This window comes from Carex rostrata, chromosome 22 (assembly GCF_964058835.1).
Source record: "Carex rostrata chromosome 22, lpCarRost1.2, whole genome shotgun sequence".
In the NCBI taxonomy this organism is placed as follows: domain Eukaryota; kingdom Viridiplantae; phylum Streptophyta; class Magnoliopsida; order Poales; family Cyperaceae; genus Carex; species Carex rostrata.
The window spans coordinates 911,643-972,590 of NC_135939.1; the positions used below are offsets into that span (position 1 = coordinate 911,643).

Here is a 60,948-nt window from a genome sequence, read left to right on the forward strand (position 1 = left end):
TGGACCTTATTTATTTTAGTACATTAATATTTATATAGGTTAATCTTTTAGAAGTATAATTTCATGTAACTCTATCTATAAGCATATTAAAAATATAAAAATAATTTTGTAAGTAATAGATTATATGAGGATAACTAATAAGAATAAATCAAATTAAGAATGAGAGATCAATTGTTGCTCTACAATCAATCAAGAGGCAACTTTAGCTTATTAATAAAAATTATTAACTATTTCTTACATGCTTTCTGTTAGTTAATTGAGAATTAAAATAGCATATAATGTTGAGAAAATTATAATTACTGAAAGAATAAAGAAACAATCAACACAAGTTAGATTTTTTTTTAAGGTTCACAAGTTAGATTTTTTATTTCTTATCTTCATCTTTATGTTTATTTTTAAATTAAAATTGTCACAGATTAACATATTAATTTTGTAATAAAAAAGGACAATTTGAGAGGTAATGGAAGCCTCCATTTGTTTAGTGTGCAGCTTAGTGTTCAAAAAAGAAATAAATAGTTGCCTTGTTTCATTTAAACGGGCCTAAAAAGTTAATTTCTTATTATCACCTGTTTACTCAATCAGACAATTAACGAGCACTATGGACGAGATGTGGTCCAAAGGCCATCGCACATAAATAGCAGATTTTGTGCTGAGGGAAACAATCATATTTTTCCAATCTAGAGAGAAAATAAAAAATATTTAAAACTTTTATGTAGAGAAATTTTCATTGTTAAAATAATTTTCATTAAGAATATATACATAGAAAAAAATTCTTACTTGAATAATTTAATTATATCTTTCTTAATTTTGTTTCTTTACATATTATTTCTCCTCCAAATTGTTTAATAACCTATCTTACTTGTGGAGAAAATTAGATATTAAACCGCAATTATACTTCAACAATTTTTTTATGTTATATTTGATCTTTTTTTTTCATTTGTTGTTGATCTGATATTCATCTATTCACAAAGATACAATGACCCTAAACAAAATTCGAAAAGATATGATTGTTTCCATTTCTATTGTCGAAACTATTGAGGAAGAAGAGAAATAATGAAATAATTTAATTCAAAGAATTGGAGATAGCTTACAAATAAGGAAACAGATCGTTAGAGATTATTTGATTTTAATGTGATAAATCATGTAGCAGTCTGTGTAACGAGTATGATTTTAACTAAATTTAGATTTTTACACATAAAATAAATGTATCTAATCAAATAAAGACAGATTATATGATTAGAGAGTTGATATTCAATTCAAAAATTTATCTTTCAATCTCAGTCATTAGTGGATCAGCACAACTACGTACATAATATAAGAATTGAGATAAGATATAAATAGATTCATTCTTTTGTGATGGACAAGGAAGACTAGTAAAAGAGTCGAAAAATAATTTCATTTTCTTCTTATAGCGAGCTAACGAATGAGCTTAGTCAACACAAAACAAACCAAGTCAAAAGTTAGATTGAACCACGAGTTTTTTTTTTTTTTTACGTCGGTCCTAATCTTCGCCACCTAATTTGTTACTTTTGTGGGCCCAACACTCTTTTTGAGGCCCATTTCAGTCAGTTTATAATATTCTGCGACTAAACTTCCATTTCATTTTTTATCCTGTCGTCGATTTTGATTTCTCTAACAAACCTAGTAATCCCTATCTATCTGCCTCTTTGATTCGATTTGGCGCATGCTGTCCGCTTCTTTGATCTCCATTCCAGTGGTTTGTTTTCTCTTGTGACCTTATTTGCATTTTCTATTTTTTTTAACTCAGAGATCAATAACCTTGAATCGATCGCTTCCTTCGGTGGGAGGGAGGGGGTACAGACTACAGGGGTAGAGGCAATTGCAATTTTTATGTTTATATGTTGGATTGGATTATTGGAAACATAGTGAAGTCGATTTGTCTTTTATTCCTACTAGTGCTTTCTCCTTACCTAATTTTTAACTTTATTTTGTAAATTACTGACTCGTAGTTAACTTTTTTTTTTTTAATCAAAATTTGACCTCTGGTCGTAACACTTTATTAAGAAAGTATTCTTATGAACATTATTAACTACTGGATTGTTGGTTATTTACATTTGTCTTCTATTATGAAACCAAAGCATAATGATCTAATCTGCCCCAGTCCCCAGACACCTAATGTGTATATATCTAATTGGATTTACCACTGTCAAGAGTATTTTGAAGAAACTGGAAAAGTCCACACTGTTAATTTTTTAATCTAAAGATGATTCACATTGTTGATTGCACTTATCTCAAGCTGCATGTAGTATATGAATTTCTTTTGACTTTAATGCGATATTTTTTTCTATTATTTCAATCTTTTCCTTCTCTTGCTTTATTTTCTTGTGCCCTATGATGAAGTGTTTAGTAATACAAAAATGAGACTGCTAGATGGTAACTTTTCTGTAGCACAAGAACATAGCAAGCTTTGCCTTTTGAGATGCAAGTAGAGTTTGATTTAGTCTCTTGGGTTATGTTTGGTTGTGGAGTAAAATGAATGAGGATTAAATTTCTTACTCCATTTTATTTTACACCTCATTTGTTAGATTAAGTTATAGCTTAAATTAATCTACTTGGAGGAGTAAGATATTTTGAAGAGAGAGACAAAAAGAAAAGAGAAATTTAGTTATATACCCATCATAACTTCATCATTTAGATATTTTCCCATCAAAACATCCATCTTTATGGTACTTCCATCTGGAATTCAGATCCAGTGTACCTGACTGAGTACAATAAGATTGGAGTCATCAATTTTAATTGGTACTGAAAATAAAACTAGGGGTGTCAATGGATTGGATATTTGAATTCAACTGAGGTCAATACTAGACCACAGTTAGCTTTCAGAGGATCATACTTGGTACTGAAAAGAAAAGCATGCTTGTTCTATCTTTGGCTGTCTTTGAATTATGAAAATGTGTCCTGCAAACTTTTCTGAGGGCACATATTATTTAAAGATGCTTCTCCATTTTTGACATGCTTCTTCTGGTTTCTTTCGTTAAAATGGGTTCTGGTAATTTGTTGTGTCTGAAAAGGATGGTATCATGCCATTTTAATACAGATTTATTGTTTTTTTGTGGGTAATTCTTCTGCTCACTTGAGTCCACTGAGGAAGAGAAATTAGGAGTAGATATTAGTTGTGATCAAAATAATTTTACCCAATTTTGGTTAACTTTAATGCAGTATATATAGGTTGAGATATTCAATGCCATAAAAACATGTGAGTGCATTTAATTTTGTTCACACATTCACTTCACTATTGCTGACATTTAAAATTGTTAATTTGTTTTGTATCCTTCCACTCATGTCAGTTAAGCCTTTAAACTCTTTGTTTTTTATTATTTCAAATACTTATAGTGTGTGCATATCACTTTTGTTTTGAGGAGTGAATCCTTATTCTATGTTTTAGGATGATATTTGTTCTTTTAATTTGGTTTTATATATAGGTTCTGGTCACAAATTTAAATATGAGTCAACCAATTTTCTAAGGAATTAGCTATAATTAACTCCGGGAAATTTAATGAATTTCCCCTTTTTCAAAAACCTTGAAACATATTGTCCTTACCTCCTAAATTTTTTAACAAAATACCCTTGTGAGACTCCCTTCTCTTCCTCACCCTTGACCTCATTTTACTTCTGCAATTGCAATTTTTGTTGGGCTGGATTATTGGAAACACAGTGAAGTCAATTTGTCTTTTGTTCCTAGTTGTACATTTTCCTTGCCTAATTTTTATTTTTATTTTTGCAAATTACTGACACTATCGTAGTTACTTTTTTTTTTAATCCAAAATTTGACCTCGGGTCGTAACACATGATTAAGAAAGTATTCTTATGAACATTATTAATCCTTGGATTGTTGGTTATTTACTTAGTCTTCTATAATGAAACCAAAGCATAATGACCTAATCCGCCCCAAACACCTTAGTCCTTAAAACCAAATCTGATCACACCTTCTGGGCAATTCTCACCTAATGTGTACACGTCTTCTAATCGGATTTTAACATTGTCAAGAATATTTGAAGGAACTGGAAAAATCCACATTGTTATTTTTTTTTTTAACTAAATACAATTTACATTGTTGATTGCACTTATCTCAAGTTGCATCCAAGCATATGAATATCTTTTTTACTTCAATGCAAGATCTATTTTTTGTTCCTATTATTTCAATCTTCTCCTTCTCTTGCTTTATTTTCTTGTGCCCTATGATGAGGTGTTAATTAATACGAAAATGAGACAGCTATAATAAGGTAACTTTTTTGTAGCGCAAGAACATAGCAGCAAGCTTTGTCTTTTGAGATGCAAGTAGTGTTTGATTTAGTCTGTTGCACCATGTTTATTCCAACTTAGGCCTCAACCAAACATCACCTGCATAAAATTTAAAGAAAAGAAAGAAAGAAAAGAGAAATTTGGATAAATACCAAGGTTTTAAATAGCGATTATTGCGTCATCGTGGAAAGACTAAAAAGACAGGCAGCTATAGCGCCGAAAATGGCTGATAGCATTATAGCTTTTAAGGTCCGAAAAAGCTATAACTAGCTATTTAGAACTCTGATAAAGACCCATCATAACTTCATCATTTAGATATTTCCATGTGGTAATTTTTGACAACTGTGGTCATTAATTGGTACTGAAAATAAAACTAGGGGTGTCAATGGATTAGATATTTGATTTCAACCAAGGTCAATATTAGACCTCAGTATGCTTTCGGAGGATTATACTTGGTACTTTAAAGAAAAGCATGCTGTCTCTGAATTATGAAAATGCGACCTGCAAGCTTTGCTGAGGGCACATATTTTTACTAAACACACTTCTCCATTTTTGAAATGATTCTTCTGGTGTCTTTCGTTAGAATCGATTCTGGAAATATGTTATGTCTGACAAGCATGGTATCATGCCATTTTAATACGGGTATATTGTTTTTCTTTGTTGGTAATTCTTTTGCTCACCTGAGTTGCAGTGAGGAAGAGAAATTAGGAGCAGATGTTACTTGTGATCAAATACTTTTACCCGATTTTGGTTAACTTTAATGCGGGATCTATAGGTTGAGATATTTAATGCCATAAGAACGTGTGAATTAGGGCATTTTGTTCACACATTCACTTCACTATTGCTGACATTTAATTTTGTTAATTTGTTTTGTATCCTTCCACTCATATCAGTTAAGCCTTTAAACTCTTTGTTTTTTATTATTTCAAATACTTATGGTGTGCATATCACTATTGTTTCGAGGAGTGAATCCTAATTCTGTGTTTTGGGATTGAATTTTTGTTTTTATGTATGTGTTTCCGATTTCCTAAGGAATTAGCTATAATTAACTACAGAAATTTAATGAATTGCCCCTTCTTCACAAACTTTGAAACATAATGTCCTTGCCAGTTGAATTGCAATTTTCATATGTAGGCAATTGCAATTTTCATGTTTATATGTTGGATTGGATTATTGAAAACACAATGAAGTTGATTTGTCTTTTATTCTTGGTTGTAACTTATACTTGCCTAATTTTTTTTTTCATTTTGCAAATTACGAACAAACACTAGTTACCTTCTTTTTTTTTCAAAATTTGCTCTGGTCATAACACTTGATCAAGGACATATTGTTATTATCATTATTAACCACTGCATTTTTATTTTTTTTAATCTAAAAATGATTCGTATTGTTGATTGCACTTATCTCAAGCTGCATGAAAGCATATGAATATCTTTTGACTTTGCAATATTCTTTTTTGTTTCTATTATTTCAATCTTTCTCCTTCCCTAGCTTTTATTTTCTTGTGCCCTATGATGAAGTGTTAGTTAATTCAAAAATGAGACAGCTAAATGGTAACTTTTCTTTAGTACAATAACATACATGCTTAATCTTTTGAGATGCGAGTAGAGTTTGATTTAGTCTCTTGATGCTTACTTTTAAATGCGTAGTTTAGATGCGAAAGTAAATAACTAGATGGAGTTTGGAACCATTGACCCGAAGCTTTACTGGGTCGATGTCTGGATGTCTGGTCCGGTTCTGATAACATTGCATTTGAGGGAAAATTTATATTGTGCCCATATAAACTTTTGAAATAGCCAATTTCTCCATAATTTCAGCATTTAGATATTTCCCCATCAAAAGAGAAGAAAATAGAGTAATTTTAGCATGCATCCAACTTTATGGTACTTTTTGATAATTGCGGTCATTAATTGGTATTGAAAATAAAACTAGGGGTGTCAATGAATACAATATTTGAATTTAACCAAGGTCAACATTAGACCTCAGTAAGCTTTCAGAGGATCATACTTGGTACTGAAAGAAAAGCATGCATGTTTTATCTTTGGCTGTCTCTGAATTATGAAAATGTACCTACGAACTTTTCTGAGGGCACATATTTTATTAAACATTCTTCTCCATTTTTGAAATTCTTCTTCTGGTGTCTTTCGTTAAAATGGATTCTGGTAATTTGTAATTTTATTTATACATCCTTTTACTGTTGATTATGTCATATTTGTTAGACCAATGATGAAAAGATGTTGGGATGGGGCTATTTTCCTTGGATTAATTCATTGGTCGAGTCTTCGAGTAAAGCATGGTATGTTTAAATAAGCAAGTAGTAAAACAGTGAACCAATATTGTGCCAAACTCACTATCTCTGTATTGGTGCTATTCTCATGCATCCAAATATACTCTTTTGAGTATTCAAATACATGTTGATCCAGGTGCAACTGTGACTATTTTTCTGTATACGCCACTGGAAAATTTAAAATTTACTTGAGGTGAAATTTCGTATGTAGTCTTGCAAAATTTTCAATGTCACTTGATGAAGAACCTCTTTTATTGCTCTGATACAATCTACTTGATACTTGGAAGGAAAACAAACATTGAGATGGCATGTAATTAGTTACTAGTACTCAGTAGACTAGCTGATTCTGTACTGGAGACATATCTGAGGTCAAGTTGCATAAAGTACCGTTACTTATGTGTAGCTTATCTTCTTCTCCTTTTTGCTCTTGGGGAAGTCTTCTTCCTCAATGTGCTTTCCTAGCTTCTCTTTGAAGATAGGCATGTCTGAAATATCAACTTTTTTTTTTAGTAAATGCATTAACTGTGCTTGTTCTTTTTTCTTTATTTTTATTGAGGGATATATTTTGTCTGTTACCTGAGTTGAAACGTTCGTTGTTTAATGTTCTTATACATTTTTTTTCCACTCATAATATTGTATTGAAACTGCTGTCTAGTTCAGAATTTCTGCTAATTTGGACAGTTTACAATCCGTGTCAGGGGGTACCTCTCTGCATCTAACGAAGAGTATTGATAATCTTATAATCACGAGGAGGGTTCAAATGCCTTCATTTTTTGTGTCTTTATCATGCCTGCATTTTTAAAAACTTTAATAACTCAAAATTTAAAATTTAAAAGTCAAAATAAAACCGTTAGATATGATCTATGTTATTTTCACTATGTGCTCATAAAAAATTATTACATTTCAATTTTGTTTTTATGTGAATCAATAAATTGAAAAAACAATGTTTAAAAATTATCTACATTAGTATGTTTTTTACAGGCTCTTGATGACAATTAAAATAAAATTGAAATGTTATAAATTTTTACACATACATAAATAAAATGATGTAGATTATATCCAACTGTTTAATTTTGACTGTTTAATTTTGACTGTTAAATTTTGAGTTTAATAAGTTTTTAAAAATGGAGGCATAATGGAGGCACAAAAAATGGAGGTATTTGAACCCTCTATAATCATAATATTGTTTTATCCAACAGCTTAACCAGAAGGATTTCATCAAATTTCATTTCGCATGGGATCACTTTGACTTCTTATTTTGAAAATGTTAACAATCTACAAATATTAAATTTAAAAGTAAAATTTCGACACTATAGATATGATATATACTATTTTAATATCATGTTTATAAAATATGATTGGCTTTGATTTACATCAATAGTTCGAGACTAACAATTCTTGATGCACATTAAATAATACTTAAATTATAAAAATAAATCTTATTGTTAGGCATCTTTAAAAAAGAAAAAAAAAATTCAGTATTAGTTGATTTATTTTATAAGTATATTGTCAAGAATCAATCATTGTCGAGTGATCTCTCGTTTCAAAATCAAGAAAACGATAAGAAGAATGAACTGAACTATTGAAGAAAGATTTAACCAACAGAAAAAGATTCAAACTGAAGCTACTTTTCAAACCATGTGGTTCACGTCATCAACTGCATTACATAACTACATCCTTGATCTTGCCTGTGTGAATCAAGTACCTCCTCAAAACCTAACCCATCTTTAGTAAATCCAGCTTTCTCTAAAACCTTTTGCGATGCACCATTCTGGCATTCTCAACACACAACAGCTACCCATCGCCTCCAGACTTTCTAGTCCCTCAATATCTGCAAAATCACTACCCAAAGGTTGTTTAACAGCATTTTCCATGAGCTTCCCCTTGTACTGCCACCTCATCATGGCACCGGCACTCTCCTGTGTAGGCTATTTTATTCAAAACATCATTTGAACAACTTGTTTAATCGTGCCTGTGGCCGGGCTTCACCTAGTTAGAAGAGACCAAGGCACAAAACAAAATTAGGCCTATTATTTCAACTCAGGTCGTTTAATTTAAACAAATAGACCGATCGTTTCGACTTAGAAGTTAGAAGCTAGCAGACTCTTTTTCCAAAAATCTGGTTCGTTCATTTTAATCGTGCTGTCCTAATTTTATACCATTCCATCTTTGACAAGGTTAGTTTACAAATAGAATCACCGAGAATCAATGTAGATCTAGTGCCTTCTTGCTGCATGCAGCCTCTTTGTACATTTAAAATGAACAGAATTCTCGTTTCCAATCAGCTCACTCCTTGAAACATAACATTTCTGTGAAGAGCTCCCGTCTCAGAACCAGAGAATTTTTCCTCCAAGAAATTATCTTCAAATTTTGCAAATTTTGCAAATGATTTGTTACAAATCATATTACTTTTTACCTGTAGTTAGTTTAGCTTTACCGTGCTGATATGATGATTCTTATCAAAGAATAACTAGAACGGATCACCTTAACAGAGAAAACACATGCACTCAGACAATGCAACATACTAAGCCATCATCAATACTAAAAGCAAGAAGCTAATGAACTAATATACTATTATATTTTGTCAGAATGAATACTGGGTATCATCCTAAACATAGGATGACCAAAATATACCAACCACAATCAACTATAAGCACCCTCTTATACTCACATACACCAAAATCCCTCAAAAAAAAAAAATTAATAACAGAATAACCCTCCTAAACTTCTAAACAAGACCATCGCCGATCAAGAACCCAGTTCTGCTTCCAGACACCGGAAACTGAACCAACAGAATTATCAAGTTCAAAACTACTATAACCAACATCTCCAAAACAGACTAAGAGAACCCTCTCATAGATTCATTTCTTCTTCTGAGCAGCCTTGGTGACCTTGGCACCAGTTGGATCCTTCTTGTCAACAGCCTTGATAACACCTACAGCCACAGTCTGCCTCATGTCTCTAACAGCAAACCTACCAAGAGGTGGATACTGAGAGAAGGTCTCCACAACCATGGGTTTGGTGGGAATCATCTTAACAAAACTGGCATCACCATTTTTCAAGAACTTAGGCTCCTTCTCGAGCTCCTTGCCAGACCTACGATCGATCTTGGTCAAGATCTCAGCGAACTTAACAGCAATGTGCGAGGTGTGGCAGTCGAGCACAGGGGCATAACCATTGCCGATCTGGCCTGGGTGGTTCATGATAATGACCTGAGCGGTGAAGCTTGCGGCCTCCTTGGCAGGGTCATCCTTGGAATTTGAGGCAACATAACCACGCTTCAGATCCTTGACGGCAACATTTTTCACGTTAAAACCGACATTGTCACCGGGAAGTGCCTCTTGGAGAGCCTCGTGGTGCATCTCAACAGACTTAACTTCAGTTGTCAGACCAGAGGGAGCAAATGTCACAAGCATACCTTCACAGACAAACAATGGTTATTAAATGCCACTACAAAATAATATGTTTTACTTGGTAAACATACATAACAAATAAGATGCAAGTGTAATACCAGGCTTAATAATTCCGGTCTCAACACGACCAACAGGGACAGTTCCAATGCCACCGATCTTGTAGACGTCCTGAAGTGGGAGACGAAGGGGCTTGTCAGAGGGACGTTTGGGCTCATTGATCATATCAAGAGCCTCAAGAAGAGTGGGGCCCTTGTACCAATCAAGGTTGGTGGAGCGCTCAATCATGTTGTCTCCCTCAAAGCCAGAGATGGGCACAAACGGGATTTTGTCAGGGTTGTACCCAACCTTCTTCAGGTAGGAGGAGACTTCCTTAATAATTTCATCATACCTTGCCTTGGAGTACTTGGGAGTGGTGGCATCCATCTGTAAAATAAGACAAAATGGTAGATATATTGTTAGGTTTTACTACCCAAAAAAGGTGCTAAATTCTAGAAGTAGCAATTCATTCACTTCTATAATTCTAAGAGGCATTGCAGTAATGCAGTTAGTACATTGTCATAGCTCATCAAAAAATTGACGATGTGAATTTATATTGCGTACATCTTTCTAATTATTTAGGAAACAATATTGTTAAACATACCTTGTTACAGCAGCAAATCATCTGCTTCACACCAAGGGTGAAAGCCAGGAGTGCATGCTCACGGGTCTGGCCATCCTTAGAAATACCAGCCTCAAAACCACCAGTGGTTGAGTCAATAATGAGCACAGCACAATCAGCCTGAGAAGTACCAGTAATCATGTTCTTGATGAAATCCCTGTGACCAGGAGCATCAATAACGGTGCAGTAGTACTTGGTTGTCTCAAATTTCCAGAGGGCGATGTCAATGGTGATACCACGCTCACGCTCGGCCTTGAGCTTGTCAAGCACCCACGCGTACTTGAATGAACGTTTGTTCATCTCAGCAGCCTCCTTCTCGAAACGCTCAATGACACGCTTGTCAATGCCACCAAGCTTGTAGATAAGGTGACCAGTGGTGGTTGATTTGCCAGAGTCAACATGGCCAATGACCACAATGTTGATGTGAACCTTCTCCTTACCCATGTTTTGAGAAGTGAAAGCTACATAGAAAAAAAAAACAAAAAAACAAGAGGTTGTCAGCATATAGGTGTAATTACAGCCTTTTCTATCATCAGTAGTGTAGTATTACAAATTTTGTGCTCCGGAGCTGATCATGTGAGAAACTATTACCAGATAGTCACTAGGCATACAGAAAATAGAACCAGGAAAGCAAATTCCTACAATATAATTTGAACTGATTCATCTATTTTTATAAAACATATGCAAGGAAATAAAATCATTTCTGTACGAGATTACTATGCTAATAGATTATGAAATTAAGCACATACAAGCACGTCTGGAATCCCAGTAACCTATGATACAACAATAAAAGGTTTTTTTTATCTAAAACTAAATTGGTAGATACAAAGTCTTTAAAACATTTTTTTTAGATTTGGATAGCAGGTACAAACAAATTAAGTGTTGGAGACTCGAACGCAATTACAACCAGACCGGAGAAAAATTCAAGGTTTCATGACAGTAAATCCATTTAAACGTTTACAAACTTCGGAGAATGAACATGCTGTATAGCATTCTATAGCCACCAATTTTATCCAAAAAAAAAAAAAAATCTAAGACGATATGGTCAAAATCGATTAACAACAAAAAATTACTTGGATTTTTTTTTTTCCGATTATAACCAGGTAAGCGATTATCTACTATAACTATGATATGGTAAAAAGAAAAGATCAAGAGATGAGACCTTAACAAAAATCCGAAGAGACCGAGTTGGAGAAAAGGGTTTGTGACTGGCTTTAGCTCCTCAGGCTCCTTGGGTCGCAAGTAGAGAGACAAGAAACCCTATAGCTGGAACATTACTTTATTACCCTTCATAGGGTTTTGACGCGGGGACGGGTTATTTGCATAATTCGGCCTCCTAAATTTGAATGCGTATCCTCTGCATTAACTCAAAAGAGAATCGCTTGCGTTAATGAATCTGAGCCGTCTTTTTTTAAACGGAATCACTAAGGTCTTAGTCAACAGTATTATAAAAACTGGTCAAATATAAAAGATATTGTTCATTTTGCTTATTCTTTACCTTCACAACTGCAAATTTCGTTTTTGGTAGTTTTTAGTGTCATTTGTTGAACTGCTTGTGCTTTAATCATAGTAATAATAAAACATTTCGATCTATCATTCTTACAATTGTGGCTTTGATTAATTATTGATCAAGAGACAAGCAAGAGAGGTGATACCGGCTTGACTGCCTACTGTTATTGTATGGAACCCGGAAGACACGCAGCTGATCCTATATCTCCAGTGGAAGATGATGCCCCGGAGGAGACCAGTGCTACGGAGTGATTCACTTTATCTAATTAGCTGCGAGTTATACTTTATCTACTATTTTGCTTTTTGGATGTCTAGTTTGGACTGATCAGTAGGGTAATATGTGGATTTTATCTTAGCTAGTATCAGTTTGGTATATGGACTGCTACTGGATCTTTTGGGTTTTATGCGTATTTTGTAAGTGACTTAATGTTTCTTTTAATGAAACGGATTAAGGCCTTTTATCAAAAAATAAAAAATATAAAAAATAACTTAGAGAGTTTTTTAATATTTGTGCAAATATAGTAAGCACAAATTTTAAAACAAATCAGACAGTTGACATTTATTAACTCAAAAGATTCTCTTTGGTGTTAATGTAGAGGATATGAATTCCCTAAATTTGATCGGATGGTTGTATACATGATTGATTTTATATGATGAAATGAGTAGAACTAGGGTGTTCCTAAGTTCATCAAAGTCTCTTTGTGAACTTAACTCTAAAACCTATCAGATTGGCTTCAAATCGTTGAAATTATTCTACCTTACGAGTGATGCGTCTATATACAAAAAAAATTAAAATTTCGAATTAAATTTGTATAGAGTCAAGTGGTCAAAATTAGAAAATTTATAAATTAATTTTAATGCATTTATTTTCTGGACGCCTTTTGACCACTTCACTCCATACAAAATTAATTTTAAATTTTAAATTTTTTTGTATGTAGACGTATCACTTGTGAGATAGAAGAATTTTAATAGTTTGAATTCGTTGTTTGAAATCAATCCAATAGAATTTAGAATTTAGCTCACAAAGAAACCTTGTGAACTTAGAAACACCTTGGTTCTACTCATGATGAAATTATCAAAATTGCATTGTGTTGCTGTTTAGAAAGACAAAAAATATATATATTATATATATTATTCAATTTCTCATTTCATAAATAACCTCAAACTGTCTTTTATCAATTTTCTTAAAACAACTTTTAATAAATGCCAAAATATTTTTGACTTCAAACAAAATCGCGTGACATATGCTGATGTGCCAGAGCGGAAATATAAAATTAAATTAAGATCGGAATGTTAATATATCAAATGAAGTGCAGAGAGGAGGGGCTACATTTCAGAAATTCTACTGAGTTTCTAAATAACTATTAACTATTTTTAGAAATTAAAATTTTTAAAGTTTCTAACTCTCATATCTTTAAAATTAATTATAGAGTTTCTATTAAGTCACGTCAGCAACAAATTAGAAAAGAAAAATAATTTCAACCAATCATTTAGTCAGCATGGAGTTTATAAACAGTTTCTTAATAAGAAACTTTACTGCATAGTTTCTAAATAAGAAACTCTCTCACATTTTTGCAACTGAATTAGATATTGTCACATCAAATTAAAAGAGTAGAACTAGGGTGTCCTTTAAGTTCACCAAATCCCTTGGTGAACTGAAGTCTAAAACCCATTAAATCAGCTTTAAATGACGAATTTGAACCGTTGAAACCGGCCTACCTTACGAGTAATATGTCTACATGTGAAAATTTTAAACATTCGAATTAATTTAGTATAAAGTCAAGCGGTCAAAAAACATTCAAAAAATGAATGCATTAAAATTAATTTATTAACCTTCTATTTTTGACCGAATGACTTTATATTAAATTATTTCAAATGTTTAAAATTTTCATATGTAGACACATCACTCGTAAGGTAGGCAGGTTTCAACGGTTCGGATTTGTTATTTGAAGCCAATTTGACGGATTTTAGACTTGAGTTCACCAAGAGGCTTGGTGAACTTAAGAACACCATAGTTCTACTCAAATTAGAAATTCTAATAGTTTTAGAGATGTAGATGCTCTAAATGTATTGATGCATACAAAAATAACAAAATTAAATAGACATTTTCAATTTAATAGGGGACTTAGCACCCTTTTCATTGCGTTATCAATTTATCATCCGCCCCTGGAAAAGTTTGTATCGATACTGTAAGTCCAAAAAAGATGATTATTTGACCTGAACAAAAAATAATCATGTTTAGAAATTGAAAATATGTCGATCTATTCTTAATTACTAAATTGCTGTGAAAAATTATTTATTGAAAAAAATGAATTTTAAAATGACATAATTCTATAAAATATTTTATTTGGATGAATAACTATACTTTTAAATGTCAAAAATCAGTACAATAAAAACAACACACAATTAACCGCACATAAATTATAAAAAAAAAAACACATTTTCTTTTAAATGAGGAGATAAGTAAAAAGTAAAAACAAATATGAATTATGCTATTAAGGGGCGGATCCACATGGTTCCAGGGGTAGCCGTACTTCCTGGATTTTGAGTTTTAGTGGTGATCTATCGATCTTGATTGATTCTGTCCTCTCCTGAAAATTTTTTTACCCCTCTCTAAATGCTTGACTTGTAATTCAGGTTAAATTTAGTGTTAAAATTAAAATATTTTTTTTTAAATTATGATTGGTAATTAGAATTATAAGTTAGAGCATCATAAATTACAAGTTAAAACATTAAAAAGTATAAGTCAAAGCATTGTTTTTTTTATTGAGTACTCAATTAGTTAATGGGTTTAAATATGATTAGCTATTTAAATCCAATTTGATATTTTTTTCCCTCTAACGAAAAATGCCTAGTCAGGGAAGCAACTCTTTCTCACTCCATAATATGCAACGGATCCATTGAGCTTGACCTGCCATGGGTTCAAGATAGACTTTGATTAAGAACCCATTTCAAGATACGAAGTGTGGGCTGGTCGGCATGTCGAGTCTCCACTAGGATCGGCCTTAGCTCTTGAGAGCATCTTCAATTCAGCAATTGAAATTAATTGTTAAAAAACTGTTATGAAAATTTTAAAAATTAATATGTTGCATTAATGTAATTAAATTAAATTTCTTTCTATATTCACATCAGCGAATCTTTTTTTTTTATTAGAGAGAGTACTAAGAAAGATAGCCAATTAATTAAACAGTGTATTATTAAACAAACGTTTTCTTATAAAATAAATTTGTTAATTTAGCAATTATACTAACAATTAACACATCAAATTAACAATCTTAAAATAATTACTGTCGCAGATGCTCTGATATGTCATGGAACTGGAATCTCCTCTCCAAAGGACTTTGAACGTATCTCGTTCTCAGGCCTGCTTTACGCAATTGATATGCAAGTAAATGTTTAAAAATATGTACGAACTTGTTATAAAATAAATATGAACAAGCATAAAGAAGAATAAGCAAAATAGAGATGAAAAGATGGCAATCTCTTTATTCATACATTTCTCATATGTGTGTACAATACAATATTACAAAGCCTTTATTTATAGGCTACAAATTGTAAATGAAAAACCATCTAAATAAATAGAGAAATAAATTTCAATAGTAGTGGTCATCAATTCCAATTGTAGTGCATGGAGTAGTGGGGATAGTGGAGAATGAATGTTGGGAGTTATGAACATCCACATTAATATTTTATTCATAACACTCCCCCTTGGATGTCCATTACATAATAATATGCCTCATTAAAACCTTACTAGGAAAAACCCTATGGGATAAAAACCTAGTGAAGAAAAAAAAGTACAATATTCTTCTAAATACGCAACTACAGCCTTACCAGGAAAACCCAGTGGGAAAAACCATGGTTAAGGAAAATATAGTGCATATGAACTCCCCCTCATGACAGCATCAGTCAAGATCTTTAATTCGGCGAACTCCAATATTACGAACTAGCTTTTCGAATATTGCAATAGGGAGTGCCTTAGTGAATAAATATGCTGGATTTTTTCACTTGAATGGATTTGCTGAACATTAATAATATTATTCTTTTGGAGATCATGTGTGAAAAAGAATTTTGGTGAAATATGTTTTGTTCTATCTCCTTTAATGTATCATTTCTTTCATTGAGCAATACATACAATATTATATTCATATATGATCGTCAGGATTATTTCTCTAAAAGACAAGCTGCATGTCTGACAAATGTGTTGAATCACATATCTTAACCAAACACATACTCGGTTTGCTTTTGTGTATTGTTAAATTTTCTCATAGGTAGCGAAGTATATGTTTAATTATATACCAATATCTTCGCATGAGAGAAGAACTATATCTTGCTAAATTTACATCAAATGATACATCATGCATTGTATGTTCAATGAGATATATAAGTGCTCATATTGCACTATGATATGGTACTTCAGGACCAAATAGTTCTTCATCATTTTCTCGAGGTCTAAATGATCTTTATTTTACATCTAATGATCTTACAATATCGGATTGCTTAATGAATGTTATTTATCCATATAAAATTATTTCAGCACTCTTGCAATATAATATTCTTGATGCATAAAAATATCATTTTTAAATGTTCAATTTGCAATCCAATGCATAACTTTGTTCTTCCAAGATCTTTCATCTCAAATTCTTCATTTAAATAATTTATTCTTTTGGAAGCTCTTCAGGAGTTCCAATGATACTTAGATCGTCAACATAAACTGCAGTTATAATAAAATCATTTCTATGTATTTTCATGAAAATACATGGACAGGTCGTATCATTCTTATATCCATGTTTAAATAAATATTCACTTAAACGATTATAGCATATGCGTCCATATTGCTTTAATCGATATACAAATTTATTCAATTTAACTGAATAATGTTCTCGAGAACCTAAATTACATGCTTCAGGCATCTTAAATCTTTCAGAGATTTTCATATAAATATCATTATCAAGCGAGCCATTTTAAATAGGCTGTAACAATATCCATTAGATGCAAATTAAGTCTTTCACGGACTGCCAGACTAATTATATATCAAAAAGTTGTTGCATCCACCACATATGAGTATATCTCAAAATTTCACCTTTCTCATTTTATTTTCTCATAAATATTCATTTATATCCTACTGGTTTTATACCTTGAGGTACAAGGACTACAGGTCCAAAAACTTCTCATTTTTCAAGAGAGTTTACCTCTACCTCAATTGCACCTTTCTATTTTGGCCGATCATTTTTTAATAGACTTCTAGTCATGATCCTCAATATTTATTATGTTTAGCGCTATATTATATACAAAAATATTATTGATATCAATTTCATCTCGGTTCCATCTTATTTCATTCATGATATAATTTATCGAGATCTCTTTATTTTCATAAATTTTAGATACCTGAGTTTCTGCTGGAACTCCAATATTACTTATAATTTCATTCTCTTCTAGAGTTTTATCTGAAATTATCATATCCTCGACTTGACCATTTTCATTCTTTGCTCCTTTTCTTTTTCGAGGATTTTTATATTTTTAATCTTTGGTACCGATTGCTTTTTCACGCTTCATGCGTGTTATAATTTGTCTGTCCAACAGGGATACCGACTTTAATTGGAGCATTAGCAGCTGGTACATGTGATTTGGTCACTTTCTTTGAGTCTGTAAATGTGTCTGGCAATTGATTCACTAACATTTGCAAATGAATTATCTTTTGAACATTTAGTTCACATTCTTTAGTACGAGGATCAAAATAAGACAATGATAATTCATACGAATATATTTTTTTACAGCTGATAGTTTTCTCCCCCTAAGGTTGGAAATTTTTATTCATCAAAATCACAAATGGCAAAATTAGCCATGAATAAATCTCCCATCAATGGTTCTAGATACTCTATTATATATGGAGATTCAAAATCAATATAAATTCCCAACTCTTTTTTTTATATCACATTTTAGTGCATTGTGGTGGAGCAATTAGAACATATATCGCATATTCAAAAATTCTTATATGGGAAATATTAGGTATGTGACCAAAAATCAATTATAAGGGGAAGCTTTATAATAGTTAGTTGGCATGATGCGAATTAGTTTTATTGCATGTAAAATATCATATCTTCTTTTTATATATGAACATCTACAGGATGTTCAATATTAATTCCGACATTTTCTAGATGTATTTACATAATTGGATAATCATAAAATTATGCTCTTTAATCAAATCAATTGAGCAAGTAATCTCGCAAACGCCAGGTTGTGATTTGATAATAAACATACATGTGACCATCTTATTGATGCATCAATTAAAATAATAAAATATTCAAATGGTTCACATGTTGGATATATTGTTCCACAAATATCATATTGTATACGTTCTAGAAATAAAACCAACACATAAAAAATTCATCAGATTAAAGAATCTTCTAGTTCTTTGATGAATGTTCATAATAATTATCTATTATTTTTCGCATCACTATTGATCCGGAATGGTCCAACCGGTCATGCCAAACTATAAACATATTATTGTATGTAAACTTCTGGTTTACAATAACATGTGTTTCAATTGCACTAATATATGTATAGTACAAGTCAGAGAAAAACATATGCAATTTATTTTCAATATGCATTGTTTTTCATATATTCAATATTTTTTCATTAGTTGTCTCAATATGATATCCATTTCAGCGCATATTCTTAAAACTTAACAAATTTATCTGAGACTTACAAGAATATAATACATCATCATCAATATAAATTTGTATTCCTCCATGTAACAACAAAATAACTCTTCTGGAGCTTTCAATCAATTTTTTTTTTATAAAAATAAATAAACACCATTTCAACAATAATCAATAATAAAAAGAATAAATAAGTAGTATTTAAAAAAAATTAAACATAAATAAGCAAATTTTATCTTACATTTACATTTTTTTATGCACTATAATCAATATAAATAATAAATAATTATTAATTCATTTTTCAAAATAAAGAATGAACAACTATTCATTTTTTATCTTACAATTTTCCGTAACAACATAAAAGATAAAAATTAAAATTCCACCTTATAATGTAATACCTCTAATGAAATAGATAAGCTTCTTTAAGGCATTGTATTAATAGAAACAAACAAGTTTCTTTTAGGGCATTGTATTAATAGAAAATTAAATGATTTATGAAAGTAAATCATCTCTTTTCAAATAATTTTGTATAAGTTTGATATACTATATATTTTTTTTCAAACAGTGAGGGCTCAATTTTTGATAAATGTCACCTATTTTATGTATCTCTTTTTCATCATTCAAATAATGTCAAATCATTTAACTAAATTGAGTTTGTCCATAATAGTTCAATATAATGTTTTGGCGTACTACATGTACATTGGCGTACGACAGGTACATGACTAATAATAGCATGAATTTTCTTATTTGTCATTCTCTTCACTTTCTAATTATTTCTCTACTTCTAGTGGTAATTCTTTTTGTTCATTTATTTTTCCACTTCTAGTGGAATGATGCGTTTTTTCTTCATTATCACGTCCATATCTAATAGTTTGTCAATCATATTATTTTTCACTTCATGTGTAATTATTATTTTGTTCAACCAGAACAAGACATGTGGCTTCAATAATTTATTATAATTGAACTTCAGGTCAATTGATAAAATTGATGAAATAGCTTCATGCCAATTTCATTAATATAATTTATATTCATATGGCTTTGGGCCATTTCATTAACATAATATAATGTAAAAGATAATGTATAAACTCGAAATATTTCTTGAATCTTCTTCGGGAAGAGTACATCAAAAAATTTCACATCATATAAATCTTATTGAAATCTTCTTCAAGAAGATATATTGAAATATTCTCATATTAATTTTTGTGAGCCACATAAATCTTCTTCAGGAAGATTAAATTATTAAAAAAAATATAAACATCACATTAATTTTTGCACATTATTTAAATTTTCTTCATTATCTTTCCACTTCAGGTGGAAATATGTGTTTTTGTAATAATCACCATGATAATAAACTCATTCTTGTACGTCCACATCCACAAGTTTTTTTTTTCAAATTTATTATTATATATTGCTATATTTACTTCAAGAAATGAAGCAGAACAAATTGAATTATTTTGTCCAACAACTCATTATAATCTCTTCAACCATAAAGAGATAATAAATCAACTTAGAATATCTTTTAACTTCTTCAAGAAGATTAAATTATTGAAAAAAAAAATATAAACACTATGATAAATTTGCGCATCATATAATTTTTCTTTATATCTTCTTCAGGAAGATCTTCTTAATATCTTTTGAAATCTTCTTCAAGTTGATAAAATGGCTACAATGGCTTCGGGCCAATTGCTCGGTGCATTTTATAAAATTGAGAATTTTCGTAATATCTCTTGAAATCCTCTTCAAGAAGATTTAATTATTGAAAAAAAAAATATGAACACTATACAATATTTATACATCATATAAGTCTTCTTCAAGAATATTTTTCTTTTAAATCTTCTTCGGGAAGATTAAATTAAAAAACGCACTTCATATAAAATTCTATGAATCATACTAAACATCTCAAAATAAATATAAAAAATTGATAACTTATTTCATTTAGCAATTACTAGGAAGTATTATTTATATAAATGAAATTGAAATAAAAGTTATTAAAATTACCTCGAATCTTCAACTAGTAGAATATGAACAAGCATAAAGAAGAATAAGCAAAATAAAGATGAAAAGATGACAATCTCTTTATTCATACATTTCTCATATGTGTGTACAATACAATATTACAAAACCTTTATTTATAGGCTACAAATTGTAAATGAAAAATCATCTAAATAAATAGAGAAATAAATTTCAATAGTAATGACCATCAATTTCAATTGTAGTGCATGGAGTAGTGAAAATAGTGAAGAATGAATGTTAAGAGTTATGAACATTCACGTTAATATTTTATTCATAACAGAACTAATTAAATAACAAACGCATAACAAAGACAAGTGGGCCGGGCTCTCTGAAATTTCCCCATTCGTCAAACTCACTTTAGGAGCGCTTCGTGTAAAATTTCCCCATTCGTCAATCTCAGATTCTCCATTAGTAGTAGTTCACCGAGCTCTCTGAAATTCTCTCGGTGGGAGAGGGATTACAAATGGCGCCTCCTCTGAAGAAAACGAAGAAGAAAATGAAGCGCAAATCAAAGAGAACTGGAAACAAGCTTGGTCGCAAGCGCGCAGTTCCTTTGGAGCCAGTAGAGAACAGAGCTCTAGAGACCGAATGGTGGTACGCCTTTCAACAGAAAATCTCCGATTCTGGTATTTCTCTTTTTGAAAATCTAAAATTCCTCTTCTTTCGCTGTGGGTTTTTCTCCAATTTGATGAAGTCATGTGCGTTAGTGTTCTAGTATTGCGCATTGGGAGAGTGGTGGCTTCTAGTTGCTAGTTTCAACTAATAGTAATCAAGTTCAATTGGCTTTGGTTTAATTTATGGTATTCCCTGTTGGGATCAGATATGTATTTAGGAGAATAATCTCCTTAAATATATTAGAGTTCTTACTGGTTTTCTTTTCCTAAATTCATCAACTACAACCTTGAAGAATTTTATTTTTTTAAAATCAGATTGCAGAATTTAGTTCCATCTAATTAGGTGAAGCCTAGCAGATACTATGCCTAGTACTTTTTAGTTTTGTATGAATCATGTGAAAGCTTTATTAATTTAGCCTAAAGCATTAGGGGCAACTTGGTCAGTTTTAGTAGCTTAAACCTAGTGCTTATAGTTGGGTCTCACTTACAAAGGACCTAGTATGATGCTGTGCATTAACTCCAAATGAAGAAAGGTGTACTGTTATTGCGATTACAATAAAATATCTTCTGTAGATAATTTTTTTTAACAAGCAAACATAATTCATTTTTTTTTTTTTGCTCGACTCAAACTTAATTTAGAAGCTCAGAATGCAGATGATTTAGTCGACAGATAACATCTTTGACTTAATGACCACATACTATCATTTGCAAATGATCCTAAAAAAATGCTTAGTGAGGGAAAATACAAGAAGTGTTTGGGATTATTTGCAGGTACACTTGTTTAGTATTATTCCACAAAAAGAGTTCTTATGTTTTGTGGGCCCATGCTCTAACAAACCAAAACAATGTGCAGGGATATCTATTCCATCAGAAGAAGAAGAAGCATTTAGGCATTTCTTCAGGGTCTCAAAAGGGACATTTGAGTACATCTGCTCACTTGTCAGAGAAGATCTCATCTCAAGACCTCCATCTGGTTTAATAAACATAGAAGGCCGTCTCCTAAGTGTCGAAAAACAAGTGGCCATTGCAATGCGACGGCTTGCGTCAGGGGACTCCCAGGTGTCAGTAGGGAATGCTTTTGGTGTCGGCCAATCCACAGTATCTCAGGTACTGGTCTCTCACTTCTTGGTAAATGGAAAATATTTATATACTTGCACAATGGGTGGTTAATTAAACAGTATAAGAGTTGAGGAGTAATTAGCTGAAGCAAGTTAATTACCATTTAACAATTTTATGGACCCTCCTAGTGTTAAAATCCTCTAAAGACACATTGCTCTTATATTAAAAGGAATTTAAACAGGTCAGACTGTTAAATGACACCCCGCCATTAATGCCATTAGACGTTTTTTAAAAGCTTGATTTTTGTAGACACCCCCGCCATTAATGCCACTAGACGTTTTTTAAAAGCTTGATTTTTGTAGACACCCCGCCACTCAGTAACATGAAGCTTAATTTTGACTTAATAGGGCAAATTTTACAAGTGTGTGAAAATTGTTAATTTAAGTAATTTGCCATCTTTATGCACAAGATGGCTCACACTCCCAAATTGACTACATACTCTGCCCCTTTATAAAAGATCAGGTGAGTTTGTTGATTCAGAGGCTCTCTTCAGGTATCACCATACAACCATACATTCTTAAAGCAAGTTGTACAAAATAGATTTCTTTGTTAACTTGTACAGAAAATAGAGTATTCACATCTTCAATATATAAAGAATCTGCTTTTAAACATCTGTAGCTGGTCTATAAGATGTGGATCACCGAAATTTGCATGAAATCCTGCTGGTTCCATGTTGCAACTTAATTCCTCAAGCACACAGGGGCACCCAACTCAGTATACTGGATATTTAGTAAACTGCAAATTTGCCTTTTGAATGAACTTAATATTACTCGACATAATAGAACTCCTTTCAATTCGACCGACTATTACACGACAGCCATGAGCTGAACTAAAATAAACACCAAACAAATGGTAAAATTTGTTGTCCAATATCAATACTGAATCAATGAAAAATCACCGGCTTTAACCTAAGAATGGTCATATGGTGGATCAGATTATGCAACAAACACAATAAAATGATGACCACTATCAAAGAGGTGATTTGTAGGCACATTATTGCTTCAAAACAATATATGTTTTTGAGTGAGGCTATGGGTCAATATCTTCGTTTTCAAAGTTCAAATAGTCTATCCGAACCGTTCAACTTGATCTTCATTTGAAAAATGTACTTGCTGACTAAACTTTACATTTTTTGGAAAAAAATTTACTATTTTTTTAGATAGGTAGAAAATCAGTTGATCTAAAAATTCTAGACCATTCAAAGGTAGTGATTTTCTACCTATCTAAGAAAATAGTAAAACAATTGTAGAAATTATAGAACTTGATTTACAAGTACATTTCCATATGAAAATAAGTTTGAGCGGTTCAAATCAACTATTTGGATTTTGAAACGACATATTGATCCATAGTACGGACCAATCCGTGCTACGCATAGCACCATAGCCTCACTCATTTTTTTATGCAATGTAATGAATTTTTCTTTTTTCTTTCATTTTCTGGTAAAAGTGTCAGTTCTCTTAGTTTGTAACTCTCTTCCATTTTGGCATATCTGGAAATTTATGTTTCAACACATTTTGTCACAGGTGACCTGGCGGTTCATCGAATCAATGGAGGATCGGGCCAGGCACCACCTATGCTGGCCCGACTCTGCTAAGATTGAAGAAATCAAATCTCACTTTGAAACCACTTTTGGCCTGCCCAACTGTTGCGGGTCCATTGATGCAACACACATTGTCATGACTCTACCTGCTATTGAGTCATCAGATGACTGGTGCGATTCGGAGAGAAACTATAGCATGTTCTTACAATGCATAGTTGACCACCAGATGAGGTTTCTTGACCTTGTCACTGGGTTACCCGGCAGTATGACCTTTCTACGCCTTTTAAAATGCTCTGGCTTCTTTAAGCTATGTGAAGCTGGTACTCGGTTAAATGGGCCTATTAAGTTGTCTAAAGAGAATGAAGAGATAACGGAGTTTATAGTTGGAGATACCGGGTTCCCTCTCTTACCTTGGCTTATGACTCCTTTTGAAGGTAAAAACCTATCGGGTCCATGTGAGAAGTTTAACAATAGAGTAGTTGCTGTAAGATTAGTTGCAGCTAAAGCACTTGCGAGATTGAAGGGTTCATGGAGGATTTTGCATAAGGTGATGTGGCGGCCGGACAAGCATAAGTTGCCAAGCATAGTGCTTGTTTGTTGCTTGCTTCATAATATTATTATAGACAACGGGGATGAATTGCGTGATGATGTGGCACTACCAGATCATCATGATGTTGGTTACAAGGAGCAGAGTTGTCAGCAGGTGGACCCACGTGGCCAAGAGATGAGGGAAATACTAACAAGACATCTTAATTGTTAATCATTTGTCTGAGGTGAAGCAAAATGATATCATAATTTTTTTAAGAAACAAAATTCAAATCCATAGGCCTACAGTTTATTTCTGAGATTAAAAAAACAAAAAACAAAATAATAAGTCTAGAGTGAGGCTATGGTACTATGCATAGCGCCGATTGGTCCGTACCATGCTCCATGTCTCTATTTTTAGTTCCAAACGGTCAACCAAAACCGCTCATTATGGTCTCCCTATGAAAATGTATTTGGCGACTAAAATTTACATTTTTTTAGAATTTTTTTACTATTTTTTAGATTGATAGAAAATCACTACTTTTGAATGGCCCATAATCTTTAGATCAAGTGATTTTCTACCTATTTAAAAAATAAAAATAAAATTCTGAAAATGTAAAATTTGACTTTTAAGTACATTTTCATATGGAGATTATGGTGAGCGATTGACTGTTTAGACTTTGAAAATAGATATATGGAGCCATAGTACGGAATGGTGGGTGCTATGCATAGTACTGTAGCCTCACTCAAAAGTCTATACTCACACTTAAGTAGATTACTATGTTAACCAGCACTCATCTTACAAAGAAATTTTTATCATAACTAGAGAGCAGATGTCATACAAAACATTAATATCCATACAAATATTCAATGCAAAATATCCGAATAAAATTATACAAATGTATTGTGGCAATTACAAAATAATAATTTCAGGCTCCAGTAGATTAGTGGAGATGATCGTGTTTGACCTGCTGTACTATACGACCTGCCATCTCTTACCTGTGTGAGATGAAAGTTATTATTGGTTAAGGGAGTGATGAACTCTACTTATATTAAAGAAAAAAAGGTTCATGTTAGTAATGGGAATCATTTATCACCTCACAATTTCAGACTGATTTAGGCTATACTTTAACATCGTCTAAAGACACCAAAACAAGAAACAAAAGGAAAAGCTATACCTGCAAAACTTAATTTGTACTTGGTGCATTACAAAAATTCTTCTTTCAATATGCGAATTGCGACAGTACACTAGGAAATTGGTATGAGTCACCCATTGCTAATACACTAGGAATTATGAAATCTTGTTTTATTTTCAGAACACTGTTCATAATTAAGAAAAACAACCTTTTTTACTCTTGTGAGTATGATTGCTGTAGTTTGTTTCTTGAACATACCAAAAATAAGTTGGCAATATATTTGGATCTTGAATGTTTATTCCGGTTGCTGTTTTGCCTATTCCTTAATCAAACATGAACAACATTTGTTTAATACCTAAGGAGTTGGTGATTTTGCTAGTTTTGCCTCCTGTGTCCTTTTCCAAGCAGTTCCATTGATCGCCTTTGTGTTAGCTACTGTTGTTCCTTTAGCTATATAAAATGAGCATTAAAGAAAAGAATTAGAATAATTTTTTTCAAAGCGTTTGTTTGTGATCAGTCATATTTTATCCATTTACCAACAAATATGATCTCATGTATTTTTCTTTTTCATTTTTAGGTGTGGTTTTGTTCCTTGGGAGTTCAAAAGGTTGCTTTAGTTGCCTGGCAACTAAGGCTCAAAACCAACTTCATTAAAATCTTTAAATTAGTCAATGGAAAACGATTAAAAGCCTGAAATTCAGAATCTTTCATAATCACACTTACATGTCGATCGAGCATGTGAGGCACCGGGAACATAATCACCATCGCATGCATAAGGGAGGTTCTCGGCTCTTTCAGGGTCTATAGGTTCTCCAAGAAAATCGTTTGATGAACCATTAATAAATGCACAGCAGCATGGGTTCTCTGCCTGACATATGCCGGCAAACTGCTCACAGCACTCCTCAGTTGGGTAGTCAGATGCGTCAGTGACGTAGTCAAGACATGATGCAAGGCCGGCTAGTGTGTCGTCACAGTCAAGTAGGTTGGTTGATGCGGCGGCACATAGGGAAGTGATAAGCAATAACAGTGAGGCCATTGTTGAAATATAAAAGGAAGTTTTGGGTAGATGTTAATTTGTGGTTTTGTTGGTGACAAGTGAGGAGATTAATTGGATTTATAGAGGCATGGAGCGTGAAATATAAGTTATTGTCACTCTCATATCAGGGTTTATTCATTTTGAAATTTGATACAGCAAATTTTGCTGAATATGAAATTCCCATACCGGTTTATGTTGTAAAAACAATTTGCTTTTGCTTTTTTACAGGTTGCATTGGTGAGACTTAATAACTAGGTTCCATCGACAAACAAACACATGCAATTGTTAGTTGAGTAACAATGTTAGAGATTATTGAAGATAACCCATCAATCTTTTCAAAAAAGAAACATTTTTGAAAGCGTGCGTTTTAGCTTAAGCGAGTCCCATCTCAACTCACATCCGTCTTGAAATATTATTTGTGAGAAAGAATTGTTGCCCTCTTCATAGAATTTTTTTGATAAACCATAATTAAGAAAATTATTTTTACTAATCCAGCATGATTGCTTTTTTTTTTCAAAAACCAGAAGGACCGGAGGAGCCCTCCGGTCTCCCTATTTTTATTTCAAAATTTAACGGAAGCCACAGAAAGCCACAGAAGATCCCACTGCATATATCCCAACAAAAAATTTTCAAGACCGGACCAAGGCTCCGGTCCCAATTTTTTTTTTTTTTTTACTTTTTTCACTTTTTTTCTGTGCGGCTATCTGTGTAGCATCTCTTATTTTATGTATATATAATATATGTATATGTGTATGTATAATATATGTATAATGAGTAGGGTTTTAATGCCTCATCTTTTTCGTACCTCATATTTTATATCTTCGCTTTCAAAGTTCAAATTGTCGATCCGAACTGTTCAACATAATATTTATGCTAAAATATGCATGTAGATAAAATTTTATATTTTTTGAAATTTTTTTTACTATTTTTTAAGATGAGTACAAAATTCAACAGTCTGGATATAGCGATTTTGATATACACACACATATATTATATATACATATATACATATATACTTATATACTTATATACATATATTGGGTCCGGCTAATTTGCTGCCGATAGCATTTTAGCCGGAGGTGCTGCCGCCATTTTTTATTTTTGTGATGTCCAAACAACAAATTCAAACCGTTAGATGTTTAATCTATATTATAATCTACTTGGAGACCAAATTTTATATTTTTTGGAATTTTTTTACTATTTATTAAGCTGGTTTGAAAACCGCTGATTTCAATAAATTTCTGCAGCATTGAAATCAACGGTTTTCAAACCAGCTTAATCAATAGTAAAAAAATTCCAAAAAATGTAAAATTTGGTCTCCAAGTAGATTATAATATAGATTAAACATCTAACGGTTTGGATTTGTTGTTTGGACATCACAAAAATAAAAAATGGCGGTAGCACCGCCGGCAGAAATGCTGCCGGCAGAAAATTAGCCACAGCCTACATATATTATATTATATTATATATACATATATATACACATACACATACACATACACATACACATACACATACACATACACATACACATACACATACACATACACATACACATATACATATATTATATATACATAAAAAATAGAGATGCTACACAGATCGCCGCACGGGAAAAAGTGGAAAAAGTAAAAAAGAAAAAATATATTGAGACCGGATGGCTCCTCCGGTCTTGAGGAAAGGAAAAAACTGAGACCGGAGGGCTCCTCCGGTCCTTCTGGTTTTTGAAAAAAAAAAAAAGCAATCATGCTGGATTGGTAAAAATGATTTTCTTAATTATGGTTTATCAAAAAAATTCCTCTTCATAGGGGTGTAAAGGGATACGAAATATCCCCTCTGAATCCGATCCGTATCCGCTTGGGATTCGAATTCAGATAAACATATCCGTATCCGCTTGGGATCCGAATCCGATCCTTATCCGCTTGCATTACTAAAAAATTATTGTTTGATTATAATACTTGTAGTATATTATATAGGTGGATTATTTGAGTTGATTATTCATATAACTTAATTATCTAATAATAATTTGTTTCGTATCCGTAGATTATCTGCTCTGTATTTGTATCCGTTTAAGGCGGATTTGGTTTTAAATTTTAACATCCGTTTACTATTCATATCCGTATTCGTATCCACTCATTGAAAGACGGATACGTATTTGGTATCAGCATTATCCGCTCTAAATCTGCTCCGTTTACACCCCTACCCCTTCAATGCGTGTTTAAATTAAAAATCTTGTAAGTTGAAACTTCCTCTTTTATCTGCAAAAGAGTATGCGTACTATTTTTTTTTTTTAAATATGAGTTGGAGGTCAAGTCACATGACACATTTCAAACCATTGTGTATTAATACAAGATTTCTTCAATTGTGGATTTCAAATTCACGATCTCCTACATGAAACTATGTGTCTTTTTTCACTAGACTAAACACGTGTTCTCGAGTATGTGTACTATGATATTACATTCTACAAATTTGCTAGTTGTGTGCAATTCATAAGCTCATAAAGCTCATTGTGGATTTGTAAAAATCAGTACCTTTCCGAGAACACAAATTTAGGTTTGAATCACTTGTTGTTATGGGGAGATTAAAATTTCTCTAAAAGTTATTCAAACTCTATTTATTTAATATTTCCAACAATAACTAATATATTATTACTATTGTCAATATTGATATTATTAGTACCTTTAGTTTGTCAGCAGTATATGAAAGCTGATAACTCATGCATGGTTCTAGATTGGGTGTAACTTTTCCAATTGAGCAAGTAGAGACTAGAGATGCACCAAATGGAGGAGGTACAGAGCGATGGAGTAAAGTATTTTGCTTAGCAATCGCACGAAAGTGATGATGTAACTTGCTAATGTTTATCTCTTGAAGCAATTTGCTAATTCTCCATCAAAGGATGCACCTTTGTTTTATCTACTGGTGGGAGTGGTTGATTAATGGTCTTTACTTGTCAAACATAGTTTGAAATTTCTAGTACAAAAGTTATCGATTTTCAATGGTTAGTGTGATTTCTAGGGTACAAGCTTTTGAAAACGAGTGCTTTCGTTTTGTCTATAAGCGTTTAAAGAAAAAATGATGTTGCGAGAGTTGCATTTCTTTTACCTTTCAAAAGTTTTGATAAATAATATGGTACTCCAAATTGATTTTGGGGCTTTTATGCATCCTACCAGGTGGAAGGAAGCATAGGGAAAGAGGTGTTAAACGTCCTATATAAACTGAATTTTATCATTTTTATTTTTTAAGAACTTCTATTTTTACAAATAATTAATATTGTTAACCCCTTCATAAAATAAAATTATAAGATATTTGTTTATTACTTTATTTAGTTTTCCACTCTCAATTTTCTGATTCCATACTGCATCCTACTCTAATTTTATTTCTCATGCCTACTTTTGCAAAATTATTTCTTTCAAGTTTCTAAGAAGATGATGTAAGAATTAGTCTTTAATCTAGTGGTAAAAACAAATGTCTCTTAAGTCGTCTAAATATGAGAGGTTATAGGTTCGTGATCCCATATAAGAGGTATCATATATTTGTTACAAAGATTGAGATAAAAGGTGTTGAGTGGCTTAATTCCACTACTTTTTTCAAAAAAATATTTTAAGGTGATGCAATATGCAATGAGAATTTGGCTTGATCATCATTTTTGGTCAAAAAAACATAAAAAAAGGAGAGAACGCGTGGAATTTAATCATGACGATTCCAAATTTGCAAAATCTTTCGTAGTACGTGATGCAGCCAATTAATGAGAGAAATAAAAGGAAATTTAGTGTTGCCAATTAACGACTCATTAAAAGCATAATATCATGGCTCATTAAAGAAAAAAATTATGCTGCTTTAAAAATAAATTGCAAGATTTTGTAACAACTCATTTTTATTTTCCTTTTATTATAAATAAGCTCATAGGTTAGAGGAGATGAGATTAGATGGAGTCATTTTGTTTTTGTCTTAGTGTGATGCTAAGTTTAGGGTGAGTGAGTCCCCTTCGGGTCTTCTTTGGGTGAGCGAGTCCCCATTGGATCCCTGTTGGGTGAGCAAATTCCTTAAGGGTTGAGTGAGTCCTCTTTTGATTGATTAGCCCTAACAAATATCATTTACTATTTTATCAATATATTTTTATTTTTATTTTATGTTTAAGCATTCTCCATTATGTTTGCAATATTTTCCACTATCAGTACGTCAGCTTCAAATATTAGTTTGTTAATGGCAGCTTAAATTTACGTTTCTTAAGATTTATTATTTTGAATTTACGGTCAATTTTTTGGAATTGTTTGAATCAGGTGGGATCTTTTTTCTTATATATAATTCTTATTTCCAAATGTCTCTCGCCTAAATTGAACAAACATATTGAGTGAGGCTACGCCTACGGTATCATTCAGAGCGCATATTAGTTCGCGTTATAGAGTAATATTTTTATTTTTATAATGCAAACATTGATCAAAATTGTTTAATGGGATCTATATGAAAATGTATTTATATATTCTGTCAACCTCTGACATTGAATTTAAAAAATGTCTGTATATGATTTTTTTTTTAATTTACTATTTTTCAGAAAGGTAAAAAATTAATTAATCTAAAAATTCTAGATCATTCAAAAGTAGTATTTTTCTATCTAAAAATATACTGAACAAATTTTAAAAGTATGTAAAATTTAGTTTGAAAGTACATTTTCATATAAAAATCATATTAAGTAGTTTAAATCGAATATTTAAAATTTAATAACAAAAACATTGATTCATAGAACAAACCAATCTGGAAATTTAATAACAAAAATATTGATTCATAGAACACACCAATCTATGCACATGCATAGTAACATAGCCTCACTTCCTACATATTTCCGTGGAGAAACAAAATTCATCATCATAATCGTGCCATTCGAATCATGTGGTATTTAATGACATTAAGATATAAAAAACCTGGTTAAAGAAAGTGGGCCTAAATAATTTACAACTGAGGTACTGAGCCCATTTATTCTTTTATAGGAAAAAAAAGACGAAACACTAGTCCGAATAATTGCTGGTTTTCCGATTGTTTAGATTTCAGACACAAGGACTGCTATTAATTAGGCGCAATCTGTAACTTCCAATCTTAATCTAGCGGTTTTGACATTCTGAAGTCTAAACCCAGTTGAAAAGAATCAAAACTTGTCTCAGGGACGCCAAACCGTCCGATTAACGGGTTACGTTCGATTAACTAACTTGATAGTTGTTAACCCGTCAATCAAATACTCAATCCGTTAATCGAACGGCCGCTTAGAGGACACCTCAGCTTCCATCCAAATTGTTGAGGATGGGATTATTGATTGATGTATGAGCTTCGGCGTCTGGGCTTTGGACCTCTAATCAAACGTCTTCTTTGCAATTCCCAGAAGCCTATCCTCTCTCTCTCGCTCTCGCTCTCGCTCGCTCGCTCTGTCGCTGGGAACTGGAGAAGCCAAACACACTATCATGACCACCGCCGGTGTCGGCGCTGGTCTCACGACAGCGTCCGCCGCCGGATTCCTTCTCCCCGCTCCCGCGTGCGCCATTCCCTGGAGGCATGTCTCTACACGTGCAGCTGCCGGTCATAATGAGTCAAGGTGCATTGCCTCTCTCTCTCTCCTCTTCCTCTCTCCTTCTTTCTCTGTTTGGATAATGCTGAGTACGTTAATTCACTACCCGAGATGCTCCCTTGAGAAGATTTATATAAAATATCCCTCTGAAATTGAGCTAGTTCTGCTTGTTGGAAAATTGATCGAATTACCAGGTGATAAGGTTAAGTTCGACTTACTTTGTGTTTTCGACATATCTCATAGTACTTTTAACCCATTGCAACTGCAAACTATTCTTCTAATTGCCGATATTCTCTTAGATATTTACAAATAATTCCCCAAAACATTTAGACCACCAGCGACGAGAAAGAGATATTGTATAAAGTATAAACATCTATTGTTTATTCCTGAAAATTGTGGGGTAGTTAGTTTATTATATAATTCCTGACCCTCATTTAATGTTGAGTGATTGCAAAAGAATTATCGGTATATTTTGCAAAAAGCTATAAAAAAATGATTCTTTGTTTTTTTAATCACTTTTCCTAATATGAATGGACTAAAACCTTTCCAGTTGTCAGGAGGAGATTCGTATCAACCATGCTTTCGACCCTTACACTCTCACCCCTGGTTCCACTTCAACCTGCCACAGCCTCTCCTTCCTCAAATTTCAAAGAGCACATTGACAACTTTGATGGGTACACCTTTTTGTACCCAAGAAGCTGGATCCAGGTGCGTGGGGCTGGGGCCGATGTCTTCTTCCGGGACCCACAAGTGCTGGATGAGAATATATCGGTTGAAATCTCATCTCCCTCTTCATCAAAGTACAAAAGTGTGGAGGATTTGGGATCGCCTCAGGATGCAGCTGAAAGAGTGTTGCGGCAATACCTGACTGAGTTCATGTCAACTCGACTTGGTGTCAAGCGTGAGTCAAATGTGTTAACGGCTTCACAAAGGGTTGCTGATGATGGGAGGATGTATTATGAAGTGGAGGTGAGAAATTTTGCAATCTTGGTCAATTTAATTTTTAGACAATGTTAAAAGAAATTGGCCCATATCATGAATTTACATAATTAGCTCTATCCTTTTTATAGTTCTCGTACTTTGTTAAATTTAAGGTCTGTGTGTTGATTTTACAATAAACTAGTGCTTTAAAATAAAGTCATGAAAATGCAACTGGATTCAAGGGTTATTGTTATCACTTCATCACATATTTGAACCAATCTCACTTTTTTTTTATCTGTAGTGAAGCCTATCGGCATTATTTTTTTCCCCTGTAATTTTATCACATTATAGTTGAAGGATGATAATATGATAGATTCAGGTACTAGTAAGGATTTCTAATACAATTTTTCATTAAATTAGGGGTTGTTAAACGGAGATGCTGTCTGTTTTATTATTTCGAGACTCTTCAAATTTTCTATCTAATTATAAAGTTCAACTAAATCTCAACGTGATAAAATATATATATATATAGAAACAAGCAAAAAAAAATACAAAATATCTCTGCAATCAAGTCCAGATTCTTGATCACTATGTGTTTATGATTCGGTGACATGGTCTGCAAAAGCATCTGAAGCAGGTCACCCAACATAAATTGGTGTTTCTGTGCATATTTAAATTTGCCGATTTTGGAAATAACAACCTGTTTTTCAGGTAAACATAAAATCATATGCAAGCAATAATGAGCTGGCAGTGATGCCAGAAGATCGGGTACAAAAGCTTGAATGGGACAGGCGCTACCTTTCTGTTCTTGGTGTGGAAAACAAGCGGTTGTATGAACTAAGGTTACAAACACCAGAAAAGGTCTTCACGATGGAGGAAAATGACCTGCGGGAAATTATGAATTCCTTCCGAGTTTTCGAGACAAAAGATTAGGAATATATTTCTGCAATTCTTATTGTTTTATATTGTGCATTTGATTTCCTTATCGCTAGCTATTTTTTCTGTAAGTTTAATGTTGGAGCTGTATGAGAGGGCACTACCTTGTTTTATTTTATTTGATGGTTTGGTGTAACTATAACCGTATTCTTTCTTTTTCATTTTTTTGCCGGAATTAGAAATTTTTGTTACCCAATATGATGGGTCCTGAACTCCTTCTCATTGCAGCTTGTAGGCTGGTTAATATCCAAGTCGAACAGTAAGATGAGTATGGGTAAAGAACTTTGCTTGTGTGCTTGTCCTATAAGGATACAGTAAGCAAACTCCTTTGTAAATTTATCAAAAAAGGACTAGTAAGAATACTAGCTTTGAAAGGCTCAAACATTCAATCTAATTTGCAGAACAGAACCATTTGAACATCGCTTTCTTTAAAATCCTCAAATTTTCAATCTAACTTTCCCTGTGATATTTAGATAATGCCAATTCATCTCAAGCCATTTGAACATGGCTCCATTCTCTTGAGCACTTCAATCTCTGCCATAGAATACGTGTTTTTCATAGTTCTATTTGCTAGCACCGCTATAAGATAATTATTTTTCAAAAAAAAAAAAAAAAAAAAGACAGATAAAGCCAACAAATAAGCACGGAGACCAGTTTAATCTGTAACGCTATAACTCTAGCAAGGCAAGCAAAGAATTCTCGACATGCATAACGGCATCAATCTAATTACTAATTCTATAAAAGTCAAATAAAAATTTCAATCAGAAGAGAACTAAAATGGCCATAAGAGCATCCAAAAGCCAAAAATAGCTATATAATTCCTGCTGTAAGCACAGTTTCATTGCCAACACAAATAAGAATAACAGCAATATCGTAATCAGCAACCATTACAAATAAAGCTCTTGCAACCTGTAATAAACGTCCTACAAAATCTCACATTGTCAATTCAAGAACAAACAAAAAAAAACATAAGACAGATGGTTAAACGAAATGGTAACAATAAACAAAAGCCAAGTGCACCGGTGGGTGCAAGAGTAAAATTCTACATCCTATCCTCTCTCTTGCGTGGGGCGCAAGTTATGATATCATCAACACGCAGTATCATCTCAGCCGCCTCAGTGGCTGACAAGAGCACGGCTTGTTTCACCTTGAAGGACTCTGATATTCCTAGCTTCTGCATGTCACCCACCTAATAATTCCAACAGAAATATTTAAGCTTTTTACAGTAAAGACTGAAAAGTACCATATGATCCTTTTTTTTTTATAAATTATGGTCATATTCTGCTTATCTAAAGCTTTTTCTACGAAGCATGCTTTTGTTTCTCAAATTTTCCTGCTTTATAGAAAAATATCAGACAGGGTAGTGCCTGTGGTCAGCATATTCCATTAGGAAATGATCTCCAATAATTACATGTTCACCACGTTTATTTGCTAAATGGACCTTTGGGTATTTTACCTTTGACAAATTTTTAAGGTACCAAATAAAGGCCAACCTAATAGATCTGACTAAATCGGAAGCAGGCCAGCAGGCTACTACCCAAAAATTAAAATAAATAAAACTTACTCCTCCAGTTATGACATCGATGCCAGCATTTGAACTCTCCTTGTGATGCTCAGCTCTGAGCTGGGAGACTAGCTCTGCGCTGTCAAGGCCAGCATTGTCAGCAATGATAGTGGGGATGGCCTGAAGGGCACGTGAAAAGGCATCAATTGCGTGGGACCTCTTCCCAGGGGTCTTTCTAGCAAGCGTATCAACCTCCTTGCCCATGACCATCTCCGGCCATCCACCACCAAGCAACACCCTGCTGTCCTCCACTGTCTGCGTTAGCACGCAAAGTGCATCATGGAGTGATCTCTCTGCTTCATCCAGCACATGTGCACTGCAATTAGTAGATACCAGAGGGAGGATAAATTGTTAACAAATGGATCGTTATTTGGATAATGCATAAAAAAAGCATTCATTCTAAAACTCCTAAATAATTAAAGATACTTGTATATGCTCGTACAGACATGGCAACTGCCAACCATCCCCTTATCCTGGTATTTTTAGAAAATGGCTGTATAAGAATTGTTCTCAAGCCAAAGGATAGCAGGCAGAGGTGACGAGATCCTACTCTTTCATATAGTAAACCTAATCCAAATGAACCATCTCTCTTCTTGATTAAAATGGAATAAACAGTACAGGGATGAAATTTTTTTTGGGCATGTGTTGGGGAGGGGGGGGGGTGGTTGGTTGGTTGGGGGGTGCATTGGGTATCTTATTAAGAAATGGTCTAAGAAGGTTGGCTATTAATATTTCAGGCTGGGTACAATGGTACAAGCTAAAGTGTTTGGTAGACGCACCTTGAGCCTCTTAGAACAATGGTACACGCTTGGCCCATCTCAACACCAGAGAACTTGATGAGCCTATCTTCACCAATCATGATCTCCTCAATCAGCTTGCAACTCCCCAGCTTAACAGATTCTGGATTATCAAATGTAGATGCTATCTCACCACCTGTAACCAGCGCAAGCCTCTCTATTCCCTCAAAATCAGCATGCTCTATTGCTAGTATACCCGCATCTGCAAACAGCTCCTCGGGAAAGTTGTAAATCAACTGTCTGCACATAACATCAGAATCTTGATAATCAGTCTAATTTTGATACAATTGGTAAATTACACAATAAGAATACTTTTTAAGTTCATTTTGACATCAAAAGTTTGAGACAAAAATACTTTATTCACAACAACGTAACACTTAGCACTGCATTAAAAACTGAAAGTTTTAAATAAAACAATAATTACTGGAAAACCAAATGCAACTGGGAGCGAAAGCAGTATGCCGAACCAAGAAAGCTCTAATTCAGGCTTGAGAAACTTTTGTTGAAAAATCCATAACCAGTAAAAACAATTATCTTATGTGATGGTAACAACACCATTAACTGTTTGTTATAGCAACAATAGAGTTCCATTGAGAAATTGTATATGACATAATTACCTGTTGATAAAGCAGTTTATGCCATGGGCAATAATCTTCTGGACCTTCTCCCTCATCTTTTGTTTCTCAGCCACCTCAATCTCAGCAACCTTGGCCATAGAATCAACACGCACACGGGCCCCATATATCTTCACCTTATCTGTGTCCATTGCTGTATTTGCCACCAGTATCTTTGCATTTTCAATTCTTTTTGGCTGGCCAATGCCTATCTTCTTGTCCAAAATAAACCTTATAACAAAAAAAGAGTTGGTTCAAACAACACTCCTATTAGATTTCTGCTTGCATGCAAAAGTATTTACTCAAATGTCAAAAGAAGAGTGATATATTGTAAGCACTTTCATGGCCCATCTTTACAATTATTCTTGATAATTCCTAAAGTCCTTAACTATTCCATTTGGATGAGAAATTAATGTCACACATTTGGCATGTTGATGTTCTAGATTATTGCTTCAGTAAAGATTTAGGGTATGGAAAGGCCGCCAAGAGAACCGGGTCACATAAGGTAAGCACTAATACTCATGAAAAATCATATCTGAGCATGAAAAGCATGAAGCACACAAGTTCTTCAAATACAATGAACCTACCCTTCATCCAAAAATGAATCCCTAAGAGAACCGCCTGGTTTCTTTAGAATTTGGATAGCCTCCAAATTATTTCTACCCTGTCAGAAATAAGACAACAATAAACCAAAAGATGAATCCATGAAATGAACAAAATTGTACTCAAAAGGATCAAATGATGCATAAATGAAGTGAACACATTTGTGTGGTACCGCTCAAAATTATTAGCCTGTTGTTCACAAGTAGTCTTTCATTGAATTTGTAGCTCATGTTTTTCTGCTTGAGTCATAAGTTAACAAAAAAATTTTATGACATGCAACTAACACTAGGTTGCTAAATCATATTGAAGAATTACACATCAAAAACACAAGTGACCAGGCTTAAAAATGTAAAAAATATCAACATGTTGGAACAAGTAAACCGCAAAATAAGAATCAATTTTTGGGTTTACCTATCCATGAGCATTTTGTGAATTGTAAAGCTTCATTGCTTGTCAGGGTCAAATATGTCACATGAGCATTCTCAAATGTGTTATTTCTGATACTATATTTTTTAAAAGGTGAGAACTACAGAATTAAGTGCAATGGGTACCTTAAGCCTCATAACAGCATCAACAGCAAGTGTAGCAAAGTACTCTTTGTCTTGAGAAAGAATTTTGGAACTGAGAGTAGTCATTGCGATGTTCATCAAATCCAATCTAAACTTCTCTGCATTGGTAATGAATGAGATTAATTGTCATTTATTTGAAAATAAGAAATAAAAAGTACAACTAGAGCAACCTTCATTCACATGAAGGCTAATTGTTCGGTAATGCTATCAGAATAAACCAGCAGGAACATGATGGTTCATTGTCTAGCTCAATTGATGCACACAAATAGTTTCATACAATGGGAACGCCTTGAAGATGTATTGGTACCGCTTACAAACAACATCAGCATATACTAGCCAGTAGCCACAACATTTTTTTTTCTCAACGAGGGCTCTCATAAACCCAGGGTTCCAATTCTTTTAAAGCGCCCCTTATGGGAATTGAACCTGCATCTCTACATAGAAGGCCAGACCCAACATAACATGTATTAAATAGTATGTAGCAGGTTGGCAATTCGTGATTGCAATTCCAATAAAACTAAATTTTTGGATTAAAGCATAATAGAGAGCACAAAATTATTAGACATAGACACAATTTAAAATAACTGATACCTGAATCTTGCTTATTATCCATGGCCTTCTGCAACAGAGCATTGCGGGCACACTCAGCGGCCATCCTATATCCTGTTTATTAAATAGTATGTTTATCTACTTTAACAAATCAGTCATAAGGATAAGCCTGTGCAATGGAACAATCTTTACATTCCGTAACAATGCAAGATCCTGTGACACTTATAAAGAGACTCTGGCAACAAGAAATAGTAAATAGAGACTGACCAGCAATAATAGTCATAGGATGGATCTTCATGTTAACCAATTTTTCGGCCTCTCTGAGGAGCTCGCCAGCCAAGACAACAACTGAAGTGGTCCCATCACCCACCTCATCATCTTGCACTTTTGATATATCTGTTCGCTTTAAATTAAGGATTCTAACACCTTCCATTATCTCAGATCAATGTTAACACTTGTAAAAATTAATGGTTATCTCAATTCTACAAAAGCCTGTGTGGGAAGCTTTTATGAAGCAAATCCAATCAGCACATGCCAATGCAGATATAAAGTCTAAACCTAGAAATAAAATCCATAACAGTCAATAGTACAGGCAAACTAAAGTTTGTTTGTACAAGTAAAGGGTAAAAACAAGTTGGATCAGAGACTCAGAGTGCACTCTACTGTAACCCTCTTAATACTCAAAAGGATACCGACAAGCACTTTGGCAGCAGGGTTATCAATATGAAGAGACTTCAAGATTGTGGCACCATCATTGGTGACTGTAATATTACGCCCTCTGCCAGTCGATTGCAATATTTTATCCTAAAAAAAATATTCAATCACATAAGCCGCATAAGGAATTTACTGCAAAACATCAATACAGTACACAAGCAATTAAAAACAACTTTCAAGGAAAAAGAACTCATACCATGCCTTTTGGACCTAAGGTGGTCTTGACAAGGTCGGCGATTGCCATAGCACCAATAAAAGATGACTGAAAACAACAAAAAGTACATGTAAATTATGCATGTTTTACAATACAATTCTTCTTTTCTAGAAGACATGGGATCATGTTCACAATGCATGTAGGTTACATTTGACATTGACATCTTCCCATACAAAACCCCAAAAGAACTACATATCCCTGCAAATAGGAAGTATGAAACAGCCCAAAAGATCACGAGAAATATCAACACCACCCCTCCCTCAGAATTGCCTTGTAAAAAATCCTCAAACAATTCATTTTCCAGAAATCTCATCCACGGAGGAAAATAAGGTGGATGAGATCTGCAGGGGTATAGAGGATTTTATTGCGTTCACAACATTGCATAATTCAGTTTTTAGGACCTACAAACGAAAATTCAGGTTTTGACGGGGGCAAAATTAAATTTAATTGCTGTTTTTTTTAAACTAGTCAAGGATAAGGACAATAATGTCTTCACAAATTCTTAGTATTTCAAAGTTAAACTAAGATATCATTTTTTTTCATTTAGATCTTAGATCTTATATAGAGAAACAGCCAAATGAAAAGAACAAAAATCAAATAATACTAAGATGTGGATTTTCACTAGATAATAAACAAGATTAGACAGTTTATACTCAATCAAGTTGAATTTATCACTACATTTAGCTCCCACTGACAATAATGAAAAAAGAAAAGAAAAACCAGATAAAAATGCTCATAAAAGTAAAATAAAATAACGGTACCATCCTTGCGCGCTCTCCTTTCTCTTCAGTGGCATCATCTTTAAGCAGCCTTTCAACCTACAAATGGATCGCCCCGAGTTTATCAGAAAGTACATTTGATTTGCGTAAAAGTGAAGCTCAAAGTATGTTAAAGCACTCGAGCATACCGCCATTTTTAGATCGTTTGAAGAGAGGAAATAAGAATCGCTGGAGGCGGATTCGAGGGTTTGAGCGATAAAAAGGAGAAGTAGAACAACGAACGAACGAGGGTACAAGTTAACGAGACGTAACTTAAACCCTAGAGTTCTCTCTGTAATTTCATATCATCTAAGGTAACAGAATATTTCTTGTTATATATCGACCGTCCGATCAGCATCCGCACGAATATTGAATAAAATCCGTGCATTCCACCGCGGGCAGGATTGGCCTGAATCCTGACGAACAGTCCGGATATAACTCAGATATTCTGTTACCTTTGTTCTGATTCGGATCGGGTTGCAATGATAGCGGAGTGGACTGGACCCAAACCCAAAAGTTGATCCGAAATATTAGTCATTACTATTTGACCTAAATTGCTAAATCTCTCAGGCCCCTAAATATCTCATCGGGGTCGTTTGACAATAAATAATTAAGAGCTTAAGGAGTGCTAAGGAACTGATGTTCGGTTATCTTAATTTGTGAATAAAAACTGAGGAATCTAAAGGAAGGGATATAGATACCTTAAAGTCCAGACAGAGGATTAAGATCCGAGCAAAAGAAAGCTAAAGAATGTGTTTTTAATCCGCTCTAAGAAACTGGTGTTCGGTATAATTAAGCAGCTAAGGAAGCTAAAGGAAGCGGATTAAGTCTTGAGGAGGCTTAATTCTTTGTTGCCGAGCAGCCCTATCGGATCCAGGCTTTTGACTACGACTGCATCCTTTTTATATCTAGGGTTACGATTAGATCATTCAAATTAATTGGCCCAGACAATATAATAAATTAGGATCGTTAATAACTATGATTCTAATATAATTCAAATGCATATTTATTAAGAATTTAAGGATTCAAATGTGATTATATCAATTATCACAGCTAGGGCTGCACAAAAAATTCATAGTTCGTGATTTGATTCGAAAAAGTTCGTAAAAAATTAGATTCGAAATAGTTCGAAATTAATTCAAACTGAACCTGGTTCGTTAGAAATAGGTTCGCGAACTATTCTAGTTTGAAATTCAAAGTAACATGAACCGTTGATTTACGCTGATGACTTAAAAGTTAAAACATAAAGATGCCCAGCCATAAGTCGTAACTCGTAAGTCATAACTCTCGCTCTCAGTTCTAAAACCCTAGACGATTTTCACCTCTCGCTTTCGGTAACTACGATCACTCTTCCTTGTCATAAAAAAGTTTGTAAGAGATTTGAAATTGAGTTCGTAAAAAATTCGATTCAAAATTAATTCAAACCAAACTTAGTTCGAAATTAATTAAAACCAAACTTAAATTAGAGTAAGTTCGATTCGATTCGTTTGCAGCCCTAATCAGAGCGGATTTTTTTTTTATCAAATTCGGATCATATTAGATATTTTAGTTGAAGTATCTAAAATAACAAAATATGTGCATAACACGAGTGAATCTAATTATTTTATATTATAAATATATAGAAGAGATGAGCTACAGTGAGTTGCGAAGTAAAACGCGTTTCTACTTCACGCCGTATTTTTATTTTGAAAGTTCAAACGACCGATCCGAACCGTTAGATGTGATCTGCATATTGAAATATGCTTGGAGACCAAATTTTACATTTTTTTGAATTTTTTTATTATTTATTAAGTAATTTTGAAAACTGCTGTTTTGCTGTAAACAGTAAAAAACAATAAAAATTTATGGACCATCGGATCAGTGATTTTCGAAATTGCTTAATAAATAGTAAAAAAAATTCAAAAAATGTAAAATTTGGTCTCCAAACACATTTCAATATGGAGATCATGTTGAGCGGTTCGAATCAGTCGTTTGAATTTTCAAATCGCAAAATATAAGCGTGAAGTAAAATAGTCGTTTTACTTCGCAACTCACCATAGCCCATCTCATATATAGAATATCAAATAAATTTAATAAAACTAATTATGATTTATTTTCTTCGTACATATGCAATTATACACTGAATCAAGTCATATCATATTTAGAATATTAGAATAACATTGCTTAACAAGTTATTCATATATTTCAAATTCGAACCGTGCAAGATACAAATATGAATCCATTAAGGTGAGTATTCTCTATAGAGGAGGGTTCAAATGCCTCCATGTTTTTGTGCCTCCATCTCTCTCTATTATTTTCAAAGTTCAAACAGTCGATCCGAACCGCTCAACCTAACCTCCATACTAAAATATGTTTGGAGACCAAATTTTATATTTTTAGGAATTTTTTTAGATAGGTACAAAAATACTGTTTTTAGATGGTTCAGATTTACTGATTTTGTACCTATCTAAAAAAATAGTAAAAAAATTCTTAAAAATATAAAATTTGGTCTCCAAACATATTTTAGTATGGAGGTTAGGTTGAGCGGTTCGGATCGACTGTTTGAACTTTGAAAATAATGGAGAGAGATGGAGGCATGATGGAGACACAAAAATATGGAGGCATTTGAACCCTCCTCGAGATTTTGTGGAAAATATACAATCCACTTTTTATATTTGTCGATAGTAAATAAGGGTATTCCTAATAAAACTTATGATACACTTTGAAATTTCAATCTCTCTCAAAATTAAGGTGTTTATATGGTTGGTTATACAAGATAAAATTTTAACCAAAGAAAATTTGCTTAATAAAGATTGGCAGGGTAACATTTCTTGTCTTTTTTGTTGTGTTTTTCAAATTAATGATCACCTTTTTGTAACTTGTCCTATAGCTACTTCTCTTTGGACATGGATTGCATCACATAATTCTTTTGTCTTTAATTGTATTTCAGTTTCTGATTTATGGCAATTAGATGCATGTATTCCCTTGAAAGATAAATTTCTCATTGAAATGATTAGGGCAACAACTATTCAGGTAATTTGGTTAGCAAGAAATAAAGTTTGCTTCCAACATACAGTAGTTCCATCTAGCTCTTCATTAGGCCTTCAAATTATTGTCTTAACTTCATTTTGGTGTAAAGTTAAATTAGATGATATTTTTTTTAAATTAACTTTAATTTTACCTATGGATGTCTCATTCTTGAACCAGGCAGGTATCATGATAATTAGCTCGGATTCAAGTACCCAGAACAGCCCGTTGAATTCAGAAAACACAGATCCTGATCGTGTTTTAGAAGGGTCTGATCTTTCTGAATACCTTAGGATCCAAGCTGAAATGGATGACATTGATGCTGCCTTTCAATCTATTGGCAACCAAGGTGTTTTGGTACAGCTCTCTTCTACTTCTGAGTCTGCAACTACTAGTTCCTCTTCTCTGCTCTAGTTTTTGGCATTTGTTGTACTAGTTATGCCTATGCCTATTATGTTATGCTTCTTATTTTCTCTTATGTGATTAGTTTTGATGCTGAATTATGAATATTTTGATGTAAGGACCTATATATTTCTAATGAAGTAGGTGGTAATTCACTTTTTTCAAAACAAAAAAAAGGTGAGTATTCTCAGATCCATATGATGATCCATAGTTGACTGGATACATTCTTTTAGATTTATTTAGAGTATGTTTGGATGTATTAAGAATAAAGGTTATTCGAGAATAGAAGTTATTCAATCAAATAATATACATTCACACAGTATTTTTGTTATTCATAATAGTCAGAATAACTATTATTCTCGATTTCTTGTAAACATTGAAATAACTACTATTTGAAAATTTGAAGAGAGAAAAATATTTTTTCTCGGATTCCCACCAATAGTCTCGAAATGACAAAGTTGACACCACTTCTATCATCTCCACATCATGGCAATTCGTTTGAGACCTCCACTTTTAGATCTTTACTCCTAATTAGCAATTTCGTTAACACTATTCTTTCTCAACTATAACTATTCATTATTTCAAATGTACAATTCAAACAACATTTTTACTAATCCGAATAGTATCATTTTCACACTAATATGAAAATCACTATATTTTTTTTTCTCGTTTCATCTACTAATATCAAATTTTGCTATTCTAACTATTTTAGCTTCCATTCAAACATACCCTCACGGATCCATTCATGCAGATTCTTATTGGGTAATCGAATTACATATATCCATCAAATCTTAAATTTTTAGTAAAGGCAAGAACTTCTAACCTTGGCATCCTCAAGGCAAGAACTTCTAACCTTGTTAAATCTTTTGCAAATCTTAAATTTGTATAATCACAATCAGTACTTATTCTACGTTGATAATGAGCCCGGGTGAAAACAAAATGCTAGTACAAGCTTTTTAAATACCTTCGGCTTAGAGAGGAGAGCTCGAGGCGGGTCAGCTAGGTCCCCACAATTTATGAGTTTAAATCCGGTTCGTTTGTTATGCTAATACGGATCTTAAAAGAAATCCGTCAGTACTGGACTTGAACCAAATTGGTTCAGATTATGATCGAACAGTCCAGATTAAAACTAAAAGGAGGTAACAATGCATTAGGATTCGGACTCGAGGCGGGTATGCTCCATCGATTAGTGGTCACTTCACAGTTCACACAGAGAAAAAAATCTCTCTCAGAAAAAAAGAGAGATCGAGTTCGTAAGCTTCGATCCCTGTTTAATAAGCCCAGAAGTCTGAGAAGTGTCTTCCTTTTGGGCCTAGAATTTTCAAGGGTTTCCGAATTCCGAAAGCCTTGTAATTATTTACCTCGGCTTGATAGTTGAGATATCTCATAATTCGTTCATGAACAAAACTAGCAACCTTTTTTCTTGTCCGATTTTTTTTTTTTCATTTAAATAAAAAAATGGCAGGTATAATTCAGGACGGTCAAAATATGATATGCCGGCCTCCAGATGTACCTTTTTAGATTCGACCAAATTTTGTAAACAAACAGTTTATATGAGGCCGAAACTTCTTTTTGGGTAAAATCTTGAGAACTATTTTATTTCATGTTTCCTGTTAAATTTAGATTCTGCATTTTACAACACGTTAATCTGTTATTTTAGTGTTAATTATGAACAATTTTTTTTCCTAAAAATGAGGTTCAAACATAAAACATTCTAATTTAAACTTATTAAGAATTTTTCAATAGAATTTCGATTTTATTATCTTAAATATGGAAGGCATTTTCTTTAACAGTCCCAAAACTGATTCTCATAATTTTATTTTGTTCTTTTCTTTGTTTGAGGAAGAAATTATGGAATATGCCATTTTGTCGCCTAGGCATCAGACTTGAAATGGAGAGGAGTTACTGTCTTCATAGGATTACAATGGATACGCCCATTCCTGATTATACTGGACATCCAGATTCAGCTTCTCCAACTAACTACTGATCACTGAAGTTGTAATTTCTATTAGATGATTCAGTTAGATAATAACTATAGTAAAACCGTGTAACTAAGGTTAGAACAGGATTGTTATCAAACGGTTGAGGATTGAAGAGTTATCATTTGGATTGAATGTTTGCACAATGTAACAGCTTAAATGATATTAGACTCAAAACGAAAAATATTTGTACTTCATAATTAATTTGAAACAATGAGAAGAACAAGAACTTCACTCGAAAATAAATTGAATACAACAGCACACTCATACAATGGATGAATAATTGAAAGCAATGGGTACAGGAAAATGCAAACTATGCATGCTTAATTTACACTAAAAAGACAGTAAAGGATGCCAATGCTGCAACAAAGAGGAAGGAAGCTGTTCCTGACTTGACATCGCCCGAAGACTCAGTAGTAGTTCCAGTAGATGGAGTTGCTTTGGATCCAGATCCTGCAGCAAAAAGCAAGCAAGTTCATTCATTTATGTGTGATTTCATAAATGAAATTACAGAGGAAGCTTAATTTATATTCTTTTTCCTAACAAGAGTATAACCGAATGTGTGAAATTCGTGCATACTAATCTTTATGCTAATAAAATTATAAAAAAAAAAAACTAAGAGATCTTGACAGAGTTATCCCTCTCAGACTCTCAGTAAACAAAGCCCTTTATTTTCCAAAGGATGCAAAAAAGGTATATTAAACATTTATTTTGCAAAATCACAGAAATGTTAATACAAATAATCATTACTCTTTTTTTTTTTTTTGACAAAAGTGGGTATACCCACCTGTTTCATATTGAAACATAACAGTTCATACAATATTACATGGAATGTTTGTATTTACATTTTTCTACTCACAGTAAGGTCAATCATACGGACTTGTATTGGTGAAATGAACTATTACGGATTAATTATACATAATCTAGACCAAAATACCCTTTAATAAACTGTTATCTTTTTTTTGATGAATCGATCATATGGACTTGTGTTGGCGAAATGAACTATTACGGATTAATTATACATAATCTAGACCAAAATACCCTTTAATAAATTGTTATCAATAATATACAAATTGAGTTAAATGACCCACCTGCAGGAGTGACACTCGGCACGGATGGAGTTGATGGGGTCGACGGTGTAGCTGGTGTCTCAGGGGTTGCCGGTGTTTCTGGCGCCTTGGGTGCAGGAGCAGCTGGTGTTGTTGCCTTGGGTGCAGGAGCAGCTGGTGTGGTTGCAGCAGTTGGGGTTGTGGTTGGAGCTGCTGCCGGTGCACCACTTACCTCTGACAAATCCAACATCATAAAAATTATGTAATTCCAAGTTGAAATGTTTGTTGTATTTACTCATAAAATAATTATATTAATCTGAAATTATGAATCATTTGATCAAAACAAACATTCTGAGTTATTCCCTTAATTAATAATAGACATTTTGTTGTTGATATTGTGTAACAATTTTGAGTTAACTAATTACCATTAGTGTGCCTTGCCATTGGGCAAACGATAGGTGATGATTCAAATTTTGTTGAGAACTTAGACGATTTGGTTACAAATCCAAAGAAGCCCTAAAAAACTATTAAACAATCGGTGGCCCCTAGATTTCTTTTGTTCTTGTATTGTTTCTTCTTTTTTTTCTTCCAGAAGAAGGTTCCTTGGTATTGGTAATCTATGCATCTTTGCCCGACATTAATTTTGCAATTACCAAGCAGTCATAAATTGCACAAGCAGACACAAATGTCATAAAATTTGTAGCAAAATTCTTACTGTTGCAATCACTGGCGGGTGGGGTCTTGACATTGCACGCCCCGGGCAACTCAAGGGCCTTGGTAGTGTTAATTGTATAACCGAAAGAGGAGCCACCGCCGTTAAGGACAGAACAGAGGCATTTGGGGTTGTTTTTCACAACACTGGCCAATGCCGAGCAGCATGAGGAGGAGGGGGTCGAGGAGTTACCGGATATATAACCGAGGCATGACGCCATGCTTATAAGTTCTGTCGTGCATCCAGACTGTGCCGATGAATTTGGCAACATCATGGCTAATATTGCCAAGCTTAGGAAACCCATTGCCAACATTCTCTGGGCCATTTTTGATTTTTTGTTTTTGTTTTGTGTGTAGATTTGGATTAGAGTTTGGCTTTTGGCTCTGGAAGTGGTGTTTGGTGAGTTCGATTTGTGTTGGAATAGAGGGTTCAAGAGGGGTTTATAAAGGGATAATTGCTGGTGTCAAAAGAATAGGTTACCTGCTATTGCCTACTCACTAACGGTTCCGGGGAAAATTTAGTTATTGATGGGTCTTCTCTGCATTTATATAGTAATGGAGGTGTCCATTATTCTTAATTGAAAGAGGCTAACATTATCGTCTCTTTCTACTAATACCAAGTTCCAATCAAATATAAGAAACATAAAGATCATAAATTTGCATGAAATCAAATACTAATTAATATAAAATCCGAAGATAAAACAATTAAAACTAGCAAATAACTTGGGAGTCAATTATAAGCTGTATATGCAAAAATCTAGCATTCTAGTGTTCTTTGATATATTCTTCTCTGCTAATTCTGCCACCCCAAATCTACAATGGGTACTCTCCAGTTTGAACAAAGCGGAGAGCAATCAAACCCAGTTGCTTTAGGAGGTCCAATCTGGGACTTCTGTACTTATTAATGAATTTCGACTCCTTTGATTAAGTGCCATGTGGGTAAGGACTAAGGAAAACTAGTAAGGTTTAATTTTACGAATTTTAAATTTTAATATTGAGAAATGATAACGGTTTAGTAGTAGTAGTTGGCCAACCCTCCTCTGTCCATCCGCTCTATGATTGCCCAGCAAATCAAGCCCTGGTCACTGACGTAGATCTTAAAGGGGTCGTTTGGCAACAAATGATTAAGAGCTTAAGGAGCGCTAAGGAACCGATGTTTGGTTGTCCTAATCCATAGGTTTTATTAAGGAAGCTAAAGGAAGGGGTATGAGTGCCTTAAAGTCCGGACAAAAGAAAGCTAAAGGAGGTGTCCTTAATTTGCGCTAAAGAACTGATGTTCGGTAGGATTAAACGGCTAAGAAAGCTAAAGGAAGTAGATTAAGCCTTAAGGAGGCTTAATTCTTTGTTGCCGAATGGCCCCAAAATTTTCCTTCGTTCGAGAAATGTAGAGTTGATTTTATTCTAAACTTACTTTGACTAGTAAGTGCCTGCCACGCGTTGCCGTGGGAAATAGAAGTATGTGTTGATTACTTTTTTTAAATGCGATTAATTTAAGGATTGATTTCATAATCATGTATTAGTCAATTACACAAATAATTTGCTGATGAATCTTTTTTGAGATGAAAATCAATTACACAAATAATTACACGAATAGTTTGCTGATGTACATATTCATCTTTTGATTGTGTTTGTTATGAACCTTTTACTAAAAATGTTCCCCAATTCGGTTGATCTAGTGTTAAGATTGGAGTAAGAAGCAAATTTCAAGTTTAATCTAGTGTTATCTCCAAAGAGAAGGAATGGTGCACCAATTTCTGCCTTTTTCATTGGTAATAAAAACTGATCAAATCATTGCAAAATATCAAGTATAAAGTCAAAATATTAAAAATAATAAATAGTTTTCTTTTGCAGTATCATGTTTACAATTCAGCAAAGAAACAAGCACAATAGAAGAGTAATAAAAACTAAGTTATACTAACAATAATTTCTTGGATCAGATAGGATCCAAAACTATTTCTGTCAACACTCAGAATAGCCTCAGTTGCTTTAGCGGGTTTGTACCGGGTCTGAAACACGTTCCGATTCCCTCTTGGCAATCAAGTGGACTGGTCTCACCAACTAAACTGGCTATATGCTCTGGGGCTGTTCTCAGCATCTCGAGATCTCTCGTCAATAGTCAATTTCTACAGTTCTCCATCTGATAATGAAAGAAGTTAATATATATAATCTTGTAACATTTCAAAAAGTGAGGCTATGGTACTATGCATAGCACGGATTGGTCCATACTACAAATCAATATCACAATTTTCAAAGTGCAAACAATCTATCTGAACAATCTTCTCTAAGCTTCGTGAGGTAAATATCTAATTGACGAAGTTATGATGGGTATATATCTAAATTTCTCTTAAAACAATTATATAGATACCTCTATCAGAAAAATTAAACTTCCTACATCTATGCTTACAAAAGAGTTGAATTTGTCAACAACAACATGTGCCTCCTCCCAAAACTTTGACATACACCATCAATGCGCTATCCTGATGGCAGGAACATAAGAACATTTTTATCTCGTTTTAATCTCAAAAACTATATACAATACATTAAATTTTACCTTAATTTTTTAATGGAAAAGGAAAATAGGCACAGACCTTGAGATCTTGCAGGGGTTTTGGAATTCCAGAAAACCCAATCCATGAATATTGATTCTTCCCTTTTCTTACAAGAACCTAAAAGAAAACAATTATAGTTGTAAATCGCAAACACAACCCTGGAATTTCTTGTTTCACATGTAGAACCCTGCAATTTGTAATTTTACATATCTTCTCTATACATTATTTTAAGAAAAAACTGGCTTACCGCATACCCTGAAATGGGTAAAGACCGGTACCAAGGTCTTCGACCTCACCTCCTGGTCATGCTTCCAATCCACGAGCACAAGCGACACCGAGGCACACAAGCAAAAGAAAACTTGAGTGTTGAGCAACTCAAAAACCAAGGGCCAAGGAGGCGGAGGCCAGAGATGAGGATCGCGGAGAGCACCGTGCGCGGCGTGTCTGGGGGGCTGGTCGCTTCGCTGTCTCGCTGGTGGGGTTTAGGTTAGGGTTAGTAACTTAGGTTAGAGAATGCGGAGATGGGATCGCTGTCTCGCGACTGAGGAGATGAAGAGAGAAAAGGAAAGAGTGAGAGGATCCCAAGAGAGAAAAGAGGAAGGAGATGAGACGGAGGGAGAGAAAAGTGGATCGCTTTTCTGCCAGCGACTGAGGGAGAAAGAAAAATCCGTGTGGTTTTGTATGTAGCGGGTTAGTTAATAATTAATTTCAGATTTACACATAAAATACATACATAACATTTCATATTCAACACAATGGTTTAGAATGGTTAGATCTGTAGGATGAAAGACTGACATTGTCTTTGGACAGATACACATTAAGTTCCCTTTATCTCAACGTGCTATTATAGGGGTTCTGACTGATTATATGTCAAGCATATTTGAGTTAAAATAGAAAATTAATCGAGTTAATTTGAAGTGGAATTGAGCTCGAACTCGGCACAAACTCTATTATTGGGCTTTTTTAATATTTATTTTTATATTATCTCAAGTAAGAAAAAACAATGTAATTATCATATTTATTTACTTACCAGCATTTTGTTATTTTATAATATTTTTATTATAAAAAATACACTTATACATAAAAATAGGCATATTATATTATATTAATGAATATATAGTTTAAAATGGAATAACATTGTTATATATCGAACTATTGCGAACTTGAAATAGCTCGAATGATTCAAACAAAATACTTTTGAATTCAAATTCGAGCTTGAGCTAACTAAAAGTTTAGATAAAAACAAAAGTCCAACTCGATCTGATTTGATAGATCTTGACAGAGGGCGAGCTAAGAAGTATGACTAAGTGTCAATTGACATTTGACCCCATTTTTTTTTACAATTTTTTTTTTATATTTATATATAATTTATATACAATTTAGTGTAAAATATCACAATACTATAAAATTGATTTTCATTCTACAGAGAAAAATTATATATGATTAACTCTAATGTATTTTTGTCTTCTATAGTTTGAATGTCTGATTTCGCCTCTGAATCTCGAGTAAATCACTGAGATAGAAACTTTCTTGCAGCCATAACCCTCCACGTTTTTTTTTCTTGGAACAATCAATTTTCTTGTGAAGATGGCTATACTGTAAGGGTATGTTTGAATGTGTCAAGAATAGAGACTATTCTAGAATAGCGGCTATTCGGAATAACAATGTGCATCTAAACAACATTTTTGCTATTCGAAATAGTTAGAATAGCTGCTATTCGAAATAGTTAGAATAGCTGCTATTCGATATTCATTGTAAATGTTGGAATAACTACTATTCGAAAATGCGAAGAAAGGAAAAAATGATTTTTTCTCGGATTTTCATCAACACACTTTCGAAATGACAAAATTGACACTACTTTATGTTATCTTCACGTTATGACAATTCATTTAAGACCCCACTTGCTTATATTTCCTCTTAATTAACACCTTCCTTATTAACACTATTATTTATCGATTACAACTATTCACAGTTGGCTAGGAAAAAGTCACAGAGTTGTTGTACCCAAAAGTCGAGAGTTCGATTCCCCCTCATATCTTCGTAGCTTTTACGAAGGTTTTCAAAAAAAAAAAAAACTATTCACTATTCCAAATGTACAATCCAAACAACATTTTTACTAATTCGAATAACACCATTTCCTGTTGAAAAGGCGACACCCATATTTGAACTAGGGATAAAGGATTTGCAGTCCCCTGCCTTATTGCTTGGCCATGCCGCCAAATCCAATCCAAAATCGATAAAAATAATTCAATTTTTTATTTTATTTGCTTATCTTTATTCCAAAAAAAGGATGAGGATTTATGGTTTTTATTGGATTCATTCAATTGAAATCATTTTCGTTGATGAATTCTATTTTCAAAATACATACATACTCTTTCAATTAAAAACTTCTTCTCTTTATCTATTTAAAAATTCTTCAATAGATAAGAAAAGTATTTCTGGTGATAGATTCCAAAATTTAGGTCAAATTGGAACCCTTAACTAGAATTTTTTGTCACACTAAATCTAAAAATCACTATTTTTTCTTTATTCTTATTTACTATTCTCAAATTTCGCTATTATAGTTATTCTAGCTCTCACTCAAACGTACCCTGAGAAATTTTACATGGCCAACCTTTTGCCTTTAGCTATAATCCGATGAATCTCTGGTCAATGTTTCTTTGGGCGTGAGTGAACTATTTTACGAAACATTCGAGAAGTAAGAAAATGTTACTGTATCAAGCCCAAATTTTATACTTGGCCTTTCAAGATTCTATATTTCAAAAAAAAAAATCTCAGTCATGAGCCTACTAGATAATCACATTCAGCCAATAACCTGTCAATCACAATGATTTTTCTTTTCTTTTACAAGTTGTGATTAACAACGTCCATGTACTGTACCCATCATCATCATCATCATTATTATAATAACAACAACAACAATAATAATATCTGTTGCTATTTTCTAAACATGATAACAGATAAGAATAGACTTGCCTGCTAGGCAAAATAGATAATGGAAAATAGAGGGAAATCACTTAATAATTTTTATAAATAAAGATTAAATTTGAAATTTAATGCAATTGACTTAATGTATATAATCCATATATTATGTTCATAAAATATGATGAGATTTTGTTTATTTGTTATTGTACATCAAATGACTTTAATCTTTAACAATCCAAATTAACAGTCTTGATGCATTGAAAAATAATATTTTAATTGCATAAAATTGATTGTTAGGCTATCTATTTGTCTTACAACATATCTAAAAATGTACTTTTTAATTTTCAATTTAATTCTTTAAAACAAATATTATCAAATTTGTCAAATAATCAAGGGATCTCTTTTTTTTAAAAAAAAAAAAAAATACAGAGCATGTTAGAGTACCAACCTTACCTAAATTATTGTTTTCCTTTGCTTTCAGAGATTGTGGCTGAGCAGCGAGCTCTGCCACGTGTTTGCTTAGTAGGTAAGCTAACCGTGATGGCAAATTGTTGCTTCTATCAGGATATAATGTTTGCTTTTGACAATATATAATAAATTTGTTGTGTTTGACAATAGGAAACAAGTTAGCTTTAACTAATAATGGCAAGGGCTAATGGGCTATCGATAATTAACCAAATTCGTTGTGAAGCAAACTATATACAGTAACAGAAAATGCAATAATTAAATGTAAATGATTCTTGAAATAAGAAATTTATATCACTAGTAAATCTAAGGTAGTCATTAATTTTGCTATGAGTCTTGTTTATAAAAAGAAAATTTTCCATGCCTGATCCTCTTTATTACTGAAGAAAGAAATAATTATTTAGTCACACATATACCAAAGACATGTAGAGTAGAACTAGGGTGTTCTTAAATTCACCAAGTTTCTTGGTGAACTCAAGTCTAAAATCTCTCAAATCGGTTTTAAATGACAAATATGAAAACACCCTAGTTTTACTCTAGACATGTATATATAATTAGATCATTAAATCAGTGAGCAAATTATTTAAACCCTCTATACAATTTGAACTGAAACAAAAAAAAAAATACATAATTCAATATTTGTATTAGAATTGCAACTACATTTCAGCATTTGACCAAACCTCGTCATAAGTCATAACGAATCATCTTTTGACTAAACGAGATCAAATCTATTTGGATATTACGTCATGGTCGAGTTCACTTTATAACTACGAAACGCAATTAGTAGCTGAGGTTGGCCAACATTTTATCTACTAGGTACAATAAATATTCTCTAGTCTCATTTGTACTTGCAAAATTTCTAGTTCAAATTAAATCACAAACACTACTACTCAAGACCCAAAACATCAACAATGGAGAAACAGATGCTCAGGCATTTTAGGTTTACAAAATCTCTACTGGCAATTGTCTTAATACTTTCTGTACAGCCAATTTATGGCCAGGTGGCGCAATCGTGTACTTCCAGCCTCATAAGTAGCTTCACGCCGTGCTTTAACTATATAACCGGAAGCACGAATGGTGGCGGGTCCCCTACGACAGGTTGTTGCCAGGCTCTCGCTACAGTCCTCAGTACTAGCACTGATTGTGCTTGCCTGATCCTTACTGGTAATGTCCCGCTCGGCAGCAGCCTCCCGATAAACCGCACACTTGCTATCTCACTGCCAAAGGCATGCAAATCGACCAACTCAAGTTCAGTGCCATTGAAATGCAGAGGTACTTTTTTTCTTTTTTTCTTTTTTTCGCCTATAAATCCAGGCAAACTTAATCCCAGAGATAGTTTGGGCACCTTGAAAAGTTAAACAGAGAAAATATGAAGAACATACTCTAAATTAAAGAAGAATTTCAAATTACATTAATTTCCTTTCCAGTTGGTCTATTCTAATTTCTAAATAATGTAGTTGACACATGTGATGTGTAAATGTGAATTGGTTAATTTAAGTGCTGTCAGGATAACAATACAGCTCTACAGCATTTCGAAAGTTTAGAATTTCAGCAAAAAAATAAAATAATAATAATACAGTATTGAGAATGATCAAACAATCACTTCTAAAAATTTCCATTGGATCTGCTGGAACTAGATTTTTAAATTGATTAAAAAAAGAAGAACTAACATAATTGAGAATTTTGCTTTGTTATTTCAGATACTGCCACTCCCCTACCAGGTCCAGGTACAAGTCAAATTTTACTTAATTTAATCCAGCTAGTTAAGATATATAAACTTCCCCAAATTATATAAAAAAAAGTCCTAATGTTGTTGTCCTGGTTTGTATTTTTGACAGGTCCGGTAGCATATGCTCCTGGTCTGCCTCCACTTGGTATGTTCTTCATTTACATCTATGATTAATTTTATTCAATTTTACCAATTAATTGCAATATTTTTATCACAACTTAATAAATATACCATCCTTCCCCCATCCTATATACACAAGTGGCATGAACGCGGTCTATAAGAACTAAATATTCACGCATATATTAATTCTATATTAAATGGTACATCTGAAATAATCTTTTATATATGTACAATAATATCTTTTTATTTTCTGAAATTATTTTTTTATAAAAAACATAATTAAATACATCTAATTTGAATTTTGCAAAATTTTCTTTAGAGGCAGCGCCACCGGAAACAGATAGTACTCCTCTAGCTCTGACTCCATCTTTTTCGTCGGTGCCCGAGTCAACATCTCCACCACCGCCCGAGTCAACATCTCCAGCACCGTCCGATACGGCTGATCAAGGCTTCGGTCAAGGGGCGAAACCCCTAATTTTTCCCAGCTCGGCTGTCAGGAGCTCTCAGATTTATTTGATGCCTGCTTATGTATTGATTTTGTTTGGCTCTCTTTTTGTATTTTAAATTTAATGTATATTTTTAGCGGGAAGGTGATGTCTGCTGCGCATTTATGTATTTTATGAGATTTATTGAATTATGTTTGGTAGAGCTTGCAGATGTACATTTTCCTCCTTTTTGTCACCCGTGTGAATTTACATAGCATGTAATTTCTTCCGATTTTTTTATTTATATCCAAAAAATAAAAAAATTTAAAAAAATATCCAAATCCCGACTGAAATTTGAAAACTACCCAAACCGGTTATCCAATAACCGGATTTGGGACAAATGTCCGGTCAATGGATTCTCGAACTCAACAAATATAACCGGTTAATCACTAACCGGAAAGTTGTGTGTTTTTTTTTTTTTTAAAACAGAAATTTCTAATTTTTTTTAATTTTTGTATTAAAATATTAGAAATGTTGAGTATATTTCTTTGAAAATAGATGGAATACAATATAATTTGATTTATTAGAAAGGCTGCAACAAATAACCTGGATCAATATTTTTCAGGCCTAATTTTTCGCAGCTGTAAGAAAAATTAATATATTTCTTTATGTGTTATTAGAAAAAAAATAAAAATGTTTAGATTCTGAGTTATTGATACCGGTTTAAAAGTCACTTCTAGGTAATCCAGAAAATATTGTGATATTTCTAGGACATTTAATTTATAAAAAGTTGTATCTATTTTTGAAAAAAAAATAAAAACTTTAATTTATTTAATGATTGTTTTTCAAAAAGAATTCTCAAAATAGATACAACTTTTTATAAATTAAATGTACTAGAAAGATCACAATATTTTTTGAATTATCTAGAAGTGACTTTTAAACCGGGATCAATAACTCAGAATCTAAACATTTTTTTTTCCAATAACACATAGAAATATATTAATTTTTCTTACAGCCGCGAAAAATCCGGCCTGAAAAATATTGATCCGGGTTATTTGTTGCAGTCTTTCTAATAAATCAAATTATATTGTATTCCATCTATTTTCAAAGAAATATACTCAATATTTCTAATATTTTAATACAAAAATAAAAAAAATTAGAAATTTCTGTTTTTTTTTAAAAAAAAAAACAACTTTCCGGTTAGTGATTAACCGGTTATATTTGTTGAGTTCGGGAATCCATTGACCGGACATTTGTCCCAAATCCGGTTACTGGATAACTGGTTTGGGTAGTTTTCGGATTTCAGTCGGGATTTAGATATTTTTTAAAATTTTATTTATTTTTTGGATATAAATAAAAAAATCGGAATTTCTTTGATACAGATGATATTCTTTGTTAACTATAGCATTATAATTAGCTCAGCAGGGGCTTCAGTTTATGGAATGGGATCAGCTGCTCTTCAAATCTCTGCTATTCTCTGCTCTTCTGTCTATCTCTCTCCTCTGTCTCTCTCCTCTTTTTCTCTTTCCTCCTCTTTGAAGTGAGAGATAGAGAGTAAAAAGGATAGCAGATTCTTGCTTTTCTTTTGAGAAAAGTAGCGGATGCTGATCCTCAGTTTATTTATATTTGTTTATTTCGTGATGAACGAACACTTCCATCGAATTTCGTTCCAGTTTTAATTAGAATGGGGATTTTTGATAAAATATTTATTTCATAATTTTGATAATGATAAAAAATAATTGTAATTATAAAATCGACCTTACATAATTTAAATCATATTTATATGATGCATATTGCATATGAAGAATGATGAAAATTTAATATGAATATTACTGTTCATCAATAGGACTCAAAACTTGCAATAATCTATATTTAACTTGATGAAATATTAAATGACACTACAATCGCATAAAAAATTGATACATAACCAAACCATAAATCGAACAATATGTATGTGATTATTTTTCTATTTTTTAAATTAAATAAGAAATTATCTAAGATAATATAGATTTTTAGCAAGAACTTTCTATTTTTTTTTAAGAAAAATGAAGGTCACGCCTCAAGTTTCATTAAGACCGATACCAGAGCAAGAACTTTCTAGTTATGTGTAATTAACATGTTAAATATGAAGATTATATGTAGTCTAGACAAGACAAAATGTTACTTCAAAAGAAAATGGAAGTTCAATTCAATAAAATTTGGTTGGCAGCCACTTCCAATCTTTCAAAAAAAAAAAAAAAAAAGGACAAAAGGAAAAAGAAAATGGAAGTTCTATAAAAAATTAATACCACAACCAACGCTACCATGTCTTTCACAGTTTTGTTTTTCTTACAGGATGATAGACAAGTTCTCAACTTATTATTTATCATTTTTTTCTGAGTTTAATTAAGACTAATCTCTATCTAATTAACAACCAAATGATTACGACTTTACTAGAACGAACTCAAATATTTAACTTCAATTCAATCGGCCACAGCTTCTGCGATAGTTTTTTTTTTTTAAAAATAAATATAAAAAATCTATCGGCCACCAAAACCAAACCAACCTACCAGATGTGAAAGCCTGAGTTAAAATCAGTACACATTATAATTAGGTGAACACCTGTTTCTTTATTTATTTTCCTACTCAAGACACTATCTAATGTTGAGAAAATAATATTAAGTAAGAAATAACAATGAGTTCTTATGTGGCTATAGTTATTGTGTCACTTGCTGCTACTCATTGGTATATTCCCCAGGATTTCATCTCATATTTTGGCATATAAGATGACAACTAAGTACTTGCAAATTACAATGCCTTATTTTTACCAAATAAAAAATGGAAAGAAGAAAAGTAAGCCCGTCAAAACTTTCCAAAACATAATAATACACAAGCAATTTTTGAATTATTTGTTTGCAATATATTTTTGAACAAATTTAAACCGATTTCTCAATTCTTCTTGAACTTTCATGAGTTATTCACAAATTTCATGAATTTGAACGTATTATCCGCTAATTATATGTGAATTATTCTCAGAATTCATTTTCTTTTTAAAAACTTCAAAATTTTAAGATATTTTTTGCATTATTAAAAATAATTATTCTTATTCATATCACACTCTAGGAGAAATAATTCTTTTTTATGATGCAATAAATATATTTAATCTGACAATAATCTCACATTATACTAGGTTATTTTTGTCAGATTACACAGAAAATTTTCAAAGCACTTTACATGGAACTCCACCGGAAAAAAAATAGAACAGACGACAATGGGGAGGAGAAGTGGGTAGTAGAGGTGCTACTTTTACCCGATTACTCGGATTGGATCCGGAACCAACTTGGATCCGATTAATTTGGATAGGGTTTGGTTTAAAAATATAACCGATTAAATTATGGGTACAATTACAAAATTAATAATTTAATATCCGACCCGGATCCAAACCGGAACCGATACTGTAATGGATAGTATATGGGTTTCATTTAATTATCCGACCCATAACCGAACACGACCCGATACCCGTATAAATACCCGATAAAACATATATTCATAATTATTAATATATAAAAATATAACTTTGCATATTAATTTTTGCATAAGCCGGGGTGAGCCCACTGCTTTTTTGAATGTGAAAAAATAAAATGCAGTCACATATTCATTATGTTTATACACATAGATGGATGTCAAATTTATTCCTTCCATAATAGCCGCATTAATTTTTTAAATAAAATTTATTACTATGAATACATCATTCAATATTTGCTTTGATATCCTCTGCATAATAATAGAAATTTATTGCTCTCATTGATATGTCTTTTCTATAAATTATTAGTATTTCATTCATAGATTTTTTAAACCATAGAAAAGGAAATCGTCATCTCTAATATTTTACTTTCTAAAAATTATATTTCTTCTTCAATATTTTTATTTTCAAAAGTTATTTTCTCTCCATCCTCCTGATTTTTTTGTGACATATACCCCGCTCTGGATCCGGAACTGCCCCGAATCCGAACTGGACTCGATAATCTACAAACAAGTTATGGATATCTATCTACTCAAAACTGAAAGACTGGATCCGAAATATCTATGGGTAGATAGGTATCCGGATTTGGACCCGACCCGATTTGAAACAAATAAGTATATGGATCGAAATTTGGACCCGAACACTTTTAGGATACGGGTCCAAATATAATAGTATTCGAACCCAACCTGACCCGATAGCACCTCTAGTTGGTAGAGTCGTCAGTGCTAACCCAGTAGATGGTTGCGTAGACTTCTTAATCATGTTAGAGGTCCAACTTCATTTGCAAATCTTTTAACAATTCATGGAGTTCTACACAATAGTATTCATGCATCGGCTGAAGCTAGAGGTCTCATAGAGGATAATAGTATATTGAACTGTGTATTGGAAGTCGCTCCTTTTCGGTTTCCATCTGCGCTCAGGAGATTGTTTGCAACCATATTGGTCTATTGTGAGCCGGGGAATGTTCGAGCCTTGTGGAATCATTTTGACAAAAATTTTGAGGACTATCGAAGGGAGTTCGAATTGGTACAACAGATGGTCTTGAAGAGCATTAATGATTTCTTACAATCAGTGATTTCTCCATGAGGCACCGAACACACAGTATTGGTGTCGCAAGTGTGACAATATTATTCTGAAGTGCATCTCAGATACTTATTTTCATGGTGCATGTGATTGATAAGTAAGTTCAAATGCCCATATTGGATGGTATATATGTTGATCTTTGAACTTAAATACTCTTATTTTCTAGGTATCTATTCAAAATGGAGATTGCAGACCATACTGGTAGTCATGATGTCACAATTTTTGATGAGGTGGGCGAGAAATTATTGGAATGCAAGGCAAATTTCCTCCTTGAGTTGTTTAAGAAAGTTAGTTTTTTTCCATGTTTAATTTTTATTTTATTTTATCATCCATGTTTCAAGTATTTCTCAACCAATTGAGATTACTTTCTCTCTCTTCCTATGATAAACAAATGACTTGGATTTTTTAATAAATAAAAATAAATTTCCTATGATTTTC

At 33.0% G+C, this 60,948-nt stretch overlaps 7 protein-coding genes and 1 long non-coding RNA gene across 10 annotated transcripts; 4 read left to right on the forward strand and 4 right to left on the reverse strand.

Moving 5' to 3' along the window:
• The first annotated feature begins 1,622 nt into the window (after positions 1-1,622).
• LOC144574421 (uncharacterized) lies at positions 1,623-6,969 on the forward strand. The gene is made up of 2 exons (XR_013518207.1): positions 1,623-1,717; positions 6,483-6,969. It is a non-coding gene; the product is annotated as an uncharacterized LOC144574421 (long non-coding RNA).
• Positions 6,970-9,087: 2,118 nt separating this feature from the next.
• LOC144574084 (elongation factor 1-alpha-like) lies at positions 9,088-11,891 on the reverse strand. The gene is made up of 4 exons (XM_078323938.1): positions 11,784-11,891; positions 10,604-11,082; positions 10,062-10,386; positions 9,088-9,968 (listed from the first exon to the last, which is right to left on the reverse strand). Exons 2-4 carry the CDS (start codon positions 11,063-11,065, stop codon positions 9,412-9,414), a joined length of 1,344 nt encoding a protein of 447 aa, XP_078180064.1. The 5' UTR covers positions 11,066-11,082; positions 11,784-11,891; the 3' UTR covers positions 9,088-9,411.
• Positions 11,892-21,177: 9,286 nt separating this feature from the next.
• LOC144574302 (nuclease) lies at positions 21,178-25,102 on the forward strand. The gene is made up of 3 exons (XM_078324240.1): positions 21,178-21,428; positions 22,270-22,523; positions 24,059-25,102. The coding sequence occupies exons 1-3, from the start codon at positions 21,266-21,268 to the stop codon at positions 24,833-24,835; spliced, it is 1,194 nt and encodes a 397-aa protein (XP_078180366.1). The 5' UTR covers positions 21,178-21,265; the 3' UTR covers positions 24,836-25,102.
• Positions 25,103-25,397: 295 nt separating this feature from the next.
• Positions 25,398-26,876, reverse strand: LOC144574303 (non-specific lipid transfer protein GPI-anchored 19-like). Its single transcript, XM_078324241.1, has 3 exons — positions 26,460-26,876; positions 26,092-26,186; positions 25,398-25,599 (listed from the first exon to the last, which is right to left on the reverse strand). The coding sequence occupies exons 1-2, from the start codon at positions 26,770-26,772 to the stop codon at positions 26,092-26,094; spliced, it is 408 nt and encodes a 135-aa protein (XP_078180367.1). The 5' UTR covers positions 26,773-26,876; the 3' UTR covers positions 25,398-25,599.
• Positions 26,877-32,114: 5,238 nt separating this feature from the next.
• Positions 32,115-34,393, forward strand: PPD1 (Photosystem II reaction center PsbP family protein). 2 transcript variants are annotated; one of them, XM_078324056.1, is made up of 3 exons: positions 32,115-32,353; positions 32,884-33,295; positions 33,959-34,393. In XM_078324056.1, the coding sequence occupies exons 1-3, from the start codon at positions 32,223-32,225 to the stop codon at positions 34,178-34,180; spliced, it is 765 nt and encodes a 254-aa protein (XP_078180182.1). In that variant the 5' UTR covers positions 32,115-32,222; the 3' UTR covers positions 34,181-34,393. The 2 variants fall into 2 exon arrangements, with proteins under 2 accessions (XP_078180182.1, XP_078180183.1); XM_078324057.1 differs by having other exon boundaries at positions 32,130-32,353; positions 32,877-33,295.
• A 585-nt stretch (positions 34,394-34,978) lies between these two features.
• Positions 34,979-40,863, reverse strand: LOC144574175 (TCP-1/cpn60 chaperonin family protein). The gene is made up of 12 exons (XM_078324058.1): positions 40,715-40,863; positions 40,569-40,625; positions 39,790-39,855; positions 39,572-39,683; positions 39,147-39,275; positions 38,922-38,993; positions 38,313-38,428; positions 37,746-37,822; positions 37,162-37,389; positions 36,527-36,784; positions 35,748-36,063; positions 34,979-35,372 (listed from the first exon to the last, which is right to left on the reverse strand). Exons 1-12 carry the CDS (start codon positions 40,718-40,720, stop codon positions 35,226-35,228), a joined length of 1,584 nt encoding a protein of 527 aa, XP_078180184.1. The 5' UTR covers positions 40,721-40,863; the 3' UTR covers positions 34,979-35,225.
• Positions 40,864-46,163: 5,300 nt separating this feature from the next.
• LOC144574404 (non-specific lipid transfer protein GPI-anchored 15-like) lies at positions 46,164-48,151 on the reverse strand. 2 transcript variants are annotated; one of them, XM_078324367.1, is made up of 4 exons: positions 47,717-48,143; positions 47,159-47,235; positions 47,044-47,128; positions 46,164-46,405 (listed from the first exon to the last, which is right to left on the reverse strand). In XM_078324367.1, exons 1-4 carry the CDS (start codon positions 48,036-48,038, stop codon positions 46,281-46,283), a joined length of 609 nt encoding a protein of 202 aa, XP_078180493.1. In that variant the 5' UTR covers positions 48,039-48,143; the 3' UTR covers positions 46,164-46,280. The 2 variants fall into 2 exon arrangements, with proteins under 2 accessions (XP_078180493.1, XP_078180492.1); XM_078324366.1 differs by having other exon boundaries at positions 47,044-47,235; positions 47,717-48,151.
• A 6,377-nt stretch (positions 48,152-54,528) lies between these two features.
• LOC144574204 (non-specific lipid transfer protein GPI-anchored 16-like) lies at positions 54,529-56,153 on the forward strand. The gene is made up of 4 exons (XM_078324104.1): positions 54,529-54,923; positions 55,352-55,378; positions 55,490-55,525; positions 55,820-56,153. Exons 1-4 carry the CDS (start codon positions 54,563-54,565, stop codon positions 56,062-56,064), a joined length of 669 nt encoding a protein of 222 aa, XP_078180230.1. The 5' UTR covers positions 54,529-54,562; the 3' UTR covers positions 56,065-56,153.
• The last annotated feature ends 4,795 nt before the right edge of the window (positions 56,154-60,948 follow it).

Coding starts and splice junctions, on each gene's coding strand:
- LOC144574303 (XM_078324241.1), bottom strand. CDS start 26,772: ATGGCCTCACTGTTATTGCTTATCACTTCCCTATGTGCCGCCGCATCA. Junction 26,187..26,459: donor CTCACATGCTCGATCGACAT/GTAAGTGTGATT, acceptor CATTTTATATAG/CTAAAGGAACAACAGTAGCT.
- LOC144574404 (XM_078324366.1), bottom strand. CDS start 48,038: ATGGCCCAGAGAATGTTGGCAATGGGTTTCCTAAGCTTGGCAATATTA. Junction 47,236..47,716: donor ACCCGCCAGTGATTGCAACA/GTAAGAATTTTG, acceptor TGGATTTGTCAG/AGGTAAGTGGTGCACCGGCA. Junction 46,406..47,043: donor GCCGAGTGTCACTCCTGCAG/GTGGGTCATTTA, acceptor TTTTTGCTGCAG/GATCTGGATCCAAAGCAACT.
- PPD1 (XM_078324056.1), top strand. CDS start 32,223: ATGACCACCGCCGGTGTCGGCGCTGGTCTCACGACAGCGTCCGCCGCC. Junction 32,354..32,883: donor GCCGGTCATAATGAGTCAAG/GTGCATTGCCTC, acceptor TCCAGTTGTCAG/GAGGAGATTCGTATCAACCA. Junction 33,296..33,958: donor GGATGTATTATGAAGTGGAG/GTGAGAAATTTT, acceptor CCTGTTTTTCAG/GTAAACATAAAATCATATGC.
- LOC144574204 (XM_078324104.1), top strand. CDS start 54,563: ATGGAGAAACAGATGCTCAGGCATTTTAGGTTTACAAAATCTCTACTG. Junction 55,379..55,489: donor CACTCCCCTACCAGGTCCAG/GTACAAGTCAAA, acceptor TATTTTTGACAG/GTCCGGTAGCATATGCTCCT. Junction 55,526..55,819: donor TCCTGGTCTGCCTCCACTTG/GTATGTTCTTCA, acceptor AATTTTCTTTAG/AGGCAGCGCCACCGGAAACA.
- LOC144574175 (XM_078324058.1), bottom strand. Junction 39,856..40,568: donor AAGGAGAGCGCGCAAGGATG/GTACCGTTATTT, acceptor TGTTGTTTTCAG/TCATCTTTTATTGGTGCTAT. Junction 37,390..37,745: donor GATTCATTTTTGGATGAAGG/GTAGGTTCATTG, acceptor TTTTGTTATAAG/GTTTATTTTGGACAAGAAGA.
- LOC144574302 (XM_078324240.1), top strand. CDS start 21,266: ATGGCGCCTCCTCTGAAGAAAACGAAGAAGAAAATGAAGCGCAAATCA. Junction 21,429..22,269: donor ACAGAAAATCTCCGATTCTG/GTATTTCTCTTT, acceptor AACAATGTGCAG/GGATATCTATTCCATCAGAA. Junction 22,524..24,058: donor GCCAATCCACAGTATCTCAG/GTACTGGTCTCT, acceptor ATTTTGTCACAG/GTGACCTGGCGGTTCATCGA.
- LOC144574084 (XM_078323938.1), bottom strand. CDS start 11,065: ATGGGTAAGGAGAAGGTTCACATCAACATTGTGGTCATTGGCCATGTT. Junction 10,387..10,603: donor TGATTTGCTGCTGTAACAAG/GTATGTTTAACA, acceptor CTTATTTTACAG/ATGGATGCCACCACTCCCAA. Junction 9,969..10,061: donor GACCGGAATTATTAAGCCTG/GTATTACACTTG, acceptor TTGTCTGTGAAG/GTATGCTTGTGACATTTGCT.